Here is a 70,702-nt window from a genome sequence, read left to right as displayed (position 1 = left end):
TCCCACCACCACCCTTCTTATTTCCCTCTTATTTCTTTATAGGATAAGATAGGATTCTATACCCCAATGAATCTGTCTATTCTTCCCTCTTTGAGTCAATTCCAATGAGAGTAAGGTTTAAGTATTACACATCACTGTCCACAGCCTCCCCTCCATTATAATAGTTTTCCACCTTGTGCCTCTTTATGTGATATAACTTACCCCATTTTATTTCACTTTTTCCTTTTCTCTTAGTGAAATGCTCTTTACCCCAGATTTTTTTTGCATATCATCCTAAACAAAAGAAAGAGACCAAGGAAGGCCTGGGTCAGGAAGAACTCTCAAGACCAACAATAGAGGGCTATAAAAGGACACGCACACCTGGCAAAACCTTCACCTGAATTAGACCTCTGAAAGGAGTAAGGGAATATGATCACAGGGTCTAAGAAAAAGAATTCATGTGTAGCTCCTACACTGAAGAATTCCATTTTGCTTTCCAAAAAAGACTAAACAACCCAAAGTGCTACCCACAGTGGAAGTGCATTCCCATAGTATGAAGGCACCAGCAGAACCTGACCATTTCTATCCATACCTGTTGAGGCAACATCACCCACACAAAGTGGAGGAGGTGGAAGGAAGGCATTCTTTGCGGGATCACATGCTGGGACCCAAAAATGACCTGACTTCTCAGCCTGGGAGGAAGGGAGCAAGCCTAGCTAGGGCTGGAAGCTGCCATCCAGGTGGGAGAAGTGGCCAAGCCAGAATGAGCTGCTGGTTGTCCTGAAGAAGAGGCCCAACAAGAGTCCCAGGATGTGACTTCAGGGAAGGATTTGAGTTGAAAAAGGAAAAAGAAAGTAATTTTGGAGACCTGGAGAGAGAGGAGCATCTATACCCAGGGCCTGAGCCTCCATTTCAGGAGAGAGAGAAGGGTCTACACCTGGGGCCTGAGCCTCTATTTCAGGAAAGAAGCATTTACACCTGGCACCTGAGTTTTATTTGGAGTTAGAATCCCATAGAGTTAGAAATCCTTTTTTTATATTCTCAATAAATACTTTATTTTTATATAACAAGAGTCTCCTTAGTGTCCTTGAGCCTAGCTCTGAAGAGAAGTTCACTTGTGAGATTCATTTCAATTATTTAAACTGAAGATACTTTGTAAGCACAACAAGCAGAATATCTAATGAGTTTATAATCAATAATCAATTCATTTACATTTATTTTTACAATATGTACGAAAAGGCATAGCATCCAGATCTTTAAAGGAGAAACTAAAAGAGCTTAAGGAAGAAATAGACAGTAAAACTATACCAGTGGAGACCTTAACCTTCCCCTATCAGAAGTAGATAAATCAAACCAAAAAAATAAGAAAGAAGTAAGGGAAATGAATGAAATGTTTGAAAAATTGGATTTAATAGATATGTGGAGAAAACTTTAATAGGGATAAAGGGAGGAATATATCTTTACAGTAGCACATGGCACATATACAAAAATTGACCATGTACTAGGGCAGTGTTGGTGAAGACATGGCACATGTGCAGTGCCGGTGCTCGGAGAACTTCTCATTTCCTCTTCTTCCTACCACTCAAGGACATTTTTTTGCATGTCCCACCCCTCTTTCCAATTGCCCAAAGCAAACACATCCTCCCTCAGCTCTCTCAGGTAGAGACTCACAGACAGATTGAATTTGCCCTCAAAGTTGGAAAAGGTTTGCCATTGCTGTACTAGGGCATAAAAACATCACAACCAAATACAGAAAAGTAGAAATAATAAATGCAACTTTTTTCAGGTCATAATGTGATAAAAACTGTAATCAGTAAGAGTTCATGAAAAGGCAAATTAAAAATTAATTGGAAACTAATTCTTCAAAACTGGTGGGTCAAAGAACAAATCATAGAAAATAATTACTGATTTCATTGAAGAGAATGACAATGAGAGGACAGTGTATCAAAATGAATGGGATAAAGCCAAAGCAGTACTAAGGGAAAAATTTCTATCCATGAGTGCTTATATCGACAAAATAGAGAAAAAGGAGATAGATGAATTGGGCATGCAAAAAACCCCCAAACAAACAAACTAGAAAAAGAACAAATTAAAAATCGCCAGTTAAAAACTAAATTGAAATCCTAAAAATCAAAAGAGAAATTAACAAAATTGAAAGTAAAAAAAAAAGTCATTGAATTATTAAATAAGACTAGGATTTGGTTATATAAAAAACAAATAAAATAAAGCATTGGTTAATTTGATTTGAAAAAAGAAAGAAAAAAAGATTTAAAAAAATGAAAAGGGTGATTTCACCTCTAATGAAGATCAAATAAAGGCAATTATTATGCTATTTTCCCAATTATATAACAATAAATCTTAAAATCTAGGTGAAATGGATGAATTTACAAAATTATAAATTGCCAAGATTAACAAAAGAGGAATTAGAATATTTAAATAATCCCATCTCAGAAAAAGAAATTGAACATGCCATTAATGAACTACCCAGGAAAAAATCCCCAGAGCCTGATGAATTCACAAGTGAATTCTATCAAACATATAAGGAACAATTAAGCCCAATATTATACAAACTATTTGACAAAATAAGCAAAGGAGTCTTACAAAATTCTTTCATGACACAAATATGGTACTTCCTAAACCAGGAAGACCAAAAACAGAGAAAATTATAGACTAATCTTCTTAATGAACATAAAGGCAAAAATCTTAAATAAAATATTAGCAAAGAGACTACAGGATGTTATCACAAGGATTATTCACTGGGACCAGGTGGGATTCATACCAGGAATGTAAGACTGCTTTAATATTAGGAAAACCATACAAATAATTGACTATATAAATAACCAAACCAATAGAAATCGTATTATTATCTCAATAGATGCAGAAAAAACCTTTGAAAAAATATAACATTCATTCCTATTGAAAACACTAGAAAGCATAGGAATAAAAAGGCCTTTCCTCAAAATAACTAGAATTTATTTTAAAACATCAGTAAGTGTCATCTGCAATGGGGATAAGTTTGCAGCCTTCCCAATAAGATCAGCAGTGAATCAAGGATGTCCATTATCACCACTATTATTTAATATTGTACTAGAAATGCTAGTGGTAGCAATTAAGAGAAGAAAAATAAATTGAATGAATTAAAGTAGGCAATGAGGAAACTAAACTATCACTCTTTACAGATGATATACTTAGAGAATTCTAGAGAATCAACTAAAAAGTTAGTGAAATAATAACTTTAACAAAGTTTCAGTATACAAAATAAACTCACATAAATCATCAGCATTTCTATATATTTCAAAAAAACTCAGCAGAAAGAGAAACTCCATTTAAAATCACTCTAGGCAATATAAAATATTGGGAATCTATCTGACAAGACAAACAGGAATTGTATGAAAATAATTATAAAACATTTTTCACACATATAAAACTAGATCTAAAGAATTGGAAACATTGGGGCTCAGTGGATTGATAGCCAGACCTAGAGACAGGAGGTCCTAGGTTTAAATCTGGCCTCAGACACTTCCCAGCTCTGTGACCCTGGGCAAGTCACTTGACCCCCATTGCCCAGCTCTTACCACTCTTCTGCGTTGAAGCCAATATGAAGTATTGACTCAAAGATGGAAGGTGAAGGTCTTAAAAAAAAAAAAGATTTGGAAACATTAATTGCTCATGGGTAGAATGAGCTAGTATAATAAAGATGACAAGACTACTTCCTGTGGACATTTTGGGGTCCTTAAACCACATTTCCCATTATCCCACTGGCTTCCTGTCTTACATGACGATGCAGACAGAAGGATAAAAACTGAGTGGCTGGATTGGCACTTCCTCTCTTTGCTGGCTTGGTGCTGATCCTCCATGGGGAGAGTACGAATTTTAAACTGACTAAGCAGCATGGCATGTGGCTTCATTTTTCTAATAGCTACCAATAAATCTTTTAAAACCACAATATTTTAAAAACTATCCTTTTATATTCATTTTATTTTTTTACAGCCCAAAGGGATTTAAAGGAATACATGCCCTTCGATCCAGCAATACCACTACTAGGTCTGTATTCCAAAGAAATTTTTAAAAAATGGGGATGGACCTGTTTGTACACAAATATTTATAGCGGCATTCTTTGTAGAGGCAAAAAATTGAAAAATGAGGGGATGTCCCTCGATTTGGGAATGACTGAACAAATTGTAGTGTATTATTAGGATCAATTAGCAGCTAAGGAAAGGGTAAAGAATAGTGGGTAAGATCTCTTGAGGCCAGAGAGAATCTTGGGAAAAGTGGCAGTTGGAATTCTGGGTAGCCTGAGTCAGGTTGGTTTTTTCCAACTGCCAATGACTCCTGGAATTTTAGGCCTAGGAGAAAGCTGGTGTTTCTGTTACCTGGAATGCAGAAAAAACCCAGTGGCAGGTGAAGGAGGAGAACAGATTAGAGTATCTGGATTAAGTTTGTGGGGGAAATCAACAGAAAAGGGAAAGAAAGACTGTTTTTTTCTCTGGCTGGCTACTGAGAGGGCCAAGCCATTTTGAGGCCTGTTTAGGCTTGAGAAGCCTTGTAGGCCCTGACTGGCTGGCAGTGGGCAGAGAGATTGAATAGTCGAATTGATTAAAGTTAAAAGAGACCTAAGGAGACAGTAAAATATTAGAGGATTAGTAATTAGCATAAAGTTATTTAGTATAGTTTTGGATGTTTTTGTGATAGATAAGGAATTTTAAGGAGGATCAAGGGAAACCCTGAGCAGGAAGTAGGTCTGTGAGGGCCAGTGGAGTGGGAAAGTTTCGTCCCCTTTAGGGATGGGAATCAATCCTCATCCTCAACCTTCATTACTTTCCCTTACCTTTCCTCAAACCTTTTCTGATATTTATTCAATAGAGGTTTTTTCACATCTCTCTCTAGTGGTTATCCTTGTGCAGGCAAAAAACCAGCTCAACGGAACTTCAGTAGCCACAAACTATAGGACGCCTACCTTGTAATAACAAGCAGTAAAGGAGATACCGTCTCCCAGGGTCTCCCCTAAACATGCCTATATTAACTTTCCCAGCTGTTCCTACTGTAACATTACTGCCATTAACATTCTTGGCTATTCCTGTTTGTTATAGTAGGATGGTGAGGGAATACTAGCGTGCTATGAGAAATGAGGAACAGGATGATTTCAGAAAGAGCTGAAAAGGCCTCGATGGACTGATTCGGAGTGAAATAAGCAGAACCAGAACATTCTGCACAGTAACGGAAACATTGTGGGATGATCAAATGCGACAGACTTTGCTCCTAACAGCAATGCAGTGATCCGGGACGATTCTGAGGGACTCGTGAAAAGGAACACTATCCACCTCCAGAGAAAGGACTGCGGGAGCAGAAATGCAGATGAAATCTATGATTTATCACTTGTTTATTTGGATATGGGTTTTGGGGTTTTGGTCTTATAAGATTAGTTGCAAAAATGAAAATATGAAAAAGATGCTGAGTGATAACCCAGTGGAATTGCTTGTCAGCTCCAGCATCAGGGAGGGAACAGGAGAGGGAAAGAACATGAATCCTGTAACCTTGGAAAACTTGTGTGTAAATTTGACACTGGAATAAAATAAGAGGAAAAAAGGAATGAATAGGAATGGGGGTCTCTTGGCGTGTCCTCCTTCTGCCCAGCAGTCTCTAATCTTCTCTCTCTGGGCAGGCCAGGGGGCAGGTGGGAACCGGGAAACCAAAGGACTGAGGCATGGCTGGAAGACTTTGGTAGTCAGGGAGAACTGTAGCTATTTTTCTCTTTTATTAATAATTATAATTCAACATATAGTCTCCAAGATTAATTTTAATCATAACATCTTAATTCAGAAATTGCTCCTGTTCACTCTGCCCTCCCAACTTGGAAAGTCTCTGATCTTTCTTCCAATTGGAAATCAGATTGTCTGATGTTGTGTTGTTGCCTTTTACTGTCTGGGCCTCCCTTGATTGTTTTTAATGTATAAAAGTCTGCCTCTCCCTGCATTCAGGATCCAGCCCTAAGCTGAGGGAGGAGCCTGGTCCTGGGACTCCATGTGCCAGGCTGTAGGTAGGTCCTGAGGACAAAAAGACAAGAGACAAAGTCAGCGACCTCCAGGGGTTCCGCGAGACCTTCTCTTTCTTTGTTCTCCCAGAGCTTGGCACAGTGCTTGGCACATAGCTGGGCCTTCAGAAATATTTCACTGACTGACTGACTCTCTGATGGTCCAGCGAGTACACACACTGCTCATGTTTAGACCAGAGCTGCGGATTTCTCAGCAGAGCAAGTGTGGAGTAAAAATTAATAATTAGGAGTGCATTATTCATAATTATGGTTAGCGTAGTGATAACTTCTGACCCACATCCCTATAACTCTGCTACATGGATTAGCTCAGGAGACACTTCAGGGGAAAGAGAGAAAAGAAGCCTCTCTCTACATAACAAACAGTAGAGGGGAATAGACCCTAGCCCACATCTGAGCCCCTTCTGATTATTAGAACTCTTTTTTTCCCCCTCCCCCCTCCCCCCATCCCCCATCTCCGGGGAGGGCAGGCCACGCCCAGCCCAGGCCTGTGTATTGTCTCCTCCTGAGCCCTCAGAGACTGCCAAGGGGAATTCAGAGCAGCAGCCCCAGCCCTGAGGCCAGAAAAGGAAGCCCCTCTGTGCCTGCTAGAGCCAGGCCTGGAGTCAGGGAGGCCCAAGTTCTCCCCCTTCAGGACCCTGGACAAGTCACTTTATTCAGCTTGCCTCAGTTTCCTCCCCTGTCCAATGCGCTGCAGGAGGAGAGGGTGAAGCCGCCCAGCCTCTCTGCCCAGAAAGCCCCAAAGGGGTCAGGAAGAGACAGCCAGGCCTGAACAGCCTGAGCCCAGCAGCCCTGCAGACAGACACACAGACACCCCCAGACTGTCCTCTGTCCACCCGGGCTCAGAGCCTGGGCTCAGAGGCTGCTGCTGTCTTCTGTGGCCTCACAAAGGGCAGGAGGGGCGTTCCTGGGCCTCCCCCAGGCCTCTGAGGGGTCTTTGGGCCTCCTGGGCTGGGGCGGTGCTGAAGGAGACCCAGAGGAATTGGTTCTGTTTCCCCATAGCCTTTGGCTCAGGCTCTTCTTCTCTGGATTCCACTGTGGGGGAAACTGAGATAAAGGCTGGGGAAGGGCCTTGGCCAGGCTCCCCCCACCTGGTCAGTGTCTGAGGCCACATTGGAGCCCAGATCTTGGGGGTTCCAGGTCTAGGAGGGCAGCCCCAAGTCACCTGATTCCTCCACCTGGGAATGGGGTTGGCCCCTCCTTTGGGGAACGCTGGAGTCCCCCCAAAGCAGAAGGAGCAGCAGGATGTCCCCAGAGGAGGGGAACCTGTCAGACGGGCCTGGGCCCTGGGCTGTCAGCTGCTGTCCTCTGCCTCAGTTTCCTTCATCAGAAGGGGGGATCCTAAAGCCACCTCCCTAGGCCCTGGGGAGCAGAGATCCTGGATTGATCAGTCAATCAGTTGACACTTAGTAGGCACTGTGCCAGGCCCCAATAAGGAGGCTGCTTTCAAGCTGAGGAATAAGCAGATGGCAGGGCCAGAAGGGGAAATGGGGGTGGGGGGAGAAGGCTGCAGCCCCCCAGGGTGGGGAACAATTCCTATATAACCCCTCCCCCACCAAGCCTCTACACCCCGGGCCCAGACGGAAGGACTCCATTTCCCAGAATGCAACTCCCTGACTCCTCCCTAGCCTTGGCTCCTCCCCACTGTGGCAGCATCGGGGCATGCTGGGAACCTCATGTGGCTGGTCTCAGCTCCTGGAGGGTGTAAGTACCGCTGTGCATCTTGGACCTTTGCCGGGTGAGTGGAGGAGGGGAGGGAGTCTGTGGATGGGGGATGAGGGGACGAGGGGGGAGGGGAGTGCGTGGGCTCCCTGCTGTGGCACCTGAGACTTTCTGTTCTCGAATTCCTTAGGAAGGGGAAGACTCCTGTGACCAGGGCCTCATTTCTGAGATTGTGCGCATGTGCAACAAGAGAGGCGGGGCAGGAGTCCTGGGCCGGGTGTGAATGCTTGTGGTCTGGGGACCGGATTGTCTCCGTGTCTGTCCATCACATCAGAGGCCCACAGAAAAGGGACAAACACGGAAGTGCTCGGTTCAGGCTGGGGCGGCCCTGTCTGGACCTGGAGCCATGGCGGAGCTTAGTCCCTCCCCAGGACAGAGAAGGGGCACCCCAGCCCCAGAGCCAGGAGGCAGCTGGGGGAGCGGAGTGCTGCCAGGATGGGGGAGGGGCTAGTCCGCCCCTTTCCTCAGGGCGACTTGCAGGTCTGAACCCGCCCAGAGGAGAAGCAGCCTATGTGAGCCTGGACCTGTTGCAGCGGGGATGGGGGGGTCCCCGTGCCCACTTGCAATGGAAGGAGCCCATCTCCCCCTCTGACGTCCCCCTCATCTTCCAGTACTCCTCCCCCCATCAGTCTCCCACTATTCTCCCAGTGCAGTTTCTGAATGGAATGAAGACAAAGATGGCCGCAGAGGGGGTGGGGAGGCTTCTGCCTGGCCAGTCTGAGGCCTTTTCCAAGCCTGAGGCTCCCTGTTCCCCCTCTGTGGGGGAGAGTCTCCCCTGAGGCCAGAGAAGGGCCTGGGAGCCCCTCTGAGCCCTTCCCCTCTTTCCTCCCTCACAGGCTCTAAANCCCCTTCAGCCCCCCCATCCCCCAGTACCCCTCCCCTCCACAGTCTCCCTCAGTCCACCCAGAGCAGTTTCTGAATGGAATGAAGCCAAAGATGGCGGCAGAGGGGGAGGGGAGGCTTCTGCCTGGCCAGTCCAAGGCCCTTCAAGGCTCCCTGTTCCCCCTTGTGGGGGAGAGTCTCCCCTGAGGCCAGAGAAGGGCCTGGGAGCCCCTCTGAGCCCTTCCCCTCTTTCCTCCCTCACAGGCTCTAAAGAGGAAGTTCCCCCCCCTCTCAGGCCTCCACCTCTTGAAGGACCACAGTCTGACCCAAGCAGAGAGCGCGCAGCCAGTGAGAATGGCCCCCGGGACTCCAAGGCCCCCCTCCCAGGTGAGTGCAGCCCATCCCCAGCCATGGCCACCCCCCCCCACCCCCGCCCCCATCCAGCANGGGAGCCCCTCTGAGCCCTCCCCCTCTCTCTCCCCTCCCTCACAGGCACACAAACAGGAAGTCCCCCCCCTCAGGCCTCCACTCCCTGAAGGACCCCCGTGTGGCCCCAGCAGAGAGCCCGCAGCCAGAGGGAATGGCCCCCGGGACCCCGAGGCCCCCCTCCCAGGTGAGTGCAGCCCCCCCAGGCTGGAATCCAGCAGAGCTCAGCGCTGTGTCTCTGCCAGGCCTCCAGGGGGCGCCATCCCTGCTTGTCCTCAGGGGGAGCTCCAGGGTCCTCCCTGGCTGCCCCCCATCCTTTCTGTTCTGGGGTTTCCTGCCTGAAGGAGCGGCCCAGGTTGCAGCCAGACAGGCTCAGGCGCTGCCATTCCTTCCTCCCCCCTCAGCGGGGATGGCCGGGGGTCCCCCAGCTCCAGGGAGGGCCCAGGGACAGGCTCTGCTGCTGAGCTCCAGGCCTCGGGCTTTGGACAGGTCAGTCAGGCCTGCCAGGGAGGCTTCAGGAGAAGTTTGGGGGGAGCTCAGGGGAGGCCCAGACAGGAAAAGGAGCGTTTTTAGCCGAAGGAAAGGGCTGGGCATGGCGGGCAGGGCTGGAAGGGCTGCTGAGAAGGGCTCCAGCCAGGCTCCCTCCTCCAGGCCAGAGGACTCGGGGCTGCTTCCTGGCTCAGGCAGGGGGTCAGCCTTGGCCAGGCCTTTGTGCCTCATTAGACAGAGGAAAAAGAAGCAGGTGAGGGCCGGGGGCAGGGCAGGGGCTGCTGAGGACATCCAGCACCTTGTTCTGTCCTCCCAGCAAAGGCAGCCTCCAGGGCAGACACTGAGGTTCTCCCCCCCATTCCCTGCTGACAGCCATTCCCCACTGGCTACAGGAGGGCCTCAGGGGTGGGTGCTGGGGAATGGAGGGGGGGGGGTGACAGACAGGATTGGGGTTCCCCAGCCCCAGGAGGAAAGAGCCTGGCAGAGGCTGGCATCAGGATGGGCAGAGAGGGGGCTGGGCTGGCTGAGGAGAGCTGCCCCAGGGAGGAGAGCAGGCCTGGGTGGGAGCTGAGGAGCCAGTGAGGCAGGGCCTGGCAGGAAGGTGGCATCCAGGGGCCCTTCTTGTTCTTGGAAGGCCAGTCAGGGACAGGGCAGCCATCTGACCCGGGTGACCCCTGGCTCTGCCCAGCCTGGGTGGTTCCTGCAGTTCATCCATGTTTGTGCCCTCCATGGACAATATTGTGAGGATCAGAGACGTCTCTGGGCTGAGATTCTAGGCTGAAGATCCAAACTTTAATTGTGGTCACTGGAAGCTGGAGGTGGCACCCAGCCAGCCTGGAGCAGAGATCCCCAGAGACGTGGGGCAGGTGTTTCCTGGGTGTCTGACGGGTCCTTAGCAAAGTCATTAACAGGCTGGAAGGCGCAGAGGATGGCAGGAATCGGGCCGTGGGGTTTGGTCACGAGGGTTGGAACCTTCGATCCCGAGTCCTGAGTTCAGCACGAGATGAAGAGAAGAAAATGGACCGAATCCTGCAGAGCTCTCAGACTGCTGAGGTCACAGGAGCCTCTCTTGGCCACAGTCCTTGGGGAGCCCGGAGTTGGCCTAAATGTTCACAGGCTCAGAGAGCACCTGGACAGGCTGCGCTTGTTTCCTGGATCTCCTCAGGCCAGCGAGTCCCTCACCATTGCCAGGGAGCCCGGCTCCTTCTGCAGGGCCTTCAGCTTCCCCAGAGGAGGACACAGACCTGGAGCTTTGATTCCTCCCACAGAAGTCTTTGATGTCATGAATTGCTTTAATATTCTGACACTCAAACTCCATCCCTTCCAGTACTGCGGCCCATGTTCTGCTCTCATAATGGATGTCTGCTGCAGTCAGTGTCCTACCTGGGCCTCACTCTTCCTAAGATGGTCATCACAGTGACTTCTCTAAAGGATCCTATGTGATTGCGTGCTTCATGATCAGTGATATGGAGGCGATGAACAGTTCCCCCTTGGCCAGCCTACTGGGGAGACCTTCAGAGGTGCCTTGAAGAGAATTTCTTTACCCAGAGGGCCGTCTTTGTGAAATGGGTGCAATCCAGGACAGGCATTCTCTTACCCGGATACAGAACACAAATACACGATCAATAATCTCTGACTACATTACTTTGAAGTCAGATCCACATTCTCTTCTGTCAATGGCATGTTTTGATTGGCTGGATATAATGATTGAGCTGCCTTTGGCTGATGCTCAAGTGTTTTGTAGAGTCTTATCATTCTTTTTTAATTTGCTTTCAAACGTTTTAATGAGTTGAAAATGGCTTCAGGACCCTGTTTATCAATAACATGTCCCACAGGCTTGGGAACCCAGGACATTCCTAATTGAATACATTTCTTTTCTCTGAAATGGTGGATTACTGACTTCATGACCAAGGACCCATCATACAACTATAACTGAACTCAAGACTCAAAATAATATTAGTGACAGTCCCCAAAACTCTTACCTCAAATGGCAAATTTTCCCAATTACAGTTTAGAGCAGAAAATTTTCTAGGATTCTTACGCAGAGAATGTATTTCATGCCACAAGTTTTCTTTTCTTTAGATCTTGGCTTGGTAGAAGGATCAGTTGTTAGAAATCATGGTTCTGAAAACTCCTCATGGTTTCCTTGTTATTTCCTTGAAAAAGTAATGTGTACCCTTAATACACTGAAACTCTTTAAGAACTTCTTTAAAATGCTGATAGTAAGACCTTGTCACCTCCTGCTTGCAAATTTGTGACATTCTGAGGCCAGTCGATTTTATAAACTTAAGCCTTCCCAGGCATTACAAAAGGTTTTATGATTTGAGATTGAGTTTTCATCTGTGGCATTTTGATTTGGCATCTTCCAGGGTTTCTTAAGATCATGTTTTTTAATAAGTTCACTCATAATTACTTTATCATTACCATCCCTAAGTGTGATGATTCTGTGGTTATATTTTAGATTTCTCATCATCTTTCTTTTCTTTTTAATTTTAATTTTGAACATTTTCCCCTAGCTACATGTTTCATGTTCTTTCCCTCTCCCCCAAATTCCCCTAACCCCCTTTGACTGATGCACAATTCCACTGGGTTTTATATGTATCATTGATTCTGTTTTGATGTAATTTAGGAATAAGTTTTTCTGTTAATTATCTTTGAAAGTGTTATAAAGTCAAGCTCTGTTTGATTTGTACTGTGGTCTTAAGTGATAAAGCAATGTGCTAAGATACAGAGTTTAAATGGTACAGGCTTTTTTAAAGCCTGGAATCTTTTGGGTTATTGATTAGGAAGCAATTATAGTGATACCTTGGGTGGCGTACACACTATTTGGAATGATGGGAGAAAGTTAGATCTAAATAGGAAAGAAATAAGACAGGCGCAGTTTAGTAAGGGATTTTAATCAAAGTTCCCAGGAGGGACTAAACTGTTTATAAAATAATTTTAAGTATATAGATATGAGAGGAGTGAAGAAAGTTTTTAAAATAAGTCTATATCTATTAATTGAATAAACAGTAGTTTAAATGTAACAATTAAAAATGATAAAGGCTGATATTATGAGGAAAACTAATATTTTATTTAGGCCCATTTTGGTAGAATAAAATCGACCACGCACCTGTAAAAATTTCAAATTGCCGCCTCAGCCATTACAGTCCCTACCTTCCCTCATCTTGTCTGGGTAGCAAAAGAGAAGTCAAGCCCGACTTCCCAATATTTAAAGCCTGGCTTTACCATGAAAACGTCATCCAAAACAGGAAACCCATTGGACCATAGAAAATGTAGTTTCGAAGTCCCCCACATGTCCACAGGAAGTTTGTCATATATCTACATATCTTGAGGCTTAATACCTCTAAAATGGAACCCCAGAAATTCTAAATAACACAAAATGTAAAAGATGTGAATTTTACTGCTAATAAGATAAAACAGTTCTTCTTGTGTTTTTGAAGCAATGAAGAGCATCAATATTTTATCTTTGAGGTCAGTATTAAGTTAGGTAGGTCAATTTATAACCAATTAATTCATGAGATAAAATAATTTGTACAAAAAAATTTAGAAGTAGAACTCTTCAGAAGAATCATTTGAGAAGTATTTACCAAATCTATGATTATCAATGACATGACATTATTGAAACTTGTATAATAACAGCAATACAGACAGCATCTGTATTCCTATAAATTCTAATGGACAGTTTGCAAATATATAGACCTGATTTCATATTTAGAATCTGGAAATGTATTAAGTTTAGCACAATTAAGATTTAAGATGTTACTTCAAAACTACAAATACACATTCACTCTAATTTTGAAATAAACAACATTTAGAGATTGAGAAATTAAGCATTTCTGTCCTAGCCATCTCATTAGTTTCAATTTATTTCTATATGTTTTCCTTGTTTCTAGTCTTTTTTAATATGGCCTGCAGATATTGCTATTACTATTCTTATTCTTATGTTTTGCAAATCAGACCAAAAAAGATGCTAAGACTAATGAATAAGATAGATATAAGCCATGCTGGTACCAAACACAAAAAAATAAAGTGAGAGTATTCTCTTAATTTCCTCTCATTTGTTAAGCTTTCACTACCACTTTCTCCTGTTATTACTGTCTCTTAAGTTCCTCTTAAGGACATACAGTACAAAGATAGCAGCTTTTAACAAAAACAGATTCTTTTGGACAAAATCACTGAAGTTGATGATCTGGTGCTATTTTATCTCTGTTCATTTCAGGGGTGGACTATTAGAGGACTCTTTCTTTAACTTAGACTTAAAAACTGAATATGAGCTCTGTCTTTTGGCATGTAGAAGAACTTGAAAAAGATAATGGAGTTTTGTGGCTTTAGTCCATGGGGGAGGGCATTTCAAAGACTTATGTCCCGGGTTTTAACTCTTAATCCTGGCTTAATCACTTTAAGTGAAGTATTTGACCAAAACAGTTGTTTCATGTCTCAGAAATTTATTACAAGCTTCACAGCTCAGTAGCAGAGATTCCTTTAAGGTTTCTTTAAGAGAATTATTAGGAAATTTATATACAGTATATTTCTAACTGTCCTGGATCATAAAGCTAGCTCATCCATTTTAAAATTATGAAAGTATTTATAAATATATATGTTATCTGTGGTTAAGATAATTAACTCTAATTTCTATATTATCAAAAATCTAAGTTCTTAACTGAGTTTTCTTTTTTTTTTTTTAGAGGTCAAGCTGCTGGACAGTCTTCTAAAATATTTGAATAATATCTGAAAATTATTTAATTAATAAATTTAGTATATTTTTCCATGGTTGCAAGATTCATGTTCTTTCCTGTCTCTCCCCCATCCCCTTTCCATAACTGATGCACAATTCCACTGGGTTTTACATGTGTCATTGATCAAGACCCATTTCCATACTATTGATATTTACACTAGTGTGATTGTACAGTCAGTATCTCAAATCATTTCCCCATCCACCCTTTTGATAAAGCAGTTGTTTTTCTTCTGTGTTTCCACTCCCACAGTTCTTCCTCTGTATGTGGATAGCATTCTTTCTCATAAGCTCCTCCGAGTCGTCCTGGATCATTGCATTGCTGCTAGTAGAGAAGTCCATTACATTGGATTGTACCACAGTGTATCAGCCTCTGTGTATATGGTTTTCCTGATTCTGCTCCTTTCACTCTGCATCAGTTCAGTTTTCTTAAAAAAAAGGTGAATACTATCCACATTCAGAGGAAGAATTGTGGGAGTAGAAACAAGAAAAACAACTGATTGAATATATGGGATGATGGGGATATGATTTGGGATGTAGACTCTAAACGACCACCCCAGTGCAATTATCAATAATATGGAAATAGATCTTGATCAATGACACATGTAAAATCCAGTGGAAATGCATGTCGGCTATGGGGAGTGGGGATATTTGGGCGGGAGCGAAAGAACAAGAATCATGTAACCAGAAAAATTTTCTAAAAAAATTAAAAAAAAGAAAGGTGAATCCTTTGGAATAGCTAGTTTACTTAAGAATAATGTAAAATTTATAGACTTCTTTTGAGGCACTGAAGCATTTTTATCAAATGAACAACTTTAAACTTCCTTCAAAGGCAAATGATTTCTAGAGCTCATGGAAAACAAACACTTGACACACTTGGATAAGGTCCAGTAGACCTGCAGAAATTTTCTCTGAGAAGGAATAGAAAGCACCTGGGTATAGACAGAGTCCAACCAACTCTGGTGGGGACACAAAACCACCCCATGGGCCTCTCTCTTTAACTGTACTTGGCTCACTAGAAAATATAAAGAAAAAGATAGTAAGCACAATGTACCCTGACAAGACAAGACTTAACACAAAATAGCCCACGAAATATATCACCCCTTGTGAGATGAGGTATAGCTCAGCTCAAAGTGGGTCGTTAATGAGGAGTCAGAAAACAGAGCCCTAAAAGAAAAGCTCCTGAGCATCCCCAGAACTTCTTCCTAAGGGAAGAATCCTGAATCCTTTCCTTAATCACTGCAGAAAGAAATATCCCGACCATAATTCTGAGCTGAAGATCCAAACTTAGTTGTGGTAAATGAAAGCTGGAGACATCACCCCGCCCGGCCTGTAGCAAAGGTCCCATAGAGATGTACAGCAGGATGTTCTATGGGCTTCTGACATAATTAGCAGGTCATTAACAGGCAGAAGGTACAGAGGAAGTCCTAAGTTCAGTACCAGGTTAAAGAAGAGAATTTAATCCTCCAGAACTATCCAACCACTTGGGTCACAGGAACCTTTCTGGGCCACAATGTTTTGGGGAGCTTCTAGTTGGCCTAAATCCTCAAAGGATCAAACAGTACCTGAACATGCCCAGTTTGTTTTCATGGGATCTCCTCAGGCCAGCTCTAGACTCCCCATTCCCAGTGAGCCGAGCTCCTGCTCGGCTCTCAGCTTCCCTAGAGAAGTACACAGACCTAAAGCTGTTATCCTCCTGACAGAAGTCTTCAATATCCTTCATTGCTGTAATACTCTGATACACCAAACTGCATCCCTTCTGATACCGTGGATAGTATTCTATTACACTTGATATCTTATACACGATTAATGGAATAAGTGGGTCTAACTCTTAAAAATTGTCATTGCAGTTACTTAACTAAAGGATTATATGTGATCCCTTGTTCATCCCAGATAATAGAGGGCAGGGCTTGGGGTGGAGAGGCAGGCAAGGTCCTGAGGTCTTGTCCTTGGGTGCCACTTGAGGACGTCCTGCTCTCAGAACTTCAGAGATAGGACAGGTAGGGCAGTGGGGACTACCAGGAACAGCCCAGATGAGCTCCAAACAAGAAGCTGTTTCCTCTCCTTAGAACTGAGGTCTCGCAGTATTCTTCCCTTTGAGCCCAGATTTCTCTGCTTTCCTTTTTGCCTGAAATCTTTTTGCCTCCTGGTTCTAAGTATCTAAGTATATCTGAAAGAGGACCTTTTGCTATCCCTTGCTAGTGGTGGTGGCTTCACTTTCCACTGGGCCTCATCCTTCCTCTCTGAATGTCCTTTAGCTGTATCAAGAGCAATTCTCCTTGCAAGATATATGCTGGCATCAGGGGCTGCTTTCTGCTCTTGCTACAATTGTGAGAGAGTGATTTTTGTTGTGTGAGAGGGAATGCTGGTTCTGGCCCAAAGAACTGTAGCTCGGATATGTTCCTCCCAAGATATGATTGTGTCAATTTAAGGATAATCCTTATAGTGTCGCCATGGGGTTGGACAAAGCCATTACAAAGGGTGGAATAGCCCCTGGATGGGTGTAGAGGACACTGGAGTGGCCCTTGCAGAGTTTCAGGTTTCTAGATTGTATTGAGGATCTGGGGAATTGTGTCTTCCTATGCTTGGAAACTCAGCCTTTCCTCAGACTATTCTTCCCCTGGATGTCTCAGGAGTATTCTAGGCTAATAGGGAATGGGCCAGGAAGGGGTGAAATAGAAGAGTATCCAATACCAAGTGTAAAATATATGAAGTCAGAGAGAGCAATAAAGATAAACTGTGCTAGAGGAGAGAGCTACCATATTTTTTTCTTTGGGGTCATTTACCCCATGTCTATTCCATTGATCCACCCTTCTATTCAGTACCATATTTTAATGATTATTGCTTTATAGTACAGTTTAAGATCTGGTACTGCTAGGCCACCATCATTCCCTTTTTTTTTTCATTAGTTCCCTTGATATTATTGATCTTCTAGATGAACTTTGTTATAATTTTTTTCTAATTCTATAAAAACATTTTTTGGTAGTTTGATAAGTATGGCACTGAATAAGGAAATTAATTTAGGTAGGATTGTTATTTTTATTACATTAACTTGTCTGCCCATTTTTCTTTCTTTTAAATTTTGTAGATTGTCAGTTGACCAGTCAATTAACAAATTATTTAAAGTGAAAAAATTGTGCCTATTGAGAATTCCAATCATTACACTGTCAGTATCTTTCTTTTTAATTAATTGCCAAAATATCATATTTTTAAAAGATGAAAGACCCACCCTTTCTTTTCCTCATCATACTTATTATTCTTTCTGTGTAAATAAATATAAAATGACTGAATATGTTCCAGTAACAAATGGCATTCGTCATAATGCAAAGACAGAATTTTTTTGACTATGGCACACCATACCCAGTGGTTCACCAAACCCTCAATATAACATGAGAATGCTTTTCTTCACTTAGCTAGAATCAGAGTCTGATCTCATATAACTCTATGGAATCCTCTTTATGCTTTCATCTAGATAAGAGTATTTCAGCCTTTTAGGAAATTACATAGAGAATTCCCTTTTCTTTGTTTTTTCCTCATCAATCACTGGTAATTCTTTTCCCCCTGGAATACACAGTACCTGCTACCTTCTTAGAAACTCTTCAGAAAAATGTCCATACCAGATCAACTCCGACTCTTGTGTTGAAGAATTTCAGATCACCTTCTCTGTCCTCTACAGAATCTCATACTTCACTCAGAGAGCACTTCCCATCCCCCTGATTCCACAGGGAAAAGCATTTCAGAGTAAGACACTTCTCCAGGTTTTACTCTTCACAACATGATTCTCACTTCAGACACAAAATATGCCTTTATCAGTATTCCACTGGGCTCTGAATGACTAGTATCCATGCTGACTTTGGATAAATCCCTTGTGTGCTTCAGTTTCCTCCAGTCAGTGGATGAGGGTTGTACTAGATGAATTCTGAGCTCTAAATCTTGTGACTTTTGCTTGGTTTAGGGGTCGATAGCATTCAAGGATGTGGCTGTGCATTTCACCCAGGAAGAATGGTGCCTATTGGACCACTCTCAGAAAGAGCTGTACCTGGAGGTCATGCTGGAGAATGTGCAGAATCTACTCTCTGTGGGTAAGGACCATTTCCTGTGTTAATTCTGAATCTGCCATTAAGAGAATGTATTTATTCTCTTACGTACAGGATTTTGAGCCATGGTCAATGACTAAAAAAGCGAAAGTGCTGATTTCTGCCCAGGGATCTCCTCATGCCTGCTTTTCATGAAAAAAAAAAAGAAAGAAAGTCTTTGAATTATGTGATGGGAAGCTGGGACTTTCCTTTATTGCCCCTTAAATTGTTTCTTTTCAGTTTTAGATAAATTTAGGTGAAAATTTAAACCAGTGTTACAGAGTTATATTCCTGAAGCTTATCTCAGAAGTCTAGTCCAACCAATAATTTGAACTGAAATTTGTATGCAAATTCTCTGTTTATACCCAGACAGCTTTACCTTGAAGATGGGCATTGAAGGAAATCCTCTACCTGCCTAGCAACCCCTTCCCCTTTTGGCTGGATCTAGTCTTTAGAAAGGATTTCTTGTTATTAAGTATTAATGGAAGAAGCGAAGCCAAGAAGGCAGCGTAGCAGAAGCAAAAACTAGACCTGCCCTGAAAATGTCAAAACAACCTTAAAATGTACTTTTAAATGAGTAGAGTCACAGAACAAACATGGGTAAGAGTGAAGTGGCTTTCCTGAGGAAAACAACTTGAAGGTTAGTTAGAAAGGGTCTGTTTTGGGGAATAATGGGGGAACTGGAAGTAAAACTGCACACAGAGGAGTGTAGACAATTTAGCCCCTACCTTTTGTTCCAGTTTCTGAACTTGGACAGGAGCCAACTTTAAGACCTGGAGACCCTTCTTAAGTCAGCATTATTAGAGCATCCTAAGCCCACCCCTTGGAATACAAAGGCTTGGCATAAGGCTGTAGTGATACTCCAGAGTCCCTTGGCCAGTTCAAGCCTGTGGTAAAGGCTGTAGCCCTAGGACAAAGTAGCTCCCAGTTCTCTGAGCCTTGCAAGCCATCAGCAGTCCCTAGAGGAGACTAAATTAGCAGCTTTCAGAGTGTCCATCCCACAGGCCATGGTATTACCTTGAAAGAAATGAAAGTTGCAGAAAACCAGAACTACAGCTGAGGGGAGGAGCAAAGAAAAACTGAAGTTTAAGAGAATGCCCCCTTTACCCTGAAAACTGAGATAGATGGCAAAGTGTAAAAAAAGAAGTCTGGAAAAATGAGCAAATAGCAAAAGGAACATCTAACCATAAAAAATGTCTAATGAGGTAAAGAAGAGCAAGGCACAGACTCAGGTGGGGATTTGATACAAAAGCCTCCATGTGCAAAACTTCATATAATAATGGAAATTTGTCTCAGTTACTGGATGAGTTTAAAAAGAAATTCAGAAATCAATGAGAGAAGTAGAAGGAAAATGGGGAAAAGAAATAAAAGTAATGCAAAAAAAATTAGGCCAAAAAAGCAAAATTGTTTCAAGTGGCAAAAGAAGCGCAAAAATCTAATGAAAAGAGTTTCAGGAAAAGTAAAATGTACCAAATCGAAAAAAAGGATCAAGAGATCATAGAAGAGGGGGTAGCTGGGTGGCTCAGTAGATTGAGAGTCAGGCCTAGAGACAGGCGGTCCTAGGTTCAAATTTGGCCTCAGATACTTCCCAGCTGTGTGACTCTGGACAAGTCACTTAACCCCCATTGTCTAGCCCTTACTGCTCTTCTGCCTTAGAACCAATACACAGTATTGATTCTAAGATAGAAGGCAAGGGTTTAAAAAAAAAATAAAAGAGGTCACAGAAGAAAATCTTTCTTTTTAAATTAGAATTGAGCATATAGAAACTAATGACGTCATGAGATATCAAGAAACAAAGCAAAACAAAAGAATTTTAAAAATAAAAGAAAATATCAACTTTCTGACTGGAAAAACAACTGACCTGGAATACAGATCCAATAAAGACAATCAATAATTTATTAGACTATTTTTATTTTCATGTATTTGTTTGTTTGTTTGTTTAAGGCCTCAACTTCCATCTTGGAGTCAATACTGTGTATTGGCTCCAAGGCAGAAGAGTGGTAAAGGTAGGCAATGGGGGTCAAGTGACTTGCCCAGGGTCACACAGCTAGGAAGTGTCTGAGATCAGATTTGAACCTAGGACCTCCCATCTCTAGGCCTGGCTCTCAATCCACTGAGCTACCCAGCTGCCCCCATTAGACTATTTTTAAAAAGTCTAATATCATATTACTAGAAATTATCAAAGGAAACTGTCTCGATATTCTTTAATCACAGGTTAAAAGAGAAATTGAAAGAATCCACAGATCATCTGCAATAAATCCCCAAATGAGAACTCCCAGGAATTTTTTAACCAATTTGAAGAAATCCCATGCTAAGGAGAAAGTACTGCATTAAGTTAGAAAGAAACAATTCAAATATGGAGCCCCAGTGTTGATTACATGGGGTCTGGGAGCTTTTACATGAAAGGATCTAAATGCTTGGTATATGATATTCTGGAAGGCAAGAAAACAGGGTTTACAATTATGAATCATCCACCCATCAAGACTGACTTTTCTTTCAGGGACAAAAATCATCATTTAATAACAAAGGGATGTCCAAGTATTTCTGATGAAAAGAGCAGAGCAAAACTGAAGAGCTGATATCCCAATAAAAAAATTCAAGAGAAGCATAAAAAGAGAGAAAGAGAAAATTTACAAGACTCCAGAAGGTCAAATTGTTTATATGCCTAGTGGAAAGATGATATTTATAGCTCTTAAAATTGCTTTCCTTATAGTAGTTAGAAGAGAGTGTAGTACCAAAGTGTTTAGGAAGATATAAAAACAAACAAGTGGTAAAAAAGAGGATAGCATTGAGAGAAAAAAAAAGAGAGAAGTAACATGGGGTAAATTATATCAAATAAAGAGGCATGGAAAGAAAAACTATTACAGTGGAGAGGATGATGAAAGTGGTGACAGGTAATCAGTACAACTTATTCTCATTGGGAATAACAGATAGAATCTTATCTTAGTCTATAGAGAAATAGAAGGAGAATAAGAAAGGAGGTGGAGGGAGGGGAATAATATAAGGGAAGGGAGAAGGGGAGAGTGATTAAAGAGGAACCAAGTGGACAGACAATGAAAGGAGATAGTGTAGGATTAAAAGAGGAAAAGATGAAGGGGAATACAGAGATGGTTATCATAATTGCAATTGTAAATGAGATGAACTCACTCATAAAATAGAAGCAGATAGCAGAGTGGATTAAAAACCTGAATCCTATGATATATTGTTTACAAGAAACACATTTAACATACACAAGTAGACATACAGAGAGTAAAGGTAAGGGGATTGTTATTTTTATAACAATATGAGAATAAAATTTAAGAAGAAGTCTTGTGCCTCACAGTCCCTCATTTTGCCTAGTCTTGTGAGTTTATTCTTATTCCTCTTTCATTCTTCCCTCAAATCTCAGGCCAGATGATAGGAATGGAAAGAAAGGGAATAAGCATTTCAAAATACCTGCTCTATGCCATCTACTGGGTAAAGGAGTTCATAATTATCTTTAATTTCATAACATCACTATGAGTTTGGTAGCCTTATTGTCTTCAATTCATAGTTGAGTCAACTGAGGCAAATAGAGGGTAAATAACTTTCCCAGGGGTACCTACATACCATCTCTCTAAAGCTATATTAAATTTGCATTTCTTACTCCAAGTTCTGATCTCATATACCTTCACTATCATCTGCCTTTAATTTCTAGGTAATGGAGGTTGTGGAATGTTCTTATTCTTATAAGAGGTAAATAAAAATGGAGTTTTATGATAGCAAATGGTTCCCATGATCTCTGCCCTCCTGCAAATATCCCAACAGTGAATACAACAGAAACCATTCTGTAGGCCTTACTTACATTCCCCCTTTCCTTTAAGAGGACTCTATTTTTTATTTTTCTCTCTTGGTCCCTTCCTTCTTTCTTTTGCTCAGGGCTTCCAGTTCCTAGAGAAAATTTTATCACCTGTTTTCAGCAAGGGAAAGCATCATGGTTGCTAGAGCAAAAAGGCCCAAGGAGCTGCTGTCCAGGTGAGTTGAAAGTAGGTGAATGAAGGCAATCATTCAAAAAGACTTTTATCTATTATGGTGAAGGGAGTGCTAGACTTGGGGGCTGACAGACCAATGCTGAATCATGCTTTTCATTTCCTGAAAAATGGATAAAGAGGTCCAGCCTCTCCAAAAAACCTATGAGGATTCTAATCACCTAGGAAAGGAAGCCAAAGACTGGGAAAACAAATAGGAAGGGCTTTAAGAGTGGAGAAGCATAGAGTATATAACAGACAAAGAACATGGAGAAAGATGCAGCATGGTGTCAGAGAGACAAGTCAGAGAGAGAGTGAGCTTACCTCTGACCCATTATGTCATTTTACATCATTACAGGTTGCAGTATATCCTTCAAACAAAGGAAGCGGCAAAAGGTTTTACATAAGATTACAAATCCAATTGCAAAAATGATGAAACAGGTAGTAACACAATTGTTCAGCCAGGTACCCAGGAAGACGTAATTTGAAACTCCTTCCTGACCAGTGTAAAACTTCTCTTTTCCCAGAACCCTGGTCAAAACTAATTCAGTTGTTGAAGTTGCACTATTGTGATTTCTTTCAGTCTATCTGAGCCTTTCACAACTCCAGGTGCAGCTACTAGAATGCTACTAGAAATTTAAAGTTTTAGTCCAAGCCAATTCATTAGAGGGATCCAGTAAAATCAACCATGTGAAATATTAATAATAAATCCAGATAAGTCTGATCCATAAACACTTTGCTCATTGGCATCAGGTTTTGAATACATTTAACACCTTCATAATTCATCATTACTGAACCCCTTCAATGGATGATAGACTCAGTATAGGGCATGAGACATAACTTATGGTAGATTATAAAAAAAGATGAATCTTTAGTATGTCTGCTTAATGGTATACAATCTTTGCATCTGTAGAGAAAAGAAGAAAATTTCTATTCCTCTTTTTAAATTACTGGATGAGAGTTAAAAAGAGTGAAGTTGTTTCTCTGTTTAGCATACAAAATTTACCAAGAATGACCATATGATAGTGCATCCAAAATGATGAGAACAGAATATCTGGAAGGTTATCTGATATTCACAACATTATAAGACTAAGAGATGAGTGACTTTTTAGGAAAGATAGAAAGGGCAATGGAGAAAGATTGTGCAATATTGTAGACAAAGCATGTTCATTCACAGTGTTTGAGTTGTAGGCTAGCTGCAAGGAAGTTGTTCAAGTCATTCCTCCATTCTTTACTCATGACATGATTTGGGAAGTATGACGAGAATCTTGGACCTGCCTGTGTCACAGGTCCATTGTGAGGTTTCATTGTTTATTGTATGTGAAAGTCTTTCTAAAATCATCCATCTTCCAGATTTGACTAAATGGTGTATCCAAAGATTAGTTCTGCTTGTTTAAGTTTGAAAACTCCTTTTTGCCTAGGGAAATACTTTCTGCCATCAGAGGAAAGAACTTAAATTTCTGTGTGTGTGTGTGTGTGTGTGTGTGTGTGTTCCTTCCTTCTGTGTTTTTATCATTATATGTTTTCTTCAGAGGCAGAGACTAATTTTGAAGTGAAGGAGATGTCTACAAAGCTGAGCCTTTTTATGGAAAGATCTGGCCCCAAAAGATGCATGACTGAGGATCTCCATGACTTTATTTTGAGAGAAATCTGTGACTCTAATATGGTAAATAAAAATCCAAATAGTGACAGTGAATTTGATGAAACTGCCAAGAAATTCAGTCAATATTCAGTCCTAAATCAGTACATGAAATTGACCTCAGGAAATGATGGTTGTCAGGATAGCAAATATAAGAAAAGCTTTCCTGAAGAAGTAGGACTTTTTCAATCACCCAAAGAACTGGAAATGCCCACGTATCAAGGTAACCAAGGAGGAATAATCTTTGGCTGGAGTTCAGACCTAATTAGACATCCAAAAAGTAAACATGTTGAGATAGTTTCAGTGAGTGATAAAGGCAGGAGACCTTTCAGTCAGAACTCTGAGCTTCCTGCACATCATAGAATCCACACTAGAGAAAAACCTTATGAATGTAAACACTGTGGAAAAGCTTTTAAACGGAGAGGCCATCTTGCTGCACATCAGACTGTCCACACTGGAGAGAAACCTTATGAATGCAAACACTGTGGAAAGGCTTTCACAATGAAGAGCAATCTTGCTAAACATCAGAGAATACACTCTGGAGAGAAACCTTATGAATGTAAACACTGTGGAAAGGCTTTCACACGTAGGGGCAATCTTGATATACATCAGAGAATCCACACTGGAGAGAAACCTTATGAATGTGAACACTGTGGAAAGGCTTTCACAGTGAGGAGCAATCTTGCTAAACATCAGAGAATCCACACTGGAGAAAAACCTTATGAATGTAAACAATGTGGAAAGGGTTTCACACAGAGCGACAGTCTTGCTGCACATCAGAGAATCCACACTGGAGAAAAGCCTTATGAATGTAAACAATGTGGGAAGGCTTTCACACAGAGGGCTCATCTTGTTGCACATCAGAGATTCCACACTCGAGATAAACCTTATGGATGTAAACAATGTGGAAAAGCTTTTACGGGGAGTGGGCACCTTGCTGCACATCAGAGAATCCACACTAGAGAGAAACCTTATGAATGTAATCAGTGTGGAAAGGCTTTCACACAGAGGGGCCATCTTGCCAGACATCAGACAGTCCACACAGGAGAGAAACCTTATGAATGTAATCAATGTGCAAAGGCTTTCACAGACAGGGGCCATCTTGCCAGACATCAGACAGTCCACACAGGAGAGAAACCTTATGAATGTAATCTATGTGGAAAAGCTTTCACAGAGAGGGGCTCTCTTGCTGCACATCAGAGAATCCACACAGGAGAGAAACCCTATAAATGTAAACATTGTGCAAAGGCTTTCACAGAGAGGGGCTCTCTTGCTTCACATCAGAGAATCCACGCTGGAGAGAAACCTTATGAATGTAAGCAATGTGAAAAGGCTTTCACAAGGGGATATTCTCTTGCTGCACATCAGAGAATCCACACTAGAGAGAAACTTTTTGAATGTAAACACTGTGGAAAGGCTTTCACAGAGAGGGGCTCTCTTGCTACACATCAGAGAATTCATACTGGAGAGAAACCTTATGAATGTAATCAGTGCAGAAAGGCGTTCACATGGAAGGAATCTCTTGCTAAACATCAGAGTATCCACAACAGAGAGAAACCTTATTGTATGGGATAAAATCATGCATTATTCTCCAGTATCCATTAATTAGTATTAGGTTTTTTTGATTGGCCACTTCCTATAGCAAATTAGTGGTCTTTATGTGCCCTTTAGAAGGTGATATAAAGAATAGATAAATCCCCCTCCCCAAGCAGCTTTTTACATATACATAAATATACACCTATTCACTCTTTTTTAACGTGGCCAAACCCCTTCCCCTCTTTTTTTATTATTATGGATTAAGAAGTTAAATTCTGATCCTGTGATGGAAATCATTGATTGTATTGGTTCACAAGGATAGAATCACAGCAGGAAAAAGGCAGCAATGGACTCAAGAGTCATGAGACACGGGGCAGGAAGATTTCCCCTGGCACTGTCTCTAGGACTGCCCCTCTGAGTGATCCTGGCAAAATCGAAAGCCACAGTTGCCTCCTGAGACATGATGTATGAGAATTAGTAGACAGAGAAAATGTTTGATGAACTGATGCAAGAGCAGATTTCGATCTCTTTTCTGGTTTTGTTGCTGGCTGGACTTCCCTGTGAGCATGGCTTATGGGGCACTAATGGTGGCCACAGAATAGCAAGCTAAATTGAGCAACCAGGAAAGTAACTTATATCTCTCTCTCTCCTCTTTTCTGAGGCCCCAAGACACAAGGGGCAGTCACAAGGCCACTGCTCGTCCCCACCCTGTCATCCTCAGTACAGGCTTTTCTCCCTAGCACTGGCCCTAGTCCTCAGAGACCCCCTGGTGAAGGAGTCCACAGGCCAGCTCACCAAGTTAGCTTTCCTACTGGGTAACAACTAAAATACAGGCAAGTTAAAAAATAAATAAGACAAAATAAAATTTAAAAATGATTAAACATAAAATTAAAGAAAATTGGGGGCAGCTGGGTAGCTCAGTGGATTGAGAGCCAGGCCTAGAGACAGGAGGTCCTAGGTTCAAATACGGCCTCAGACACTTCGCAGCTGTGTGACCCTGGGCAAGTCACTTGACCCCCATTGCCTACCCTTACCACTCTTCTGCCTTGGAGCCAATACACAGTATTGATTCCAAAACGAAAGGTAAGGGTTTAAAAAAATTTTTTTTAACTTAAAGGAAGTTGTGTCCACATTTTTTATTAACATATTCAAATGTTTGGGGGTATTAAATTATTTGATTTTGTAGAGTTCCCTGCTGGGCCCATAACTAACTCCCCCCCCCCTCCTAAGTTGGGGTTTCTTTTCCTAAGCAACAGCAGCCATAGCAGGTACTGCAAACATATAGTAAAGAAAGACAAGAAATTTTTCTCAATTTGGGGAACAAAAGCAGTAACTTCTGACCAGATAATCTACTAAGTCCTTCTTATATTATGAGGAATATTGCTATGAAGAAATCAAGCCATGTTCCCCAGGATTTGCTATTGTATAAATGATTAAGAAGTCAGGATGAACCAGGATTTCCCAAGAAGCATTGGATGTTAAAGAAGGAAACAAAGAGGCTGTGTGAAACCTGGACATTGAAGTTTTACCTGGTCCCACTTTGACTCTTGACTTTAAAATTCTAAAAGAATTGAAACCAATCATTGCCAGCAAGGATTCCAGAGGATATACCAACTTGTGGCTCTGGGCATACCACCTTGATGGTTCAACCAAGTCAAGTACTAGCAATAACCTCTCACTTAAATCTGAAAAAACTGACCCTGGCTTCTTCCCAGCTCACCTGACATGAGGCTACTCCCTTTCTCTATCCAGACCATCCTGACTCCTTCAGCACCACCCCCTAACATACCCCTCTCACCTGGCAGCCCACCTTTGGTACTATCTCTTTGCCTCCCCTCACTGGTTAACTCATGTACTGTCTACCTTGCTCTTTGCCATTCCCAGCCTCTGCCTTTACTTGCCCAGCTTTTCCGTCCCTACTGCCCAGCCTCCCCTTTTCCCCGTTCCCCAGCTTCTCCCCCTCCCTCTCTTCCAGCTTCCTGGCCAACCTCCTCCTACCCCAACTTCTCCCTCTTTTTCTCCCTCTCCCTCCCCTGCCCAACTCCTCCTCCCCTTGGACCTCTCTCACTATATCTCCTTCCCCCTTCCTCCACCACACCCGGACATTGTGCTCCATCTCCCCCCAAACAACAAGCTAAGCACCAGGAACCACAGACAAGTCCAATACAGTACTTTTCCCCCTCAGGGATGTTCCCACTTATGATAGATGAGGGGCTTTAGTAAATATTAGACCTCAAACACCTTTTTCTCCACAAGATATTGAGAGATTCATTGAGAAAACTTCTGCCTTTGGTGAGGCACCTCTGGTGGTGATTAAAAAGTTTGAAAGAATATTTAGGACATATAACCCAAGTTGGGTAGATGTTAGAATTGCCTCCATGTTCTGTTACTGGAAGGTGAGAGGTACATGGTCCTTTCCTTGTGCTTGAGTCCCAAAATTTCCCTATTCAAGGAATTATCACATTTTTTTTAGACTAAAAAGTTGGTTAATTGAGGTAATTTGACTTAACATCTTGGTTTATTTGTATTTATTTTGTTTACAAAACCTTTACCTTCCATTTTAGAAACAGTCCTGTGTAGTGATTGCAAGGGAGAAGAATTAAGGTTAAACAATGGGATTTCAGTACCTTGCCCAGGATGACACAGCTAGGAAATGTCTGAGGGCAGATTTGAACCCAGGACCTCCCACATGTAGGTCTCACTCAAATCTATGAACCTCCTAACTGCCTCCCTAACAACCTGTTTTAATTCCAGATAGTAGGGGAGCTAGTTGCCTCAGTGCATTCTGAAACTTGTATTCTGAATTTGCAATTGTTAAGAATTAACTCCTTCTCTCCTCTCCCTCCCTTTATCTCTCCATTTCTGACCTTTATCTCTCTGTTCTGTCTTTATCTCTATTTCTGGTGCCTCTCTCTCTCTCTTTGTTTCTTTCTCATTTTTCTTTTTTATCTCTTTTTTGTCTCTGGTCTTTATCTCTTTCTCTGTCTCTTGTCTTTCTGTCTGTCTCTCTTCCTCTCTTCACCCTCACCCCCCATGGATTTTAGCCAGAGGGTAAAATATCTTCTCTTAAATTAATCAAACTTGGGCAGACAAGTACCCAGGGGAAAGTCCTGCCCACACCCTTGGCTCCCTGAGACTCTGCAGTGCTCCCTAGTGTCCACATCTCCCCAGTCACTGGTGAAGGGAAGCCTCAGGAACTATCACATCACTCTCCATTCTCAGGACCTTTATGCCACCCAACCTCCCCAGCCCAATCCTGGTTTGGGCTTCCTTTGCCATCCCAGCCCTTTCTTTCTCTTCTCCAGTTCAGCTCACAACAACTAAGAACAAACCACTCTGTTCCTGGCCCTGAATGAGGGATGTTAGTCTACCTGGAGGCCCCCCTCTCCAAACCAGGAACTTTTCCCACCCAAAGTCACGTTCATGCCACTCTTCTCTGGAAGTTCAGCTGCTGAGCACAGGGAATGTCTTTACTGTAAAAGGGAATTCTTTGTTCTCTCTGAGTTTACAATTGTGAAAGGGAATCCTTTATTCCCTTTGTCTATTTTGAGTTAACATTAACTTAAGTACCTCTACTTAGTTTGTGAAGAAAGAATTAACTCTCCTTTGTCTACTTTTGAATTGAATCAACCAAAGATTGAACACCCTACTTAGTAGTAGGTGAGAATCTAGCAAGGTACTTAGAGAACTCACAAGTCATTTACTTAGAGAGTTCTACCCTTTTAACTCAGCCCCAAATTTGTGAATCCTATGATCAGAATTTACACCCTCAGAAACTCAATCAGCCAGGGATCTGTGAACCCTATTGATAAGTATTCACTCCTCCAGAAGGTGAGAACTGGTTCCCAGAAACACTGCCCTCTGGGCAGGCCCCTGTGAAAGAGGGTCAGGGACAAGAAATCACCATAAAAAGCCATGAATCTTGGGGCTTGAGTTAGTCTTGTGGAAATAGTCTTCTGACTGGAGAGAGTCTTCTAGGGAGTTTAGCTGGAGACTGCAGCTTGGATCGTGGGCTTGGATCCCGGCTTCAACTTGGACTCTGACTCCTGGACTACTTTGTTGGGTGAGTGAAAGGCTGACTCCTTTCCTAGTTTTGGAGAGACTAGCTTCCATCTTGGAGGAGGCCAACTGATTACTCACTACTGGCCTTCCTAGTTGAGAGCTAATTAATCTCTGCCTGGATTAAGATAGGATAGATAACTTTTCTATCTCCTTCACATTTCTCTATTGTTTCTTTTCTATTTCGTAAATAAATTTCTGACTCGAAATATAATAAATATTGGCGACCACATAGTTTTATAAAATTATTGTCCAACCATTAGTTTTCACCTTTACATTATTTTGGGAGGGATGTAGCCCAGGCTGTTTGTATTTTCCTTAGCTCTGGCCTGGGAACAAGGAAGAATCTCCTCAATGGTTTCTATGCAGAAAAGGTCCAACCCCCTTCCCCATCCTCTCCCATCTGCCTCCTCATTCCCTCCCTTCTCAGCCCTCCCAGCCCAGCCTCCTCTGTGCAATCCTCAGACACACACAGGAAGTGGCTGATCCAGGATCCCCTCTGAGGTATTCTGCTAAGGGAGGAAAGGAGGTGGCTGGTAGTCCTGAAAGCCAGGCATTCCCCTCCCTCCTATTGCCCTGGGTTCAGATACTGCTTTTCACGTGTGTCTGTCTCTTCTGGGGCCTTGTGTTCTGTGAAACACAGGAGTCAGCCCAGGTGAAGTCTATCATCCCTTCCAGATAAACTCAGTGACCACAGGCGATAGCCAGAGTCCTAACACACACACATCCACTGGTACGTGTGTTATATGTTTGGGAACCAGCATGGTTCAATAGGAAGCAAGCCCACTGGGCTGGGACTCCTAAGTCCCTGGTTCAAATCCTGTCTCTGCTACTTATTATTGCCCCAGTTGGGGTGGGCAGGATGGCCCTTCTAGGATCCACACATAGGTCAAACTCGTCTAATTTAATATCCTTTCACTCACATTTCATTGCTTTATTCTCATAAAATGAGGGCTAACCCCTGCAGTACTAGGAAGAGTAGGTTGGAGACCTCAGGGCCTGCATCTGAACCCTGGAAGGGAAACATGGATGGAATCAAGAAGATCTGAGGTGGAATCTCACCTGAGACACTGAGTGGCTGTCTGACCCTAGAGAAGTCACTTCACCTCTGCCTCACTTTCCTTATTTATAAAATGGGCATCTACCCAGCACGGTGCTAGTGACAAATCCCTGAGGGCCCTAGAAATGCTGGCTAGGATGATTTCCTTTCCTGTGGAATAAGGGATACAAAAATGCTGCCTGAAACCCAGAAAGAAGAGAGGCAGAATGAAGTTGGGCTCTAAAAGGAGGGTGTGGACAGAGGGATGAGGTGGTCAGGATTGCTCAGGAACTAGGAAAGACATGACTCCAAGGAAATGACCAGCAGCCTGGGGTCAGGGGCTGAGCCAGAGGAAGGGAGGGTTTGGGGTGACCTGCTGGCCCTCTCCCCGATACCTTTGCTCTTTCCACCTCCTCATGGTCCCCTCACCAGACACCCTGTTCTTGCCCTTTCTCCCCTCACCCCTTGCCATGTGTCCCACTCTCTCCCCTACCCTGGAGCTCCTCTGAGCAGGTCCCTAGGCCCCCATTGGCCCCCAATCCTCAGGGAGCCATCTCCCTTCCCCACAGTGTGAAGATGGGATTAACTCTCCCCTCACCCACTTTTAGATTTAATCATCAGAAGCATATATACCCCACTTATCCTTAAGTATGGGGAGGTCTGTGACCCATGTGTCCTATAGTGCGTGATGAATCAGAAACGACTAACTGCCCCCTGGGCAGTCCTAAGGGCAAAGGTAAAGCTACAATTGGTCCATGTAAAGTGGAAGGAATGCACAGGAAGTGACACAAAGAAGCATCTTTAAAAGCAGTGATAACTTCCTGTGAAGTGAGTTCTTCGAAGTCTGAGTTGGAATAAGAGTTCAAGTTGGAGGCTGGTAAAAGATCTGCTTTGTGTACCTGAAGCTGAAATTCGGTGACACTGTTCTTGAATCTCTCCCTTTGAACTACCACATTGGTGAGTAAAAAGACTGACTCCTTTTCCTGGCTTTTCTGGAGGTACTAGCCTCCAGAGAGGCCCCTCAGCTTGGAGGAGGCCTCGTGGCTAGAGCCCTTGTTTAATTTACTGCTGGGGCCCCTGAAGCACTGCCTGGTTTGGACCAGGCCTGAGTAATTATCTACTCTCTCATTTCCTTACTTTCACTCTTTCTCCTTTTGAAAATAAACTATCATAAAAAAGCCATCCTGACTTGAGTAATATATTTTTGGTGACCACATTTTTATACATTTAGTCCGACCTTTAATTTTTAATCCTTACACCTGGCATGTCCTTCCTCCACTCCCCCACCTTCAGAGGGGGTCATTCCTCTTCCAGACCAATAAGGGGGATTGGACTCCATCTCCAAGAAGAGCTCACATTTAGAGAAGGCTTTCTGGGGGCCAGGCACTGTGCTGAGGACTTCACATGACCATCTAAATGGCCCTGGGCAAGTCATTTAACCTGCTTCTAGCTGGTCTTCCCTGTCTATTCAATAAGGTGTTAAGAGCAGCTGTGTCTCAGGGTTGGGGGAGGATTCAGTGGGAAAATATTTGTAAGATGCTGGCCGGCCTTCCCTCTGTGGAAATGCTGACTTTGGGGTGAGGATGACTCCTTGGAGGACGCATGTCCTGGGAAAGACAGTAGAGAAAACACCAACACTGAAGGGACTTCATTTTTAATTCAAACTGATACTCAGGAAAGAGTAGAGGAAGGCAGGAGCCAGGATGGATCGGCCCCTGGCTTAGAAGTGGGGCCAACGTGGGGGCACACATGGCCTTGGGTGCTTCCTGCTGTTATGACTGAATTATCTTGAGATTGATTTGGGGTCAGAAGTCTCCATTTATGGAATGTGCCAGTTTATCGCTTAGACCAGCATCATCCCTATGAAATCACAGGGAGATCCGTGACCCTCTCCAATGATCAGAGACCTTCAATCTTGCTCAGGCAGTTGAACAAATAGTTTGAGGAGCTCATTATTCAGCCCCTCCTTTGAACACCCCAAGTTGTCTATACCTGGTGAATGCCTGATTAGACCCTCAGCCCTCGCCCACAGACAGGGTGGACAAGTGAAGGACCAGCATCTCTCCCTGATGAGTAGGATTCATTCCTAATGAATGCAGGACTGAGAGATGAAGGTCACTTCAGACAAATCAGAGGAGCCATTAAGAAGATGGAGTCACGGAGAGGGGAAGAATTCATCACCCAGGGGACAGGGGGATTGCAGAAGATAAAATGAGTCATTCTTATTTGTTGGGTGAAAAAAGACTGGAATGTGAGGGCCAGGTGTTGGGGTAAAACCACCATAGCAATCGCAGAGAGTCAGCTTATAAGGAGGTGAGCTTTATATAAGAAGAAAATAGTAATAGAGTCAGAAAACTGAGAAAAGAAAGAACAGGCTCTTGCGTGATTGAGAGAGGCTCTGAGCAGAATGATCACAGCACTCTTGTTGAGAGCTATGAAAATTCATTTATTATGACAAAGAGAAAAGTTGTGGCCCTTTTTCCTTCTTTGGTAGTGAGCATGGAGACAGTGCTGGGATGCAGCTCTCCCTGGCAGGAGACAGCCCCAAGTTCTTTCTCCCTGGAAGCTTCCCTGAAGGAAGTCAAGAGCTCAGAGCCTTGTAGTAAGGAAGGTGGTGGCCCTAGAGACCCTTTGATCCCAGCTGCCTGTATCCTTGTCCAGGCTGACATGGGGTCTTGAATATAGGCCTTAATTCAAAAAATCTTCATGCTTTCTTCTAAAAGGTGACAATGGATCATTGGGAAAGCCTACAGTGTTTGGAGTTTTTAAAGGTTTGGTCCTAACGAGTCCAAGAAGTGGATTTGATAGAAGTTAAGCACCAGAAGGCCAACTCCTCCAGCTGCTGTGATATATTTAGAAGTGAACATGATGGAGGAAGGCTCCCTCGTGGCTACGAAGCGTGAGACAATTCATGTGACAGCTCAAACAAGAGGAAATAGTTATTCTTTTGCTCTAGCTATATCTTCTCAGTAAATATCCCTTTATGAACTCAAATTGATTGAATGATACTGGGACAATAATCACTAGAGATGATCGATAAGAGAGAATGCCTCAATGTAATTGGTGATCGTTTTTGGGGAAGGCACAGTGGAAGAAGAGCTTAAGCTGATGGCATTGTGCCATCTCTAGAACCATGATAGGGAAATGGATCTTTACTTGGGGATCCAATTCATCCGAGTGAATGAAGGTTAAAATAAGGATCTTCAGAAATTAAAAGCTACAGAGCAAACCACATCACCAGTATAATGAGCTTAGATCATATTCATATCACCTCACATGGAGGCACACTGCTTCCCGAGTTCTCTTCTGACATGAGTAGAAGCAGCCTCCTTCAACTGGCTTAGTAGGCAGAACATACTGTGTCTTATTTTATTTATTTATTTATTTATTTAAACCTTTACCTTCTGTCTTAGAATCAATATTGTGTATTGGTTTCAAGGCAGCAGAGAGGTAAGGGCTAGACGTTGGGGATTAAGTGACTTGCCCAGGGTCACACAATTAGGAAGTGTCTGAGGCCAGATTTGAACCTAGGACCTCTCATTTTTAGGCTTGGCTCTAAATCCATTGAGCCACCCAGCCTCTGTGCTGTGTCTTTTTAAAGTGCCAAACTGAGAGAGTTGGTATCTTTCCCATTATTCCCAGAGGGTGAAGAGCAGTTGCAATTCATCCACATTGGAAGTGCCATGAATTGAATTGGAAAGAACTAGTTTCCCTCTTCTCTCTCCTTTTGCACCATGGCTGAGAAATTTGTCATGGGGTGTTTCTATTTCTTTTCTGTTCCATTTGTTTTTCTCAGTGTAAAGTACAGACGGTCATCCCCATCGAATTTCCAAGAAATTGGAGTCATGGTGACATTGAAGCCAAGATTCCAGGCAGGACGACAGAGCCAGCTTCCTCACATTAAGGAAACTGTAAAAATATTCATTGCTCTACTTTTATCCAACAATCACTGGTGCTCTGCTCTTCTTCCAAGCTCAGTACCATGATCCACTGTTGTAATCATATTCCTGAGACATGATGGTGAAGGTCACCATCAATGGATTTGGCTATGTTGGATGCCTGGAGACGTGATGGATACTTTCAACCCCGGAGCAATAGACTGTTGAGGCCATCAGTGATTCCTTCATTAAAGTCAACTTCATTGTTTATATGTTCAAATATTTCATCTATGGCAAGTGCAAGGGGACAGTCAAGGCTGAGAATGGAAAGCAGGTGATCAATGGAAAAATCATGACCATCTTCCAGGAGAGGGATCCCCCAAATAATAAATGGGGGGCTGCTGGAACTGAGTAGACTGACTGACATCTTTTATCACCATGGAAAGTGTCGGGGCTATCTCTGCCCCTTCTGCAGGTGCCCCAGTGTTTGTTATGGGAATGAACCCTAAGAAATGCCATGATTCCCTTAAGATCATCAGTAATGCCTCTTACTAACAGTTTGGCTCCTTTGGCCAGGGTCGTTTATGGCAAATTTGGCATTGTGGAAGTGCTCATGACCACAGGCCATGCCATCACTGCTACCTAGAAGACAGTAGGTGGCCCCTCTGGCAAGCTTTGGTGAAACAGGCATCATCCAGAATGAGAAGCTCACGGGCACGGCCTTTCCACTCTTGCCCTCTAACTGTGGATTTTTTTAATAATTTTTTATTTTTAGAAAAATTTTCCATGGTTACATAATTCATGTTTTTATTTTATCCTTCACCCCCTCAACCCCAATAATAATATAAATTAGTAATTTAATTAAAGCCATGTTGATAGATAAAGTTATCAGACCACGCGCTTGTAAGCATTCAAAACTGCTGCCTCCATTACAGGAATTATACGAACACAACTACCCCTGGGCAAGTCACTTGACCCCCATTGCCCACCCTTACCAATCTTCCACCTATGAGACAATACACCGAAGTACAAGGGTTAAAAAAAAAATGACCATTCTACCCAAATTAATTTAACTATTTAGTGCCATACCTAGCAAACTACCAAAAAGCTTTTTTTTTTTTTCTGAATTAGAAAAAACTATAACAAAGTTCATTTGGAAGAACAAAAGATCAAGAATATCAAGGGAAATAATAAAAAAAAAACCCCGTGAAGGAAGGGGGCCTAGCAGTACCAGATATTAAACTATACTATAAAGCAGCAGTCATCAAAACAATATGGTACTGGCTAAGAGATAGAGAGGAGGATCAATGGAATAGACTGGGGATAAATGACATCAGCAAGACAGTGTATGATAAACCCAAAGAGCCCAACTTTTGGGACATGAATCCACCATTTGACAAAAACTGCTGGGAAATTTGGAAAACAATATGGGAGAGATTAGGTCTAGATCAACATCTCACACCCTACACCAAGATAAATTCAGAATGGGTGAATGACTTGAATATAAAAAAGGAAACGATAAGAAATATTAGCTGAACATAGAATAGTATACCTGTCAGATCTATGGGAAAGGGAAAAATTTTAAACCAAGCAAGAGCTGGAAAAAATTACAAAATGTAAAATAAATAATTTTGATTATATTAAATTAAAAAGTTTTTGTACAAAGAAAAACTATGCAACCAGGAGGCCCCTATTGGGGGCTGGAATGGGGAGTCTGAAAGCCTGAGAGGAGGCCCGAGGAGGAAAGGCCTTCCTGCTAGGGGAAGGCAGGAGCCAGGCTTCTGGGGGCCGGGCCTCGGGGTGACTGCAGGAAAGAGCTCCTCCTGGGCTCCTGGGGGCTGGCAAGCCTAGAAAGACCCCCCAAAGGGGGCTGGACCCTCCCTGCTGCCTCCACTGAGGGCAGGCCCAGGAACCTCCCTGGAGACCTCCCCCCTGGGCCTCCCTTTAGGGCTCCCTCCCAGCTTAGCCTGGAAAACCCCAAAGCCTGGAAGGAGAGTCTGGAGTCCAGGGAAGGGCCTGGGGGGGCCCCTGACACCCCCATCCCAGGGGAGGGCAGGCCACGCCCAGCCCAGGCCTGTTTGTTGTCTCCTCCTGAGCCCCCAGAGACTGCAGAGAGGAATTCAGAGCTGCAGCCCCAGCCCTGAGGCCAGAATAGGAAGAATCATCCCGGGAGAGAAGCCCTTCCAGGCCTTTAGCCCCTCAGTGCCTGCTAGAGCCAGGCCTGGAGTCAGGGAGGTCTGAGTTCTCCCCCTGCAGGACCCTGGACAAGTCACTGTAGCCTGCTTGCCTCAGTTTCCTCCCCTGTCCAATGCACTGCAGGAGGAGAGGTCAAAGCCGCCCAGCCTCTCTGCCCAGAAAGCCCCAAAGGGGTCAGGAAGAGGCAGCCAGGCCTGAACAGCCTGAGCCCAGCAGCCCTGCAGACAGACACACAGACACCCCCAGACTGTCCTCTGTCCACCCGGGCTCAGAGCCTGGGCTCAGAGGCTGCTGCTGTCTTCTGTGGCCTCACAAAGGGCAGGAGGGGCGTTCCTGGGCCTCCCCCAGGCCTCTGAGGGGTCTTTGGGCCTCCTGGGCTGGGGCGGTGCTGAAGGAGACCCAGAGGAATTGGTTCTGTTTCCCCATAGCCTTTGGCTCAGGCTCTTCTTCTCTGGATTCCACTGTGGGGGAAACTGAGATAAAGGCTGGGGAAGGGCCTTGGCCAGGCTCCCCCCACCTGGTCAGTGTCTGAGGCCACATTGGAGCCCAGATCTTGGGGGTTCCAGGTCTAGGAGGGCAGCCCCAAGTCACCTGATTCCTCCACCTGGGAATGGGGTTGGCCCCTCCTTTGGGGAACGCTGGAGTCCCCCCAAAGCAGAAGGAGCAGCAGGATGTCCCCAGAGGAGGGGAACCTGTCAGACGGGCCTGGGCCCTGGGCTGTCAGCTGCTGTCCTCTGCCTCAGTTTCCTTCATCAGAAGGGGGGATCCTAAAGCCACCTCCCTAGGCCCTGGGGAGCAGAGATCCTGGATTGATCAGTCAATCAGTTGACACTTAGTAGGCACTGTGCCAGGCCCCAATAAGGAGGCTGCTTTCAAGCTGAGGAATAAGCAGATGGCAGGGCCAGAAGGGGAAATGGGGGTGGGGGGAGAAGGCTGCAGCCCCCCAGGGTGGGGAACAATTCCTATATAACCCCTCCCCCACCAAGCCTCTACACCCCGGGCCCAGACGGAAGGACTCCATTTCCCAGAATGCAACTCCCTGACTCCTCCCTAGCCTTGGCTCCTCCCCACTGTGGCAGCATCGGGGCATGCTGGGAACCTCATGTGGCTGGTCTCAGCTCCTGGAGGGTGTAAGTACCGCTGTGCATCTTGGACCTTTGCCGGGTGAGTGGAGGAGGGGAGGGAGTCTGTGGATGGGGGATGAGGGGACGAGGGGGGAGGGGAGTGCGTGGGCTCCCTGCTGTGGCACCTGAGACTTTCTGTTCTCGAATTCCTTAGGAAGGGGAAGACTCCTGTGACCAGGGCCTCATTTCTGAGATTGTGCGCATGTGCAACAAGAGAGGCGGGGCAGGAGTCCTGGGCCGGGTGTGAATGCTTGTGGTCTGGGGACCGGATTGTCTCCGTGTCTGTCCATCACATCAGAGGCCCACAGAAAAGGGACAAACACGGAAGTGCTCGGTTCAGGCTGGGGCGGCCCTGTCTGGACCTGGAGCCATGGCGGAGCTTAGTCCCTCCCCAGGACAGAGAAGGGGCACCCCAGCCCCAGAGCCAGGAGGCAGCTGGGGGAGCGGAGTGCTGCCAGGATGGGGGAGGGGCTAGTCCGCCCCTTTCCTCAGGGCGACTTGCAGGTCTGAACCCGCCCAGAGGAGAAGCAGCCTATGTGAGCCTGGACCTGTTGCAGCGGGGATGGGGGGGTCCCCGTGCCCACTTGCAATGGAAGGAGCCCATCTCCCCCTCTGACGTCCCCCTCATCTTCCAGTACTCCTCCCCCCATCAGTCTCCCACTATTCTCCCAGTGCAGTTTCTGAATGGAATGAAGACAAAGATGGCCGCAGAGGGGGTGGGGAGGCTTCTGCCTGGCCAGTCTGAGGCCTTTTCCAAGCCTGAGGCTCCCTGTTCCCCCTCTGTGGGGGAGAGTCTCCCCTGAGGCCAGAGAAGGGCCTGGGAGCCCCTCTGAGCCCTTCCCCTCTTTCCTCCCTCACAGGCTCTAAANCCCCTTCAGCCCCCCCATCCCCCAGTACCCCTCCCCTCCACAGTCTCCCTCAGTCCACCCAGAGCAGTTTCTGAATGGAATGAAGCCAAAGATGGCGGCAGAGGGGGAGGGGAGGCTTCTGCCTGGCCAGTCCAAGGCCCTTCAAGGCTCCCTGTTCCCCCTTGTGGGGGAGAGTCTCCCCTGAGGCCAGAGAAGGGCCTGGGAGCCCCTCTGAGCCCTTCCCCTCTTTCCTCCCTCACAGGCTCTAAAGAGGAAGTTCCCCCCCCTCTCAGGCCTCCACCTCTTGAAGGACCACAGTCTGACCCAAGCAGAGAGCGCGCAGCCAGTGAGAATGGCCCCCGGGACTCCAAGGCCCCCCTCCCAGGTGAGTGCAGCCCATCCCCAGCCATGGCCACCCCCCCCCACCCCCGCCCCCATCCAGCANGGGAGCCCCTCTGAGCCCTCCCCCTCTCTCTCCCCTCCCTCACAGGCACACAAACAGGAAGTCCCCCCCCTCAGGCCTCCACTCCCTGAAGGACCCCCGTGTGGCCCCAGCAGAGAGCCCGCAGCCAGAGGGAATGGCCCCCGGGACCCCGAGGCCCCCCTCCCAGGTGAGTGCAGCCCCCCCAGGCTGGAATCCAGCAGAGCTCAGCGCTGTGTCTCTGCCAGGCCTCCAGGGGGCGCCATCCCTGCTTGTCCTCAGGGGGAGCTCCAGGGTCCTCCCTGGCTGCCCCCCATCCCCCCTGTTCTGGGGTTTCCTGCCTGAAGGAGCGGCCCAGGTTGCAGTCAGCCAGGCCCAGGCGCTGCCATTCCTTCCTCCCCCCTCAGCGGGGATGGCCGGGGGTCCCCCAGCTCCAGGGAGGGCCCAGGGACAGGCTCTGCTGCTGAGCTCCAGGCCTCGGCCTTTGGACAGGTCAGTCAGGCCTGCCAGGGAGGCTTCAGAAGGTGTTTGGGGGGAGCTCAGGCAGGAAAAGGAGAGTTTTTAGCAGAAGGAAAGGGCTGGGCATGGCGGGCAGGGCTGGAAGGGCTGCTGAGAAGGGCTCCAGCCAGGCTCCTTCCTCCAGAAGACTCGGGGCTGCTTCCTGGCTCAGGCAGGGTGTCAGCCTTGGCCAGGCCTTTGTGCCTCATTAGACAGAGGAAAAAGAAGCGTGTGAGGGCCTGTTGGGTTATCTTGAACTCAGATCCACCTTCTCTTCTGTCTGTATCCTGTGTTGATTCACAGCTTGAGAGAAGGATTGAGCTGCCTTTGGCTGGTGGTCAAGTGTTTTGTGGAGAAGCTTCGCTTCCTTTTCATTTTTTCAAACTTTTTAAAGCATCAAAAGTGGCTTCAAGGCCCCATTTATCAATTACACGCCCCACAGGCCCTGGAACCCGGGACGTTCCTAATTGAATACATTTTTAAGATGATGAGCTGCCTGTTTCCTGTTACTGAGAGTAATAGGACACTCCTCACATTTATTATACGTTCAGGAATATTGTTTTGTGGAATTCCTTTCTCAGAGAACATTCTCTGCGGTATACAAACAAATGCCCCCCAAATCCGAATAGCAGGAGGCTCCCCACAGAGCTGGCATGAGCAGGCGACGTCTCTATTGGATATGGTTCATCCCTCTTTGGGCACCACGTTTAGTCTCATCCAGCAGCTTGAACTGCCCGGACTCAGGTTAGAGGATTCCTCTCGCCAATCAGAAAATGCCTTCCAGGCCGAGGTCTGAGTGTGACACCGTCTCAGAGAACACACAGCCTGGAGAGCGCCAAGAGTCGCCTGTTGGAAACAGCGCTCTGGACCGAGATCCTTACATGGATTCAAATGTTTTTGGTGCTTTCACTGACTTCAGACAGCCATGACAGGAGCTGGTGAGGATGGACAGAAACCTGCCAGGACGGCGACCACATTCACAATACGAGGTTCCCGGAGAAGAAGGAACCTGCTGTGGCTCCCAGGTTGGAGGCATCACTTTACAGTGTAGGATCACAAACGTCAGATAAACACACCCGATGATCAGCTTTATGTGAATGAATTGAACCCCAGCCAGCTTTCTTTTATGGCACAGACAGTGTGGAGGATGTTGGGCTCCCTGGAAAGGGCAGCAGCTGCAGAGAGACACCAGCAGCCACTTAGGATGAGATGAGCAGCGATGCTGGTGCTGTTGGTGGTCTGGAGTGGGCTGCAGAGGTTCAGGGCTCAGCACCCGCCTGCTTATGACCTCAGGTGGAGTGACGTGTATGCATCTGGGAGGTCAGCTGTGGAGAGCAAAGATCTCTTTTGGAAATGTCCAAGTTTTTAGAGCAGCACCTTTTACTAAGAGCAGGATGGTAAAAGAGACAACATGGGTTAAATCCTCTTTCCAGTGAAGAAATTACTCTTTTGGGGCACATAGTTTGGGGTTTCTTTTTTTCTTTTTATTTAACCCCTTACCTTCTGTCTTAGAATCAATTCTGTTTTATTGGTTCCAAGGCAGAAGAACAGTAAGGCTAGGCAGTGGAGGTGAACTGACTTTTCCAGGGTACACAGCTGGGAAGTGTCTGAGGCCAGATTTGAATCCAGGAGCCCCTGAGTCTAGGCCTGGCTCTCCATCCACTGAACCACCCAGCTGCTCCCAGGGGTTTCTTTAACTGTGTCCTTAAGCCAACAAAGCAGAGAGAAGAATAGGACTTTGCAGACTTGGAAAAAAACTCTCAGTTCTTAGTGAGGAAGTGTCAGAAGGTTCAGATTGTAGAGACCATTCAACAAGGGTGAGTTGTCAGCAAGACAAAAGCAGGAGAAAATTCCAAAAGTGCCCATTGAAAGAGTAGCCAGACAAAGATCTCCACCATGACTGTACCAGCATGTTCCTTCTGAGAAACTTGTGGCTTGTCTTTGGAATGGTGGATTATCGACTTCGTGATCAAGGACCCATCAGACAACCATAACTGAACTCAGGACTCCAAATAATGTTAGTGGCTGTCCCAAAAGCTCTTCCCTCAAATGGCAAATCTTACAAGTCATAGTTTAGAGCAGAAAAATTCCCAGGATTCACACGCAAAGAATGTATTTTATCCCACAAGTTTTATTTGATTTTCTTTTAGTTAGAACTCATCTTAGCATCAGGATCAATTATTAGAAATTCTGGCTCTGAACACTCCTCATGGTTTCCTTGTTATTCTTTCATTGATAAAGTAATTTCTACCCTCAAAACAATCTATGAATCTTTTTACAAACTTCTTTAAAATGCTTCATTGTAAGACCTTGTCAGCTCCTGCTTGCAAATCGTGACATTCTGAGGCCAATTTTATAAGCTTAAACCTTCCCAGGCATTACAAAAGGTTTTATGATTTAAGATTGAATTTTCATCTGTGGAATTTTGATTTTGCCTCCTCCAGGGTTTCTTAAGATCATGTTTTTTAATAAGTTCACTAGTAACTACTCTCTTTATTAATAACCATCCCTAAGTGTGATGATTTTGTGGTTAAATTTTAGATTTCTGATCATCTCTCTTGGGTCAATACTATGTTTAAATTTCTGTTTTGGTGCAGTTTAGGAATAAGTTTTTCTATTATCTTTGAAATATTGCTCATTTTCTATACGCTTGACCATAGTTACATCATGCTCCTATTTACTCTCATTTTAAACATCAATCTGATATCGGCAGCAGTAGATAAAAATATATGAGTCTGATCCAAAAAGAGACTGAAAGGATAGTTTCTTCATATGATAGAATTTGTAAATGAATGAAACACCTGTTAGAGAAGAGATTAAGTCTGTGTCTTTGAAGGTTGAGAAATAAATGGGAAAAGGTAGGTGAAAGGGAAAGCCTTTGAAATTTCTTCCCATATAAAAATGTTAACTTTTTGGTGTAGTGTGTTATACCTACCCAAAGAAGTCTCTTGTTTATTCTTGTGAGGTATGCTTTTATCATTGACATTTTTTTTTTAACCCTTAACTTCTGTGTATTGGCTCCAAGGCAGAAGAGGGTTAATGGTAGGCAATGGGGGCCAAATGACTTGTCCAGGGTCACCCAGCTGGGAAGTGTCTGAGGCCGGATTTGAACCTGGGACCTCTCGTCTCTAGGCCTGACTCTCAATCCACTGAGCTACCCAGCTGCCCCCTATCATTGACTTTTAATAGAATAAAATGTTTGAATGAATTAAAAGACAGAAATCCTTAGATTTAATCTTCAAAAAATCATAGTGTTATCCTCAGCCTTTAAAAGGGTTTTCAGTTGTTAAATATATCATGACTGGTCTCCATCCTGGTAAATTAAAATAAGACTTGACCTACTTTTGAAAATGATTTTCTAAATGGAATCATCCCTTAATAAAATATCCAGTCTGCTGATAAGAGATGTGTTAAAGCCATCAATTTAGACAACAGTCAAGCCCTGTTATCAATACAGGGAAGAAAAAATTGCTTTGACATCAATAAGCAACTAACTTTAGCTGGTAAACTGGATGAGAGACAATCTTGAATTATTAACTGCTGAATTAAATGCGTTGATTCAGCAATCTGTAATCTTAGACATTTATTACTATCTTCATAGAAGGAAGAGGCAGCTAAGCATTTGTGGAATTGAATTTGGGGGGCTGGTGCTTGCACTCCAGTGAGCAGACAGGAGACTTAGATGCTAGCAGAGAAAATGCTATTTTGGAGAGGGGAGAGGTCGGGGAACATTGCCTTGAGTGGTCTCTCAGCAGCAGTAGCCAAGATGTTCACATGAATTCAGAATTTATAGGGATTTAACACCAATACTTCTCTCGTCACCCACCACAATGTCGTGTATGTTCTATTTCTTTATCCAGTTCTCTCCTCCTTAAGTTTTTCCCAGCACTTTCAAACCAATGGGAGAATTCCTTAAGTTTGCAATTTCTGAGTTGAGTCAGAATTTAGACATGTCCAAGGTCTTTTAGGCTGAAACATTTAGGACACAGAGATGAGATTATAACTCGTAAGTTTTAAGGCATTTCCCATGGGAAGTGGGACTGTGTTCCCATGTAGGAGGAAGTGGGGAGGGGTCGCCTCATTAGAAAAGAGTGTATTAAAGATGTGAAGGTACTTAACTTTCCCTAATTTTCTATAGGAAGTTGCCATCCTGTGATTACTAGTACTAATTAATGTATGCTGGGGATAATGCACAGCTTCATCCCATACAAGCACTTACGATTTTTCAGTCAAGGAAGTGTTTACAAGCTCATTTCCTTATTTAGAATGCTGACGTTAAAAAAGGAGAAAGTTTACATCTGTAAATTTAAGGTGTAACATCTATGAATTTGTAAGAATGTGATTGCATTGGTTGAATGTAAAAATCATATAATGTATATATGTAATGTAATGTAAATGTAAAAAAATAAAACCTGATACAAACTGTATATATCCAGGATTTTATTTAACTATAAGAACTTACCTCAGCTTACGAATTTGTATTATGAGTTAAAGTAATGTCTGACATCCATTGAATAAAGCAATGTGCTAAGATAACATGTTTAAATGGGATAGTCTTTGTTTTTAAACTGGAATCTTTGGGGTTATTGATTAGCCATTAAAGGGATACTTTGGGTGGTGTACAGGTTGTTTGGAATGATGGGAAGTACAAGGAATGTTGGATCTGAATAGGAAAGAAAATCGACATGCAGTTTTAGTAAGAGATTTTAATCAAGGTTCCAAGGAAGGACTAAACTGTTTGGAGAATAAGTGTGAGTATATAGCAATGAGAGGCGTGAAGAAAGTTTTGAAAAAGTTATGTAGCCTATTTCCATTAATTGAGAATGTTTGACTGCTAATAAGTTCTAACAATTGTTCTCTCGTGTTTTGAAACAACAAAGAGCATCAATCTTTTACCTTTGAGGTCATTATCAAATTAGGTAGGTCAAATTATATCCAATTAATCCCTGAGTTAAAATAATTTCTACCAAAAAAAAATTTAGAAGCAGAACCCTTTAAAAGAATCATTTCACAAGTATCATTATATACTTAATATTTACCAAAGCTATGATTATTACATGACATGACGTGTAGTATACAGAATTGGGGTCATATAGTTTTTTCTAGCTTTGGCTGAGTTCCAAAAGCTGTTAGGTTTTGGAATCTTGAGGAGGAAAGGCAGTTGACTGGATCTTCCGTAGAGGGAGGTGGTCAATGAGCGAGCTGCTTTGATTACCTAGCTTTAATATTGAAATTTAGCCTAGCTTTGATATATTTACTTAAGAAATTATTATTTTAGATAAACCCTTTATATCTTCCTTTCCTATACCACCCCTGCCTTCCCTCCCTTACCTTAGTGTCTGTGGAGTTAATAAGGAGAGTAATTAGAGAGGAGTTAAATCTGTGAAGAGTTATCTAATTGACAGCATTAGTTATAGTTAGTCAAATCATCATTTATTCCCTTTAGATAGCCATAGCATTTTGTAAAGTGAGTTTAAAGGCAGGTCCTTACTCAGACTCCATCTTTACTTCCCTTCCCCCACCTGAGGTTCCTGAGACAACTGATAGGGCTTTCCTTTGATCCACCTTCCTAACAAACATCCTTCAAACAAAATAAACCCTTTTGTGTTTCAATAGCCCTATTAATGTAATTTGTCTGTTAGTTATCAAGAGGGAAGAAGAGGGAAAGAGACAACATACTCTGGGCTTAGAGGGAAGCTGGGGCATCCATCTTGAAGGAAGGTGTTACTTCAAAACAGATCCCTTCCTGTGAAATTAACTAAAGCCTGTTTGTTAATTTCAGTCTAGTCTATTTCCCTCAGCTTGTGTTTGAGTCTAAGTCCCAGTCTGTAAGCCTGCTGTGTTTGTTTAGTTTAACTTCTCTTCTCCCTGAAGATCTCTGTTTCCCTTCTGTGTTATACTCCTGACTTCAGTCCTATTATACCCTGAATCTCCTTTAATCCCAGCCTACCTGAAACCGAGATTACCCACTTAGCAAGTCTCCACATTCTCCTTTCAATTTCCCTTATCCCAAACACCTTTCCTCAAATTACCCACATTACACATGACATTATTGAAACTTGTATAATAACAGCAATACTCCTATAAAGCAAGATTCCTATAAAATCTGATTGACTATTTAGGATCTGGAAATTTTTTAAATTTCACACAATTAAGAATGAAGATATTACTTCAAAAGAACATATACACATATATAGTTCTCATTTTGAAATAAACACCATTTGGAAATTGAGAAATTGGGGCAGCTCAGTAGCTCAGAGGATTGAGAGTCAGGCCTAGAGATGGGAGGTCCTAGGTTCAAATCCAGCCTCAGACACTTCCCAGCTGTGTGACCCTGGGCAAGTCACTTGACCCCCATTGCCCACCCTTACCACTCTTCCACCTAGGAGCCAATACACAGAAGTTAAGGGTTAAAAAAAAATGGTTGATGGATGCATTGACAAAACACCAATTGGGGCCGTCCCCTTTGACATAAGAGTTTACATTCAGAATAAGTATGTTCGACCATCTTCAGTTCAGTTCATTATATCCCAAAGTTCACTCTGGATCTTTTGATGCACCGTGTGATTTCTGTAGGCATCCTTATGGCACCTTCTCCAAAAGATCTGCTTTCTTGATTCAGGGTGTTGGTGAGTTTCTTTTCCTAAAAATTTTTCCATAAGATTTTAAACCTTGGATTTTAGGATTTTTTTTTTGATGATTTTTTGCCTTGATGATTACTGCTTTGTAGTACAGTTTAAGATCTGGTTCTGCTAGGCCACCATCCTTCACTTTTTTTTTTCCATTTGTTCCCTTGATATTCTTGATATTTTCCTTCTTCCAGATGAACTTTGTTATAATTTTTTCTAATTCTTTTAAAAAAGTTTTTTGGTAGTTTGATAGGTATGGCATTAAATAAGTAAATTAATTTAGGTACGATTGTAATTTTTATTATATTAGCTTGTCCTACCTGTTTTTCTTTCTTTTGGATTTTGGAGCATGTCAATTGACCACATGAAATGATGAGTCAGTAAATAAATTATTTAAAATGAAGAATTTGTGCCTCTTGTAAATTCAGTCATTACACTGTCAGTGTCTTTCTTTTGAATTAGCTCAATCAATAACATATTATGCTTTAAAAAGATGAGTACCCCTTCTTTTCCTCATCATACTTACTCTCCTTTCTGTGTAACTAAATATAAAATGACTGAATATATTCCAGTAACAAATAGCATACATCATAAAGCAAAGACGGACTGTTTTGGCTATGGCAGATCATACCCAGTGGCTCTGGAAACTCAGTTTGACACAAGACTTTCACTTAGCTGAAATCAGACACTGCTCCCATGTAATTCTATAGAATCCTCTTTATGCTTTCATCTAGATAAGAGTATTTCAGACATTTTAGTAAATTAAATAGAGAACTCTTTTTTCATTGTTTTCTCTTCATTGATCACTGGTAATATTTTCCCCTTAGAGTACACAGTACCTGCAACCTTCTCAGAAACACTTCAAAAAAAATATTCTTACCAGATCAACTCTGACTCTTGTCAGAGGAGGAATTTCAAATCACTTTTTCTCTTTCTCCTCTACAGAATCTCATACTTCACTCAGAGAGCACTTCTCATCTCCCTGATTCCACAGGGAAAAGCATTTCAGAGCAGGATACTTTTCCAGGTTTTACTCTAAACAACATGATTCTCTCACTTCAGAAACAAAATGCCTTTATCAGTATTCCAATGGTCTCTGAATGACTGATCTGCAGTACTGGCTCTGATACCCTTCAAGGTTAGGAGTTTGGGTAAATCCCTTGCGGTGTTTCAGTTTCTTCCAGTCAGTTGGTGAGGGTGGTACTAGATGAATTCTGAGCTCTAAATCTTGTGACTTTTGCTGGTTTAGGAGTCAATAACATTCAAGGATGTGGCTGTGAACTTTACCCAGGAAGAGTGGTGCCTATTGGACCATTCTCAAAAAGAGCTGTACCTGGAGGTCATGCTGGAGAACGAGCAGAATCTATTCTCTGTGGGTAAGAACCATTTTCTCTATTAACTCTGAATCTGCCACTAAGGGACTGTCTTCATTCTAAGCCAAACGTACAGGATTTTGAATCTTTGTCAGTGATTAAAAAAGGAAACATGCTGATCTCTGCCTAGGGAACCCTCCTTTCTGTTTTTCATTTAAAAAGTCTTTGAATTATGTGATAGGAGGCTGGGACTTTCCTTTCTTTCCCTGAAATTGTTTCTCTTTTTTTTAATAGCTTCAGATGAAAACTTAAAACAGTGTTACAGATTTATATTCATGAAGCAAATCTCAGAAGTCATCTGCCCCTTTGGATTGGGTCTGGTCTTTAGAAAGGATTTCTTGTTATTAAGTATTAATAGAGGAGGCAAATCCAAGAAAAAGAAAATTTACAAGACTCAAGAAGACCAAATTGTTTATATGCCTAGGGGAAAGATGATATTTGTAACTTAAAATTGCTCTCCTTACAATATTAGTTAGAAGTATACTTAGATAGAGTGTGGTACTAAACTGTTTAGGAAGATATGCAAAAAAAAAAAAAAAAACAACAAGGGGTGAAAAAGAGGATAGCACTGAGAGAAAAAAGAAGAGAGAGAAGTAACATGGGATAAATTATATCAAATAAAAGAGGCATGGGCAAAAAAACTATTACAGTGGAGGGGACGATGAGGGTGGTGATAGGCAATCAGTAAAACTTATTCTCATCGAGAATAATAGACAGACTCTTTGGGGTATAGAATCTTATCTTACTCTATACAGCTATAGAAGAAGAATAAGAAAGGTGGTGGAGGGAGGGGAATAATATAAGAGAGATGGAATAGGGGGAGTGATTAAAAGACCCTATAGAGAAGTAGAAGAATAAGAAGGATGGTGGTAAGGAGGGGAATAATATAAAGGAGGGGGAATAGAGAGGAGAGATTAAAGGGGAACCGTGTGGACAGACAGTGAAAGGAGATAGTGTAGGATTAAAAGAAGAAAACAAGATGGTGGGAAATACAGAGATGGTAATCATAATTGTAATTGTAAATGCGATGAACTCACCCATAAAATGGAAGCAGATAGCAGTAGAGTGGATTAAAAACCTGAATTCTATGATATGTTGTTTACAAGAAGAAACACATTTAACATACCCGAGTAGACATACAGAGAGTAAAGGTAAGGGGATTGTTATTTCCATAACAATATGGTAATAAAATTTAAAAAGGAGTCTAAAACTGTACCTCACAGCCCCTCATTCTGCCTAGTCTAGCAAGTTTATCCTTTTTCCTCCTTCATTTTTCCCTCAAATCCCAGACCAGATGATAGGAATGGAAAGGAAGGGAATAAGCATTTCAAAATACCTGCTCTATGTCCTCTCCTGGGTAAATGAGTTCATAATTATCATTAATTTTACAACATCTCTATGAGGTTCATAATCTTCTTGTCCTTAATTTATAGTTGAGGCAACTGAGGTAAATAAAGATTAAAGAATTTGCCCAGGGGCACCTACTTACTGGCTCTCCGAGGCTGGGTTAAAATTGCTTTTCTAACTCCAACTTCTGATCTCTTATTCCTTCTCTACTAGCTGCTTTTAATTTCTAGATAATGGAGGTTGTGGAATGTTCTTAAAGAGGTAAATAAAGATGGAATTTTCTGATTGCAAATAGTTTCCATGATCTCTATTCTCCTGCAAACATCCCAATAGTGAATACAACAGAAGCCATTCTATAGTCCTTACTTGCATGCCACATTTCCTTTAAGAAGATCATATTTTTCTCTCCTCATCCCTTCCTTCTTATGCCTAGGGCTTCCAGTTCCTAGGGAACATTTTATCTCCTGTCTTCAGCAAAGAAAAGTACCATGGCTGCTAGAACAAAAATGCCCAAAGAGCTCCTGCCCAGGTGAGTGAGATGAAAGCAGGTGTATAAGGGTTGTTATCCCAAAAGACTTGTTGTAGTGAAGGGAGTGCTAGACTTGAGGCTGGCAGACCAGTGCTAAATCATGCTATTAATTTCCAGAGAGATGGTTGAAGAGACTTGATATAGAGTATAGACCATGAGACATAATTTATGGTAGATTGTGAAATAAGATGAATCTTTAGTATGTCTGCCCTTAGTGGCATATAATCTTTGCATCTGTAGAGAAAAGAAGAAAACTTCAATTCCTCTTTCAAAATTATTGCATGAGAGTTAAAAAGATTGAAGTTCTTTCTCTGCTTTGCATACAAATTTTACCAAAAATGACCATGTGATAGTGCATCCAAAATGATGAGAACAGAATATCTGGAAGGTTACCCAAGGTTCACAAAATTATAAGAATAATGGAGAGTAACTTTTTAGGAAAGATAGAAAGGGCAATGGAGAAAGATCATGCAATACTGTGGACAAAGCATGCTCAGGCATAAGCTTTGAGTTGTAGTCTAGCTACAAGGAAGTTGTTCAGGTCATTTCTCCATTCTTTACTCATGACATGACTTGGGAAATATAATGAGAATCTTAGGTCTGCCTGTGTCACAGGTCCTTTGTGAGGTTTCATTATTATTGTATGTGAAAATCTTCCATCATGCAGATATGACCAAATGGTGCATCCAAAGACTGGTTCTGCTTGTTTAAGTTTGAAAACTCCTTTTTGCCTAGGGAAATAGAATAAAAATCAGTTTACTTTTTGCCATCAGAGGAAAGAACTTATATTGTTCTGTGTGTGTGTCATCCTTCCTTCTGTGTTTATATTATAATTTGTTTTTTTCAGAGGCAGAGACTAATTTTGAAGTGAAGGAGATGTCTACAAAGCTGAGGCTTTTTGTGGAAGGATCTGGCCCCCAAAGATGCATGAATGAGGGTCCCCATAACTTCATTTTGAGAGAAATCTGTGACTCTAATATCAAGATAAATAAAAACCTAAAGAGTGACTGTGAATTTGATGACGCGTCAGAGAAATTCAGCCAACATTCAGTCCTAAATCAGTATATGAAATTGACCTCAGGAAATGACTGTTGTCAGGATACTGAATATAAGAAAAGCTTTCCTGAAAAAGTAGGACTTGTTCAGTCACATGGGAATCCTCCTGAAATTCCCACATATCAAGGTAATCTAGGAGGAATGGCCTTTGGTGGGAGTTTAGACCTCATTAGATATCCAAAAAGTAAACATGTTGAGATGGTTTCTGTGAGTGATAAAGGTGGGAGATCTTTCAGTCAAAACTCTGAGCTCACTGCACATCAGAGAATCCACACTAGAGAGAAACCTTATGAATGTAAACACTGTGGAAAGGCTTTCACACAGAGGGTCCATCTTGTTACACATCAGAGAATTCACACTGGAGAGAAACCTTATGAATGTAAACACTGTGGAAAAGCTTTCACACAGAGGGGCCATCTTGCTATACATCAGAGAATCCACACTGGAGAGAAACCTTATGAATGTAAACAATGTGGAAAGGCTTTTACAGAGAGAAGAAATCTTGCTGCACATCACAGAATCCACACTGGAGAGAAACCTTATGAATGTAAACACTGTGGAAAGGCTTTCACAGAGAGAGGATCACTTGCTAAACATCAGAGAATCCACACTGGAGAAAAACCTTATGAATGTAAACAATGTGGAAAAGCTTTCATACGGAGGGATTATCTTGCTGCACATCAGACTGTCCACACTGCAGAGAAACCGTATGAATGTAAACAATGTGGAAAGGCTTTTACATTGAAGGTCTCTCTTGCTAAACATCAAGGAATCCACACTGGAGAGAAACCTTATGAATGTAAACAATGTGGGAAGGCTTTTACAGAAAGGGGCAATCTTGCTACACATCAGAGAATCCACACCGGAGAGAAACCTTATGAATGTAAACAGTGTGGAAAGGCTTTTATTGGGAGGGGACATCTTGTTATACATCAGAGAATTCACACTGGAGAGAAACCTTATGAATGTAAACAGTGTGGAAAGGCTTTTACACAGAAGGGCTCTCTTGCTGCACATCAGAGAATCCATACTGGTGAGAAACCTTATGAATGTAAACAGTGTGGAAAGGCTTTTACAGAGAGGGGATCTCTTGGGAAACATCAGAGAAACCACACTGGAGAGAAACCTTATGAATGTAAACACTGTGAAAAAGTTTTCACACGGAGAAGCCATCTTGCTGCACATCAGAGACTCCACACTGGAGAGAAACTGCATTGTATGGGATAAAATCATGCATTATTCTCTAGTATATATTAATTAGTTTTAGTAGTCTTTGATTGTCAACTTCCTATAGAAAATAAGAAAAAGTTAGGTGCCCTTCAGAAGGGAGATACTAATTTCTCCTTATGAAGAGTAGAGAAACCACCCCCCCCAAGCAGCTTTTTATATATACATAAATATACACCTTCAATTCACTCCCTTTTCTCCCCCTTTTATTTTTATTATTGTAGATTAATAAAATCAATGGATCAGTAAAAGCCTAGTGAACCTGCAGTCTACCCATCAGACTTATGGAACATAAGACATGGTATTCAAGACCAGATAGCCCCATTCCCAGGATCCACAGGTAGTGAATTTGTGGCCTGATGGGTAGGGTCTCCTAGGGCCTTGACATGGTATTGAGTGTAAGGATACTGGATGACCCTGTGGCTCTCATCCTTCCACCCTGCTCACCATCTTGGGGATCATAAGCCTTGAGTTCTAGGCCCTAAGCTCAGCTGCATCTGTGGTATGGTCTCAAGTTCATGATCAGAGATGGGTTATGGTGGATCACCCAACTTTGTCCACAGGACCCAGAGCATGACTGGAAAATGAGGGAATCTTGGCTCCCTCCCAGCAGGTCCTCCAGAATTGATCATTTGTGGCCCTATTGCAGGGTCAGGGGGTCTGACAAAGAACAATCTGGTAGGATGATGATGATACAGTGGTGGCCCCAGCTCATTAATCAGAACACAGCTGATCAGGGCATGTCCTTGGCTCAGTGAGAGGGATGATGAGCCACCTCAATCTGATGATCAGGCCATAGTGATCCCACTGGGGAAATTCTTGGGGCATATCAGGCAAGCCAGAGGCTGAAGGAGACCAGGCTGGGGAGGTTGGGGGGCCCAAGGCTAGCTATGTTTGCCACTGTTCTGGGCAGGGCTGAGCCATGGCTGGGGCTATTGTGATGTTATCTCGGAGAAAATGTGGCTCTGGCCCCATGTTTGATCCTAAAGTCCTAAAGAGTCATTGGCAGAGGACTGGCCCAACTTTTAACAGGAAGAATAAATGTTAGCCAAGACCAGGGGTAGTCGCCATGGTCTGGGCTTGTGACTGCAGGGGCTGGGACAGGGGTCCCTTTTTGAGCCTCACCAGGACTGAGTCCAGGGACTCATTGACTTGTAACCTGAGCCCATTTCCCTTACATTGTGGTGTGTGGAGTTTGGGGGTTTGCAGTAGGAGTTATAGGATCTTATGAGTCTCTGAATGCCATCCTGCTTATTGAGCTTGGGGTACCCTGGGTAGGGTAACCTCAGGCTCTTTCCTCTGTAATCTTGGACTAGTTCATATAAACAGGTGTAGCTTTTCCACCTTTAGAAAGGACCCCGTGGGCATTCCACACCAGTGACTGAAACCACTTAGCTCCACAGAAGCCAAGTTTTCAGGACCATTAGCCTTCCAGTCCATACAAGAAGGCCTTGTTCCTAGAGGGGTTGGAGGGAGGGTGATCCCTGGCCTTGAGGTGGGCACCTGGGAACCTTTAATCAGCTATAGGGGCACCTATAGCCAGTAGTGTTCTCTCACAACAGCTGAGCTGGGACTCTAACCCAGGGACCGAGCATGGGATGAGGTTAGATTTGTTCTTCATGCCTGGCTTGGGCTCTGTCTCTGAAGACTCTTCACAGATTGTGACTCATACCTTTGCTGGGGCCCCAGGGCCAGAGCCTGGTGACAGTAGGTTGATGGTATTCTGGATGGGGCCTTGCCTGTTAACCAGACGCTGCAGCCTCCCTAGCACCTGCTCAGCTCTGGGGGTAGGAGCCCAGTGGTGCCTCATCCATGACAATTAGAGCATGGCAAACATGTGGGCTGTTGGTCCTCAGCACAGGAGTTGGGGGCTCTGTTCTTCTCTTCCAGCTGGGGGAAATGGAGCCCCCAGTCAGTGATCCACTCCTCTCCAGTCTGAATCTCTTAGGCCAGCCCCAGTGCAGGAAAATAGGTTCTTTGGGGTGGGGCTAGAAGGCCTGGAGAAGTCTCTGGGTGACACAGCGGGCATTGGATCCTCTGCCTGCTCCTTGCACAGGAGAGTTCTCAGGGCCTTCTATATAGTTGCTCAGGCCTTGTCCAAGGAGACAAAGCTTGGTGCCCAGGCATAGGTCCATGGTTTAGGATGACACAGGTCTGTACCAACTAGTGAGCGAGGTGCCTGAATTGGGGGTTTGGGGCCCTACCTTTGGGCTCGGTGCCTGCTGGGGCCTTTGTCTGGTAAGCCCAGGTCAAAGGAGACATGGATGTGGCCAGAGTCAGCAGCCCCAAGCATCAAAGTTTGGCTATGGGCCAAGGAAGAGGGGAGGCACCTTTCTCTGAAGACTAGAGCAGAATAATGCCAGTGAGTCTGGGGGACGATGGAGGAGGCCATTCTCTAGATTTGCCGAGCCTCAGTCCTGGGGAGGTTTCCTAGAAGAATTTGGCATCCCAGATAGGCCTGGGCATCCCGAGGCCTGGCTCTGGGAAGGAATAGCGTCACAAGCTCCAAATCCTGATGGATTTGGAGCTTGTGACGCTATTCTGGGGCAGCTCTACACACAGCCTGCTTGTAGCAGCAGATGGTGCAACAGATGTGAGAAGGGAGACTTTCAGCTGGGCCATTGGGTGGCTAGTTCTTGGCCCCCCTGCCCAAGAGGTAAACGTTTGGGTAATGTGGGGAAGGTGTCCAGGTCCCAGGAGGCCTCAGACAGACCCAGGGTAGGGCCTAGTGAGGGTGGGGTAAGATTAAGCCAGGATAGACCCCTTCCCCAGAATTGGGGCCTGGCAGTGACTAAACGTGGCTCTTGTGACTCCATTTAAGCCCTGGACATGGTGTGTCCCAATTCTTAGTCAGATTCTCCTAAGGGCAACCCTGTCTCCTGTTTTTTCTCAGAGCCCAGAGTTGACTAGGTGGGCTAGTGGTTCAGGTCAGGCTCGTGTGACCCCCTTGCTAGGCAACAGTCAGGTACCAGGTGCCTTGATGCCCTCTCTAGGAGGTGGTGGAAGCTTAGTGCCTCCAAGGGCTTTCCCTCCTTTGGTTCCAGGCACTCTGGGTGGCTTTGTGCCTATGTCATGCCAGTTTCATTATCCCAGGCTGCTCTAGATGATCCATGGTATCGGGGCTGGCCAGGATTAGGCCAGAGACTCATCCCAATCCCCAAATTGGAGTGGGTCCGACAGCCTTTTAGTCCAATTTCAGCCTGGCAATGCCCTTTGGCTTTGGGGCTGCCTGGGCTGCTGGGGTCCAGGGAGGCAGTTTCTCTGTGAGTTTTCCTGCCAAATAGGTTGCTCCAAGGTGAGGGCATCCTGGGCTCTGCCTGAAGGCCTAACGTGACCCAACATCCACTCCAAGGGGACTTGGGGAGGTCTGCTCAGGGCAGACACAGTCTTGTCTTTAGGATCCAAGGAGAAGTGGTCATCAAAACAATATGGTAAACTGCTTGAACACATGGGTTGTGGCGGACATGATTAAGGATGTGGACTCAAAACTACCACACCAATGCAACTACCAACAATTTGGAAATAGGTCTTGATCAAGGACACATGACAAAACTAGTGGAAATGTGCATCGGCCATGGGTGGGGGGAGTGCGGGGGGTGAAGAGGAAAGTAGGAGCATGAATCATGTAACCATGTTAAAAATGAATATTAATAAATGTTTAAATTTTTAAAAAAAACCAATATGGTACTGTCTAAGAGACAGAAGAGAAGATCAGTGGAATAGACTTGGGGCAAGTGACCTCAGCAAGAGAGTCTATGATAAACCCAAAGATCCCAGCTTTTGGGACAAAAATCCACTATTTGACAAAAACTGCTGGGACAATTGGAAAACAGTATGGGAGAGACTGGGTCTGGATCAATATCTCACATGCTACACCAAGATAAATTCAGAATGGGTGAAGGACTTGAATATAAAGAAGGAAGCCATAAGTAAATTAGGTGAGCACAGAATAGTATACTTGTCAGATCTTTGGGAAAGGAAAGATTTTTAAGACCAAGCAAGAGTTAGAAAAAATGACAAAATATAAAATAAATAATTTTGATTACATTAAATTAAAAAGGTTTTGTGCAAACAAAAACAATGCAACCAAAATTAGAAGGGAAGCAACAAATTGGGAAAAAAAATCTTTATAACCAAAAGCTCTGACAAAGGTCTAATTACGCCAATATACAAGGTGCTAAACCAGTTGTACAAAAAAATCAAGCCATTCTCCAATTGATAAATGGGCAAAGGACATGAATAAGCAATTTTCAGATAAAGAAATTAAAACTATCAATAAGCATATGAAAAAGTGTTCTAAATCTCTTATAATTAGAAAAATGCAAATCAAAACAACTCTGAAGTACCACCTCACACCTAGCAGATTGGCTAACATGACAGCAAAGGAAAGTAGTGAATGTTGGAGGGGATGTGGCAAAATTGAGACTTTAAAGCATTGCTGGTGGAGTTGTGAATGGATACAACCATTCTGGATGGCAATTTGGAACTATACTCAAAAGGCTTTAAAAGACTACCTGCCCTTTGATCCAGCCACATCACTGCTGGGTTTGTACCCCAAAGAGATCATAGGGGAAAAGACTTGTACAAAAATATTTATAGCCGCACTTTTTGTGGTGGCAAAAAATTGGAAAATGAGGGGATGTCCATCAATTGGGGAATGGCTGAACAAATTGTGGTATCTGACAGTGATGGAATATTATTGTGCTCAAAGGAATAATGAACTGGAGGAATTCCATGTGAACTGGAGAGACCTCCAGGAAGTGATGCAGAGTGAAAGGAGCAGAGCCAGAAAAACATTGTACACAGAGATCAATACACTGTGGTACAACTGAATGTAATGGCCTTCTGTACTGGCAGCAATGCAATGACCCGGGACAGTTCTGAAGGACCCATGAAAAAGAAGCGCCCCCACGAAGTCTCGCCCTCAGGGCCTTCCTCAGAGGCCACATCATCGTCTGCTGGCCATAGGATGGCCGTGACACGGCGCGGGGTTTGGGGGGACGAGGGTTGGGGGGGCCACACACCCTCTCTCGTGCCAGGTGGCCCAGGGCCCCCGCCTCCTCATGGTCAGGCCGCATAATAATGAGAATAATTCTATATTTCCCTCCATCTTATTTTGTTATCCTTTCCCCCTCTTTTTGCTTCCCACTTTCTCTTTGCAAAAAAGAAGAGAGTAGATGGGTGAGGTTGGTGTTCAGCTCCAGTCTTGTCCCTCTTCTCTTTCTCTTGCCAAGGTGCAAATCACAGGTTCTTTGATCTTCTCTCTTCATTTTTCTTTTTTCCCCCCTTTCTTCCCTCCCTTCTTCCATCCTTCCCATCCTTCCTTCCAAATCCTTTATTTGAGCCACACTTTGTGATTAGTTTGTTTTGCTTAGGACTGATACTTCCCTGAATTCACTCTCTCTTTTCTCTCTTTCCTCTCTCCATTCCCTCCTGTTTCCCTATTGCATGAAATGGATTTCATTAGCCAACTCTGGCGTATCTATTCTCTCCACTTTTGACCAGTTCAGATGAAAGTGAGTTTCAGGTGTTGCATGTTTCCCTACTGCTATCTCCTCTTGAATAAAGTTCTCCTTCTGTTTGACATAATTTTCCTCACTCTTCCTCATTATTTCCTCTTGCATATCCCTTGGCCCTCCCTTTCCTTTTAAGGCCATCAGAACATAACAATGTTATTTCATCAGATTCTGTCTTATTTAATTCATACAATAACCCCTGATGATATTAGGACTCTGAGAGGACACTAGCACCGTCTCCTCCAATGAGATTGTAGGTATTGCATCCTTTTCCTCCATTTGGATTGTTTGTGCATATTTCTCCTTTTGTGTTGCCCTGAACTCAAAGTGTATAGTCAGCTCTAGTCTTTTCATCAAGAGTGCCTAGAAGTTGCTTATTTTATTTCCCCTCTGTAAGATTATATTTTGTTTTACCAAGTGAGTTATTTCTGATCATAAGCCTGTATCTTTAGCCTTTTGAAATATGATATTCCAAATTCTACACTACTTTATGGTTATGACTGTTAAACTTTTTTTTGCTCCTCAATACTTGAACTCATTCATTCTTTGTGCTCCAGATTTTAGCTATGATCTTCCTGGGAGTTTTCACTTGATGGCTTCTTTCTGTATGTGACTGCTGGATCCTTTCTATTTCTCTATACCCTTTGGATCTTAGAGAGTTTCCTTTCATAATTTCTTGAAATATGATGTTCAGGCTCTTTTTTCCCCTCCAAAGTCCTGGTAGACCAATCATTCTTCTTTATTTTAGTAAGTTTTTACTGACATTTTCTGTTTCTTACATCACTGTATTATCCCATGCATCCTTCCTCTTCCTCCTCCCTGAGAAGCAACCCATATGACAAATAGTATTTCTTTAGAGAGAGAAAAAGTTATCATAAATGATCAATGCATTGAAAAAAATCTGAAAATGTGTGTAATACATGAAAAACTGTTCTAAATTCCTCCTGATTAGAGAAATGCAAATTAAAACAACTCTGAGGTACCACCTCATACCTAGCAGATTGGCCAATATGATGGCAAAAGAAAGTAATATTAATATTAAAAATAATAAAGGCTGATATAATAATATAAATTAGTATTTTAATTAAAGCCATACTGTCATTAGACCACAAGCTTGTAAGAATTTAAAACTCTTAAATGATCCCACTTCCTGTCTACCATGAGGAATCATGGGAAATGTAGTTTTAAGGTCCCCATGTGTCCATAGTAAATATATATATACTTAAAGATGGCATTTCCCAAATTTCACTTTTACAATAATAAATGTTGGAGGGGATGCAGCAAAATCGGGACACTAATACATTGCTGGTGGAGTTGTGAATTGCTCCAACCATTCTGGATATTTGGAACTATGCGCAAAGGGTGTTAAAAGACTGCCTACCCTTTGACCCAGCCATACCACTGATGGGTTTGTACCCTGAAGTGATCATAAGGGAAAAGACTCGTACAAAAATATTTATAGCCTCACTCTTTGTGGTGGCGTTTGACAATATGGGGAATGGTATGGATGATACAGGAACGTGAGTTAAAAAACAAAGCAATGGAATCCTTTTCCTCACTGGCAATCATTCATTTTGAGTGTATAGCTTTCAGGCTCTCTCAGCCTCCAGTTCCCTTTTCTACTGCCTGCAAACATGCCCAGCTTTCCTCAGACATCTGTAAACTGAGGCACAACCTTTAAGGAACCTCCATCCCGTCAGTGGGAAGAAAGCTGGAGAAGACCATGCCTGGAGAAGTCAAGAGCCATCTTTACTAGGCAGGTCTGTTAGGTGCGTGTGTGGAGCAGAGAACCCAACGCTGGAATGTTCAGCAAAGGAAAAGCAGGGAATGGTTCCTCCATTTTGCTAACAGAGAGAGGAGGGAAATGACTGATCTGGAGAGGGAATGGGCTGTGGGGTGGGGGCTGAGCTCCAGGAAAGGGGCTGTGACTTTTCAGCATGTTAAGAACAGCAAATGGGGGCATGGTTTGGGGACTCCTGGGTTTTCTCTCCCCCTCCAAGGGGCCCCCAAGTCCCTGCCATTGGGTCACTGGGCTGGAGGAGGGCTCAGCAGCTGCTTCCTTCCCAGTCCTCCCAGGGGGGCACAGTCAGAGCCTCTGCCCTGTCATCCCCTCCTCCTTCCACACTACCCGCCTCACTCTGATCTCAGACCAGGTGCCATGACTGGGTGGGAGACACAGAGCAGCTTTGCATGGAGGGCTGGAGGGGGAGAACAAGGGGGATCAGAGACACTTGGCAGAGTCCAGCCCCAGTTGAGGGGCCTCAGGGAGCAGAGCTCTGGGGTGTCTCCACCATGTCCTGGGCTCCTCTCCTCCTCCCCCTCCTCACTCTGTGCCAAGGTGCCTGCTTGAGGGGTCTCAGAGGAAGGGGGTACTCAGGGCTGGGGGGGGGCAACTCCTCTCTCCCTGCTGTGTGAGGGGAGCACAGAGGGTCCCCAGCCCCTGACTCACCTCCCCCCCACTGGGGCCCAGGCTGTGCTGACTCAGCCAGGAACAGTGTCAGAGTCTCTGGGTCAGTCCATCCCAATGTCCTGCACTAGGAGCAGTGGCAGCCCTGGCAGGGACCATGTACAGCAGCCCCAGGGCTAGGCCCCCAAGTGGAGCTGCCCCTCAGGGATCCCCGAGAGACTCTCTGGCTTCAAGGACACCTCCACCAGATCTGCCTCCCTGATTATCTCTGGCATCGTCAGTCACACAATGGTCCAAGGTTCTGGGGAAGCGAGAGCAAACCTCTGGGTGGCCCTGCTGTGCTCCATCACTGGCTCAGTCACCAGCAGGGGCCCAGAGCTGATCTCTGGGGGCAGAGCCATGGCCTGACCCCAGAGGGAGGGAGAAAAACTGGGGACACATGTCCAACTTCCTGCCCCAAGGTGTAGATGAGGCACTATTGAAAGGTAAGCTGAGTAGGGGACCTATTGTTCCCCATCTGGAGCTTTGGGATCACCTGCTGTCCTTCACCTATTAGGTCATGTCCTACATTTCTCTTTCACCTATTGGCCATTGGGAAGAGCTAAAACGCAATGACGCCTCCCCTTTGACTGACTTGAACCCATCCCAGGTGTCTCGATCTCATTACACAGGTTATCATAGTAAGTGGACTCCATCTTGAATTTCTTGCCAATCTCTAGTGATCAGCCTGTCCATCCACCTGGGGCTACTTTGACATATTTTACTAAAGTGCTCAAAAGTCTCTTTTTCCTGAGTTTTGCCTCATCCATCAGGGAAGAAGCCTGAACAAAGAATTTCCTTTGAACAGCAGCTCCTCTATGGGAATAAGCGCAGTGGGGAGAGCGCAGACTCTTTCTTGACTTTTCTTTTTCTCTTTTCCATATGATGTGTGGATACAATTTCTGGTGTTCATTTTCTGACATTTTGCACTCGATGTTCTCTCTCTCCCTCTCCCCTTCCCCAGGAAGGCAAGTAATATGATATATAGGTTATGCGGATATGATCACGCAGTGCATATTTCCCTCTTTGCTATGTTGTGAAACAAGACACATATGGCTTACACTGGAGAAAAATTCATGGTGGAAATAAAGTGATGAGTGGCATGTCAGTCTGCATTCAGACTCTGTCTGTTTGGTTTTTATTTGGTGTCGTGGCATTTCCTGAACAAGGTGGTGAAGAGCCTTTTTCCCAGCATGAATATCTTGGAGTTTGGTGGGTTTTGTGTCAGACCCTCAATGTAGACCTGAATAAGCTGGGAAAAGCAAAATCCCTCTGGGATCTGGGCCCCCTCTATTTGGGTGCCTCAGTTGGAGCTTCTTTATTTTATTTTTATTCCAATAAAATGAATGCAATCCATTAGAGGTGGCAGTGGAAGATAAGAACTCAGTAAAAACTGCTCAAAATGCACAAATGTTCTTTCGACTCAACATCCTGGCTCAGGGCCTGAGGCAAAGCGTGATTTGGAAAGGAACTTCATTGAACTGGGGACATGTGGATAGACAGATTCTGGCTGGCTTTTAGGGAGGAATGGCGCTTCATTTTTCATAGAAGGACTTGGAGAGAAATTATTTCGGAAAAGAAATGTGGGTGGAGGCACAGGACAGGGCAGAGGAACATGTAGCAGATACTGATGATACAGACTGAGGTCTGGAGGACTGATGGGAAACAACAAGCAGGAGGGCAATGATTAAAAGGGCACACGTCAGCTCAGGATACCCGATTATTTGGCCACAATTAAGTCAATAGAGTATGGCCTTCACTGAGAAACCTCCATCACAAATGTTCAGATGGCTCTTTGTGGCTGAGCTGTGGTAGAGCCCTTGAGCTTAGAATGCTCTGATCAGCTACAGGTGAGATCATTGTATATTAACCCTGACATAGTGATACCGTTGGGGTCCTCTTTGAGTATGAAGGACAATAAGGAACCATATGGAAGCAGAACAGTGGTTCAGCTGATCTCCCCAAGACCATTCTCACCTCTACCTTGGGTCTAGAAGTAGGTTGAAGGGATCCCCAGACACCATCTAATTCCAACTTCCTTATTTTACAGATGAGGAAACTAGTGTCCAGCTAAGTTTAACTAAATGGCCATTGCCAAGTAGGCAACAAGAGTCAGATAAATAACTAAAGCATTGATTAAGGGCTTAAAAAGGTAGGATTTGAACCCAGGACTTCTCTCTTCAGAGCCTGTGCTCTTTCCAATGCACCAACTTCATTCCTCTTACAATTCCTATTTCCATTCTAATCTCAGTTCTATACTCAAGGCTTTTTCTGATGCCCCAAATCATTCTATTTTGGTTTTTATTTGGTGTCGTGGCATTTCCTGAACAAGGGGTGGTTGGGAGGGAACATGGTCAGAACTATAAGTTATGAAAATCTCTTTGGAGACTGAATGGAGGATGGATCAGAGTGGGGACAGGCTGGAGGCGGGTAGACCCAGAGAGACCTATTTCAGTAGTCCTGGAGTGGAGTGATGGAGGCTTGCACCAGGATGATGGCAGGCAGGAAGGGAGTTGACTTGGGGGGAAAGATAGTTCTGTTTTGAACATGTTAAGTTCATCCTGTGTACTGGACATCCAGTCTGACATGCCTGAAAGGCATGATGAGAGATCTGAGGCCAGCAGAGAGGTTTGAACAGGAAAAGGAGATGTGAGAATTCTCACTGTAGAGATGGTCATTAGATTCATGGGAGCTGAGGAGATGACTGAGGAAGTTGTCCAGAGGGAGAAGAGGAGAGGACCCAGGCCAGAACCCTGAGAAACACTTAGGGTTAGAGAATGTACAATGGAAGGGGACAGAGCAGTCTGTGTGGAAGCTGAATTGAAGGGAGGAAGAAGAGGGTGAGAAGGGAGAAAGTGGAGGCCGTTCCAGAACCTTAGAGCCCAGTAGTGTCAGTCAACTAGCCTGAAGCTTCCTCCTAGGCTTTTCCCTCCTCCTGTCTCTATTATTCCATTTCTCCTCCTGGTGGCTCCTAAGGTCTCACTTTACTGGGATTGTTTCCCTGATTGATCAGATGAATGTTCTGGAGTCAAGAAGTGTCTCACAACCCTATCAAGACCCTGGGGAGATGTGTCTACCAAGACTCAAGTAGAAATGGCCTGATCCTGTGGTCCTCTGTGTCCCTCTGCACCAAGCATGAAGCCCTGTTGTTCCTCTGCTCTGGGTCCAGTGTGAATCCCAAGCTCTCAAGCTATTCTCCCAACCCTCACTGGCCCTGGCACTGCGACGTCAGGAGTCACAGCGTACACAGTGGCCCTCCTCATTCATGTCAGCACTTGGACAGCTCAGAGAATGGTACAAGACTGAGGCAGGGCTGGGTTCAAGGGCTGGTGACACTCCATGCCTTTTTTTTTTTAATTTTTATTTTTTTTAATTTTAAACCCTTAACTTCTGTGTATTGACTTAACTTCTGTGTATTGACTCATAGGTGGAAGAGTGGTAAGGGTGGGCCATGGGGGTCAAGTGACTTGCCCAGGGTCACACAGCTGGGAAGTGTCTGAGGCCGGATTTGAACCCAGGACCTCCTGTCTCTAGGCCTGACTCTCCATCCACTGAGCTACCCAGCTGCCCCCTCCCTCTTACTTTTAAGCTAACTTTCAGTCTGTCGTTCTCACAAAAGGCGGCCTTCCTTAACCCGGGGGGTTCCTCAAAGTACCCCACAACACTGTTACAATAGAAACAGCCAGGAATGGTAAGACTGTGCTCTGGTGGCCCCGCGCAGAGGCAGCCTCCGAGCCTGGGAACAAGGCGGGGCTGGAGGGAGCCTGTGACTGCGCATGTCCGCGGAACGGAAGAACTTGGGTTTCGCTCCAGCCTCAGGGAAGGGGACCGGAGCGAGCAGGGACGGACTCCCCAGGGGCCGGCTGGAGCCTGGGCTGGGGGCGGGGAGAGGCCTCGGTGCAAGAAGAGAAGCCCAGAAACCCCGGGAGGCTCCTCACGGCGGAACCGGCTCTCCCGGCGCTCCGTGGGGGCTGGGGGGGTCTCGGGGTCCCTCGCGGCCTGCGGCCACGCTGGGCGCTTCCGGAAGCCGAGTCCCCCCGGGAGGAAGCGAGGCCGGCATGGCCGCGTCTGGTCACGGGGATTCTGCCGCGGCCCCGGAACAGGGGCCAGAAGGCAGGTCCTGGGAAGAGGCCGAGGGGGGCCGTTACCCGCCCCGGGAGGAGACGAGGGACTGCCGGGGGATAATTAGCCTCCAGGGGAGCCCCGCACCCGCAGAGGCCCAAACTGTGAGCCTGGAGTCCGCACTCGGAGGGAGGCGGGGTTGGGGGCTGGGGGAGGGGCAGAGGAAGAAACGCCATCCAGGGAGCAGCTCTCAGATTGGACAGACTGCAGGGAAAGAGGGAGGGAATTCTCTCAACGGGGCGGGGCCTGCAAGCCGGGGCCCCACCTGGGGGTGTGGCCTGCCGGGGGCGGGGCCTGGGGGAGGGGCGGGCTCTGAGTATTTTAAACTAGGCTCTTCCCGGTTCTCTACCTTTGCATTTCCCCATCCCGCACTCCCGCAGCTCCGGGCTCCTGCACAGCTTGTTCTGTCCCTGAGGAGGTGAGACTTCTGTCCCTATGGGCTGGCTCTGGAAAAGGGGCCCTGCGGTCAGGCAGGGGGGCCGCCCCTCCATAAGGATTCTCTTCCCTCTTCTCTCCTACTCTCCTTCACTTCTTCTCTCCTCCCCCATCCCTCTCCCGCTCTCCAAATCCCTGTTCTCACGTGGCTGCAACTACGGCCCCCCCCTTTCCTCCAGGCACCTCCTCACATTTCTGGGGCTTCTCCCTCTGCACAGGAGCCTCTGACGCCCCCATAGGCCCTAGCCCAGGTCCCCTCCCCCTCCTCCAGGCCCTGCCAGGACTGCTGTGGGGGCACAGCCCGGCCCCTCTTTCCCGGGAGCCTCTCTGGCACCCAGAACCCAGAGGGTCACCCTCTAGGTGCTTCCTCAGGGCTTCTGGGGCTGACCTCAGTGCTGGGCACCCTGGACCTCCCCTGGCCCAGGCCTGGGGACATTTCCAATGGGAAGAGGGGTCTGGGAGCTGCCAGGAAGGAGGGTGGAGCCCCCTCACAGGTCCCTTTTCCCTTCCAGCACCGCCTTCTGGGACCCCCCCAGGCCTGGGAGCAGCGAGCATGGAGGAGGGTGGAGATGGCGCCAGGCTGCAGCCCTGCAGGCCCCCCCAGGTAAGCAGCATCGAGCTCTCTCCTGAAATGGAGGCTCAGGCCCCAGGTGTAGACGCTCCTCTCTCCAGGGCTCCAAAGTCACTTTGGTTTCCCTTTTCCAACTCCAACCCTTCCCTGAAGCCCCATCCTGAGGCTCCTGCTGGGCCTCTTCAGCACAACCAGCAGCTCCTTCCAGATCAGCCGCTTTTTCCCCTGGACAACAGGTTCTGGCTCCAGCCCTGCTCCCTTCCTTCCCCCCAGCCTGAGAAGTCGGGTCTCTCTTCCCAACTTTACTGGCCTGCTTCTTCACGGAAGACAGGAAATGCGGTAATCACAGGTCAACACTCAGAAACAGGTGAGGAATTGGACCTTCACCTGGCGACTTGGCATAGGATGTCCTTGTATCTCGCTGGGAAGGAACTATATATAAGCCATCCACTAAGCCTTATGCCCATCCAGAGCCCGCTTCCCCCCATAAACAGTCACACGATCAGTCACACTGCACAGACACACCACTCACCTCTAGGAAGTTGCCACGAAATCTGGGAGAGAACTTCCCCTGTCCCAGTGGTCCTCAGGAGGTCACATCCAACAGACGAGCCCCCAAATGTTAGGGTCCGAGTGTATGACCACCAAAGGAGCACACGGAGACAATGCAATCCAAGTAAAGGGAAGTCTTTATTTCTAGCGTGCAATAGGGGAGCTCAACCAAGGAGCTCCAAGGTGAGGTAGTCAAGATGGAGTTTATATATGTTTCAGGGATTCGATTTAATGCTTATGAGAAAACAGAACTTCACTTTGAAGACAGGGTCTCAGGTCTGGTGCTTACAGGGCTTTGCTTTGAAGATGAGGAAACAGGACTTTTGCCCTGAAGATGGTGGGGTACAGACGTACTTGGGGACCTTGTAATTCCTGGAACTTTGCCAGGAACATTTTGTAGTTACACAACAAGCAGGTATACAGGGTGGGGGTCAGTTGACTAGTTTTAGTTTTAATCATTTACTTTACTTCAAGGGTTAATTAGATCTACCTGGATTAATTAGATAATCATAGTAATTTATCTACTGTGTTATATTCTTTTTTTTTAACCCTTGTACTTTGGTGTATTTTCTCATAGGTGGAAGATTGGTAAGGGTGGGCAATGGGGGTCAAGTGACTTGCCCAGGGTCACACAGCTGGGAAGTGCCTGAGGCCGGGTTTGAACCTAGGACCTCCTGTCTCTAGGCCTGACTCTCACTCCACTGAGCTACCCAGCTGCCCCTATGTTATATTCTTATTTCCTTGTTTCCTCTAAGATAGATAAAGAGCAGGCCATACCTTGATAGCCTAAGCCCTGAGGATCTCAGGCAAACCCATCCACCCACTAAATGCCTGAGTGCAAGAAGTCATGTCCACACTACTGTAAAGAATATAAAAATTCCTGAACTGGGACACTGGGGGAGCAACCCAATAGTTGCTTCACTCATGCAGCTCTGCCATGTCTTGGAGGGCAGTCCCCCAGGATTGTTCCACTCATGCTGTCTTGCTGACCATTAATCCTATCTTACTAATAAATCTTTCTTTTTACTTTTAAGCTAAGTTTGGAATCCTCTCATTCTTGAGAAGTTTCTTTTCCCAACCTAGGGGTTCACCATTTGCACCCCTATAACACTATGATCCTGCCATACTGCTGCTGGGTTTATACCCCAAAGAGATCATAGGGAAAAAGACTTGTACAAAAATGTATATAGCCATGCTCCTTGTGGTGGCAAAAAACTGGAAAATGAGGGGATGCCCTTTAATTGGGGAATGGCTGAACAAATTGTGGTATCTGCTGGTGATGGAATACTATTGTGCTCAAAGGAATAACGAACTGGAAGAATTCCATATGAACTGGAAAGACGTCCAGGAACTGATGCAGAGTGAAAGTAGCAGAACCAGGACAACATTGTACACAGAGATGGGTACACTGTGGTAAAATCGAATGTAATAGACTCTCCAGGACAATTCTGAAGGACCTATGAAAAAGGAACTGCTATCCACATTCAGAGGAAAAACTATGGCAGTAGAAACACAGAAGAAAAACAACTGCTTGAACACATGGGTTGTTGAGGATATGATTTGGGATGTAGACTCTAAACAACCACCTCAGTGTAACTATCAATAATATGGCTACATTGGCTAAATTTTGGGTGTGTGTGTGTGGGTGCCTGTATGTGGGTGAAGCAGTATCTCTACTAGAAGGAAGAGTGAGGATAGTATTTTTGACTTGGAAAAAAATCACAGAACTATTAAATAGTCAGAAAAGCCACTCTTTAATTAAGGAAAGAGGTAACAGGGCTGAGTTGGGCCTCTACACAGAGCTGTTGCCACATGCCTACATGGAGTGCAAGGATTGAACTCTGAATACTCTGGGCCTTGACCCCTGGCAGTGACACTCAGCTAGATGAGGACTCCAAGGAGCCATAGAAGTTGGGAAGCTTAAATATCTTTCTAGGGGAACATGGAGACTAAGGACCAGGGGGATAGTTGATTGACTTTACAATGGTAACAAAGGAAAATGAGGAGTTCCAGATAGGAATAACAGTGAGGGGTTGATGCCTAATAATAGACACAAAAAGGGAAAGGTCAAGCCAAGGGCTGGGCCACTTGGTGTAGGACTTTGGCCTAAGGGAGAAACCTTGGGACAAAAGAGATACTTAACATCTTATGGGATTAGCCATCCCAGCCTAAACTCCTTTAAGGTCTTAGACTAGTGAAGTTGGACTTTCCCTCAGGGAAGAACCATCACTCCCAAGGTCAAACCCAGGCCTTTCACCTTGGAGCTAACTAAATAGGGGTTCATCAAATCTTTCTAGGCTACAAGTTGGGGACTTCTAGATTCCACATCTACAATATAGTTCAGAGGCATGACTGGTTGGCTGAAAGCTGTGAATGGGAAGGTGGGATGGAGTGTGGGAGCCTGAGTGTTCAGTTGAAGTTCTGGGTAACTGCTTTGAATCAATCAAAATGGAGAAAATCCTTCTTCATCAATTCTTCATGAATTGAAATGAAAGTGCTTATTCCCTGCTCCCTGTTCCCAAGAGAAACCACCCTGAAGGGAATCCCAGACTAGCAGTTGCTGAGTTTATGGACCCCAGGGTAAATGCTAAATACCCTTTTGTCTTGGATAATCTTCCCCATTGTATCAAAGACCCTTTCCCAGGAAGACACACCTGGGCAGGAACCATCCTTGAGTATCCATTGTAAGCAGCCCCTACCCTGACACCCTAGCCTCTGGCTAGGATTCCTTTCCCTGGCTTATTTGTAAATCCAATCCTTACCAGTATTATTTCAAACATCTTTCCCAGCCCCTGGATCTTCCCAAATGGTACAGAAGTTCCAGGTTCACCAGAGGTCCCCATTCCTCAGTTCCCCTTTAAAATCAAGGAAAAAGAAGGAACCAGAGTGATGCAGGCGTCCTTTACTCCCTGGACAAAAGTGGAGCTCAGAGCCACGGCCAAGGAATTTCCGAAGGCCAGGGAAAGCCCTATAGAATTTGCCAAGGAGTTTGAGGTAACTCTACTTATCAGCCAGGCCTATCTGACCTTTATCAATTGGTCCAAATATTGGTAGGCCCAGGAGATGCCAATCACTGGTTTAAAACTGCTAATTGGGAAAATCCCTTAGAACACATAAATCAGTTGATGGCCAGGTAAGATGGGCCTGAAGCTCACCTCCAAGAGGCAAAGAAAGTAGGAGAATCTTCGTTAGAAGCAATCCCCAAAGCTTTTCCAAAGTCTGTGAATTGGGGGAAAATTCAAGCTTGCAATCAAAGTAGGAGAGTCAGTATTTGATTTTTACAATAGACTCTAATTACCTTCAGGGCCAACTCTGGGCTATCCGCAGACAGCCCAGATGCTTTCATCACCTTTAATACCCTTCACGTGGAGGGGTTAAACAAAAGCCTGCCAATCTCCTCAAGAGAGAGAAAGGAGACTGGAATCTAACGCCTACCTCCGACCTAGTCTACTTGGCCAGAAAGTTACAAAAAACCTTAACCGAGGAAAAAGAGAGGAGGAGGAAGAGGCTACCAAAAAAAAAAAAAACTCATGAAATCATGAATTTGCAGTTGCAACACTGGAAGCAGAAGGAGGAAGGACCGGCTGCACCCTATTTTGTTAGACATTCTCCTTCCAGGTAGCCAGTCAAAGGAGGAGGAGGTGAGAGGGAATTTAATCAGAACCCCTGGAGCACTATTATCTCTCAAGATGGTTCTGAGGAGCCAAAAGCATGGACCAGACTCAGAATCTGAACCTGAAAGATTCTCTGAAGAAGACGCCAGTGAGAAATCCGAAGGAGCCCAAGAGCTCACCGGAACCCATAAGTATCGCCTTTCTTGATTGCTTTCATTTGGCCTTTCAAATTTCTGTAGCCGTCAAAACTTGGCCATTTTATTTACCCTGAGAATGTACTTAGCTGAGCAAAGACGCTCTTAAGTAGAGAACCTCGAAGAAGAGAGCTGCGCCCCACATTTAGCAGAAGCAGGGAGAGTTTCAGATAGCAGCATTTTGCTTTGTTAAGAGGCTTGAAAGTAAGGTCGGTACATTTGACAGTTCCCAGCAGAGATTCCACAGGGCTAGTTCAGAATTATTATTGTTTGTCTCAAAGGAGCATCAGCAGAATTTAGGGGAAGAAACGCCATCCTGGGCGCAGCTCTCAGATTGGACAGACTGAAGCAAGGGGCGGGGCCAAAAGACCCGGCATCCACCTGGGGGTGTGGCCTGATGGGCGGGGCCTGGGCGAGGGCGGGCTCTGAGTGTTTTAAACTAGGCTTTTCCCGGTTCTCCCCCTTCCCTTCCCTCATCCCTCCTGTGGGCTGGCTCTGGAAAGGGGGGCTGCGGTCAGCCAGGGGGGCCGCCCCGCCCCGACCTGAAATCTTCCCTCTTCTCTACTCCTCGCCTTCACTTCCCTTCCCCTCCCCCAACACTCTCCTGTTCCCCAAATCCCTCTTCTCACGTGGCTGCCCCTACGGGGTCCCCCCTTCCTCCAGGCTCCTCCGCTGCCCCCACACATTTCTGGGGCTTCCCTCTCCCCCCAACAGGAGCCCGTGACGCCCCCACCAGCCCTAGCCCAGGCCCCTCCCCCTCCTCCAGGCCCTGCCAGGACTGCTGTGGGGGCACAGCCCGGCCCCCCTTTCCCGGGAGCCTCTCTGGCACCCAGAACCCAGAGGGTCACCCTCTAGGCGCTTCCTCAGGGCATCTGGGGCTGAGCTGAGTGTGGGGCACCCTGGACCTTCCCTGCCCCAGGCCTGGGAGCAGCGAGCATGGAGGAGGGTGGAGATGGCCCCGGGCTGCTCCCCTGCAGGCCCCCCCAGGTAAGCAGCATCAGGCTCTCTCCTGAAATGGAGGCTCAGGCCAGGCTGGGGAAGCCGGAATGGCGAGGCCCAGAGGAAGGGGATGTCGGGGAAGCAGGAGCAGCAGATCTCGCCTTGCTCTGAGCAGGGACCTTCCTGAGGCCTCCATCGAGGCCGGGTTCTGGGCTGTGCCGGGCCCCAGCTAGGAGGCCGGCTGTGAGGAGACATCGAGGCCTTTCAGGGCAGAAGCAGCCCAAGTGGAGGAGCTGGACAAGGAGGGCTCCTGAGCAGATCTGGAGGACACATTGGCAGAGGAGGACGGGGGATCCCCCATGGCTGCTCCTGCCCAGTCTGGCTCCAGTCATTGTCCTAAAATGGTGCCTGACCACGTGTTCTTCCCCCCCCTCCCCCCCAGGCCTGGGTTCTGTTCTCTTGACAACCCAACAGGGACTCCTTTGGGCCCTGAGAGGCCTTCACAGCCTGGCTGCCTCCTCATGGCAGGCCTCCATCCCCTCCTCCCTGTATTCTTCCTGGCAGCCCCAGGCCTTGGGGGAGGCCTTCCATGACACCCATCTCCCACCTCCGTGTTGGTCCTGGCTGTCT

General features: G+C 44.9%; 4 protein-coding genes across 4 annotated transcripts; all 4 read left to right on the top strand.

Annotated features, from left to right (window-relative positions):
* Positions 1-7,688: 7,688 nt before the first annotated feature.
* On the top strand, positions 7,689-14,256 carry LOC123246158 (formin-like protein 6). Its single transcript, XM_044675100.1, has 3 exons — positions 7,689-7,766; positions 8,837-8,959; positions 14,176-14,256. The coding sequence occupies exons 1-3, from the start codon at positions 7,691-7,693 to the stop codon at positions 14,220-14,222; spliced, it is 246 nt and encodes an 81-aa protein (XP_044531035.1). The 5' UTR covers positions 7,689-7,690; the 3' UTR covers positions 14,223-14,256.
* A 10,123-nt stretch (positions 14,257-24,379) lies between these two features.
* On the top strand, positions 24,380-25,498 carry LOC123230525 (zinc finger protein 420-like; the record flags this gene model as incomplete). The annotated part of the gene is made up of 1 exon (XM_044656659.1): positions 24,380-25,498. A coding segment is annotated over one exon (1,119 nt), but the record flags the coding sequence as incomplete, so codon positions are not given.
* Positions 25,499-39,111: 13,613 nt separating this feature from the next.
* LOC123230524 (putative protein ZNF720) lies at positions 39,112-50,587 on the top strand. The gene is made up of 5 exons (XM_044656658.1): positions 39,112-39,214; positions 47,401-47,527; positions 49,305-49,400; positions 50,248-50,425; positions 50,584-50,587. The coding sequence occupies exons 1-5, from the start codon at positions 39,182-39,184 to the stop codon at positions 50,585-50,587; spliced, it is 438 nt and encodes a 145-aa protein (XP_044512593.1). The 5' UTR covers positions 39,112-39,181.
* Positions 50,588-50,654: 67 nt separating this feature from the next.
* Positions 50,655-51,875, top strand: LOC123230522 (zinc finger protein 420-like). Its single transcript, XM_044656657.1, has one exon. The coding sequence runs from the start codon at positions 50,655-50,657 to the stop codon at positions 51,681-51,683; it is 1,029 nt and encodes a 342-aa protein (XP_044512592.1). The 3' UTR covers positions 51,684-51,875.
* Positions 51,876-70,702: the final 18,827 nt, after the last annotated feature.

Source organism: Gracilinanus agilis, chromosome 1 (genome assembly GCF_016433145.1).
Source record: "Gracilinanus agilis isolate LMUSP501 chromosome 1, AgileGrace, whole genome shotgun sequence".
NCBI lineage: Eukaryota > Metazoa > Chordata > Mammalia > Didelphimorphia > Didelphidae > Gracilinanus > Gracilinanus agilis.
The sequence above is the reverse complement of the archived record's forward strand: the minus strand, read 5'-3'. Positions and strand labels throughout refer to the sequence as shown.

Bases quoted from the DNA above. Each gene is read 5' to 3' on its own strand.
- LOC123230522 (XM_044656657.1), top strand. From the start codon at position 50,655: ATGGTTTCTGTGAGTGATAAAGGTGGGAGATCTTTCAGTCAAAACTCT.
- LOC123246158 (XM_044675100.1), top strand. From the start codon at position 7,691: ATGCTGGGAACCTCATGTGGCTGGTCTCAGCTCCTGGAGGGTGTAAGT. The intron at 7,767-8,836 runs GTGAGTGGAGGA...CCTCCCTCACAG, and splicing joins GCATCTTGGACCTTTGCCGG to GCTCTAAAGAGGAAGTTCCC. The intron at 8,960-14,175 runs GTGAGTGCAGCC...TTTTTTTTTTAG, and splicing joins CTCCAAGGCCCCCCTCCCAG to AGGTCAAGCTGCTGGACAGT.
- LOC123230524 (XM_044656658.1), top strand. From the start codon at position 39,182: ATGGCCCCCGGGACCCCGAGGCCCCCCTCCCAG. The intron at 47,528-49,304 runs GTAAGAACCATT...TCTTATGCCTAG, and splicing joins GCAGAATCTATTCTCTGTGG to GGCTTCCAGTTCCTAGGGAA. The intron at 49,401-50,247 runs GTGAGTGAGATG...TGTTTTTTTCAG, and splicing joins CCCAAAGAGCTCCTGCCCAG to AGGCAGAGACTAATTTTGAA.